A 72,089-nucleotide genomic window follows, 5' to 3' on the forward strand; every position below is an offset into this window, starting at 1 on the left:
GAATAAGAAACACTTCATGGGAGTCCACTGTACTGGTTTTACTGTATAATTGACAAGCTTATGTTTTTAGAATTTTTGACATTGCCTTTAAAATAAATTCCTCGGTGGCTGTTTTTTTTTTGTTTTTTTTACTACATTCTCTCTTAGTTTACAAATCAAAAAACAGCAGATCTTATCCTCTGATAAGATTGTTGAAGCTTATAACTAAAAATCAAAATATGTCCCAATTAGCAGATGCTTCACTGTTGCATGGAGATACTCCTGACTCTCACACTGTTGCATGGAGATACTCCTGACTCTCACACTGTTGCATGGAGATACTCCTGACTCTCACACTGTTGCATGGAGATACTCCTGACTCTCACACTGTTGCATCGAGATACTCCTGACTCTCACACTGTTGCATCGAGATACTCCTGACTCTCACACTGTTGCATGGAGATACTCCTGACTCTCACACTGTTGCATGGAGATACTCCTGACTCTCACACTGTTGCATGGAGATACTCCTGACTCTCACACTGTTGCATGGAGATACTCCTGACTCTCACACTGTTGCATGGAGATACTCCTGACTCTCACACTGTTGCATGGAGATACTCCTGACTCTCACACTGTTGCATGGAGATACTCCTGACTCTCACACTGTTGCATGGAGATACTCCTGACTCTCACACTGTTGCATGGAGATACTCCTGACTCTCATCTATCCAGTAAATGGAGAGGCTGCTGCAATCTATTCATAGACATCAATGCGTCATTAGAAAAACAGGAGAAAAAAAAACTACTGGTATCCATAGCACTGGCCTTTCATTGAGAAACCCTGCTGCAGCTTTGAAACTCTTAACAAAAATGAATGAGAGCATCTGGTATCTTTTCAAACATGTTCCAATAACCGGCCTGGTCTGTTCTGCTCAGAACAAGTAGTGTGTTTCAGCTCCTAGACCTCAGGCTCTATTTAAAGTCCTGTGAAATGATAAAGTCAGTTCATTGTTGTCCACTCTGAAATGAATGTGTTGAAGTTTCTAGTAGGGAGTCGGTATTTGTTTTTTCTTTGCTAGTCAGCAGCTCACCAGCAGAAGCAGAGACATTCTGGAGGGGAGAGCTTAAACAAAATCGCTTCTCATACTAAACAGAAACTATTCATTTACATATCTGATTGTGTATTCAATGTAATCTGACCATGTTAACAGAAAGTTTAATTAGACACCCAGCCCTATTAAATAAGTGCTTAGAGATCAATTGCTGTACTGTAATTAACAGCATGCTGGGACTCTCCTTTGAGTTCAATTGCTGTACTGTAATTAACAACATGCTGGGACTCTCCTTAGAGTTCAATTGCTGTACTGTAATTAACAGCATGCTGGGACTCTCGTTTGAGTTCATTTATTTGCTAAAGTTACTGTACATGTCGAATGTTCTTTGTAGTAAACACTTCCCTCATTTCTATAAAATATGTTTATTTATATTATTTTTGTGTTTATATGTGGTGATAAACAATCTATTAAATGTTAGTGTTGATCGATTAAAAATTGTTAATGAAATCTGGCTGAATTTCTCAATGAAATATAGATTCCTAAATACACAAAGCAGCCCGTACTCCTCACACAGGTTCAGATTGCTGAGAGCCTGGGTCCTGGTATTCTGTACTGAATGCTTGGGGTAGATTAATACAATCTCCTATCAAGGGGCCTTTACGATATCTAATCATTTCATTACTAATTGTTCACATTCTCTGGATAATCAATGTCAAACAAACAAACAAAACAAATACAATGTCAAACTCAATATGAATAAGGTACATCTTTGGTTAAATGTTGTGGGTTAAAACAGTTCAGATTTTCATTCAATTTACTGTTTAAAAGTCTTAATCATGTATTCTGGATTAGTCAATGGATTAGTGTGATAGAGTCCTGGTATACTTGCCTCAGGCGGCCGAGGAGAACACAGAAGAGACTGAGGTAGAGATTGACGTGGAATACGCCGACACAGGCGCACGGGGTTTAATCAATAAACATAAACAAAAAGTAAACAATAATGTCATGTGACGCTACCAGCGATGGTAGCGCACAGAGGACGATACATGACTGTACAAACACTCAAAATAAAACACAATACAACAAACTATAAATCAAAGGTGCCATGAAAACGGCAGGCCTTGCAGCAGCCCCGATCACAGCGATCGCTATGTTTTTATACTGACGCTCTGCTGAGACACGCCCACCTGCCTGCTGGAACAGCTCATTGCTTTCAGCTGCTGCTCCACACAGACAGGTAATCGTCCACGGCGGAGCGCAACATCAGTTAAACAGTTAATTAAATCGATTTACAACAAATAATGCAAAAATATACAATAAAACTACATATTTCCCCATGTGTAGGGCTTCCGCCCTGCCACAATTGTAATAAAATATTGCTTTGAAAACATACCGATACTAACCATAAATCTGTACAGCAAATTGTTCATTTGAGGCTATATATTTTAGAGACCTGTGGTTGTTATATAGTTTATTGATCTGTCTGCTAGTCCACCCACTGTATGAGCACCTGTCAGCCATGTACAGTATTACACTAAAGTGACAGACAAAGAATGGAAGCCCTATGTAACGAGCAGCATACTACCAATGTTAATTTCACTGCTGTCTCCCTAAAAACCTGTATACAAATTCACTCAAAACATAAACAAATCCAATATAGTAATATGTTGTACATCTATTTAGCTTCAGTATAAGACACTAAACCTATTTAATTAGTAACCCTAGGGTAGACTTTCTGTAAATGTCCTTAATACTGAAAGAGTTAAAACTATGATTTCTTCTCATTAAAGTCTACACCTCAGACTTGGTCATATGTACTGTAAAGGAGATTGAGATGCACTCAACAGTTTGTACTAAAGAATGTCTTGAGCAAGTTTCTTCACAATTGGACAAGCAGTTCTTTAGATATATGCAAAACTGTCCAATGCCATACAGAAGGACAGACAGACATTCCATGACTTGTGCTTCAGAAGGTTCTGAGCACGTTTCCTCAGAATAGGAGGAGTGGCTCTCTGATATCTGCACAACCTCAGAGTGTGACATACGTGTGTACATCCCTCTGCACTACAGCCTCTGGAGGGGGTAACAAGACTCCTAATGAAAGCCTCTGTAGATTTAGTGGTGCCTGTTGCTTCAGATAATCAACGATTTAGCTGTCAGTGTATGGCTAATTCAATACTTATATTAAATACTTTCAATGACGTGACTGTCAATGCCTATTTCTTTTTCCACATTTGTCCAAAAAAAAAGTTTTGACCATTCATTGATCTTTATTAAAGACTATGAGTACGACTATGAGCTGCTAGATGAACCCAACACGAATCCATCCTGAACATAAACTAAGAAAACCAGCACCAACAAAATAAATGATTATCAAGGAAGGAAATGGAACTAAATACTCCAAACTTGTATAAAGAAAGGAGTACAGAAAGCGAAGAGCTGCTCTCCCTGCCTACCTTCCAGGTGTTTGTTGAGCAGCACCAGAATCAGCAGCCAGGTGAAGAGAAGCACGATGATGCCCTCAATCATGCCCTTGCAGCAGAAGATAAACACAGACTGGCAGAGGCTCTGCCCAGGGTACTCCGTGTCCCAGTACGGCATCCTGCAGACAAGACACACTCCTACCTTCTGCTCTTTACTATCTCACCACATCTCCCCTTTCTTTGGCTGTCTCCTCTATCACTAACTCACTGGGTCTGACTCCTCTCACTCTGTGATTTGGTTTTTCTCTCCTCCCTCAGTATTTTTTCAATCCCCTTGTCTGCCTTCCCCCCTCCTTTTTCTGTGTCCCTCTTTCTTTATTTCCCTCCCTCGGTGGGACACCTTAAGAAGCTTTCCTCGTCAGCTTCATCCCGCCATGTCTGTTGTTTTAAACCAGATGTGGCGACAGCTTATAGTCACAACAAGCAGCGGTTGTCTTGCTCCCTGTCTGTGACTAAAGCTGACCGCTACTGGCAGCACATGTTGAGCTCAGCTTGAACCCTGCAGTTCTGTTCCGTCTACTCTCCCAGTCTCACGCCCACTAGATCCAGTATCATTAGCCAGTTAAAGTTCCAGGGACAAAAGCTAGACTCGACCTGGAGGCTTGTCCAGCCTTCAGAAATTCTTTTTAGTTTTGTTCCTGGTCCTGAAATGCACTCTAATCTGCTGTCTACAAGCAAAAAACAAATAGGATCGATGCCCCTGCTAGCCTGGTTCTGGAGGCAGGACAGCCCCTCCTTCCCTGGCAGTCTGAGCATGCTGGTGAGACAGAAAGCTCTGCAGGGTTTCCCCCCTTTGCTACGCAGTTTCCTGCAGTTGCAATGATGCATTCACATCAGCCTGTCCTGTCTGTATCTGTGATCAGCAGTGCATTTCCCTCTCCCTGCAGCCCTCCTTCTCACTGGAGCAGCTGTCATTTTGGTTGCAGGTTCCTGATCCGTCAAACATGTCCAGCCAAGGCTTTTCACAACCCAGCCAAAAGAATCCCCTGAACCCCTAATCCCACAATGAGGCCTTAGTAGCAGAGTGCTGCTGACCGGGATGCTCTGCTGCTGCTGCTGCTGCTGCTGCTGTAAGCAATGCCTGCAAAGTGACATTACGTGATGCCAGTAGAAGTCATTTAACAGCTCTTAACAGACACCGTTTTAGATTTGGCTGCTTGCTATTAAATGAACACACAGCGAACATCATGTTTCTTAATCATTTGATAAGGGCAGCAGTGTGGAGTAGTGGTTAGGGCTCTGGACTCTTGACCGGAGGGTCATGGGTTCAATCCCAGGTGGGGGGCACTGCTGCTGTACCCTTGAGCAAGGTACTTTACCTAGATTGCTCCAGTAAAAACCCAACTGTATAAATGGGTAACTGTATGTAAAAATAATGTGATATCTTGTAACAATTGTAAGTCTCCCTGGATAAGGGCGTCTGCTAAGAAATAAATAATAATAATAATAATAATAATAATAATAATAATAAGTGATTATTCAGATATATGTAATAATGTAGGTCTTACATACACATGGACGGACGGATGCACAGACGGACAGACATTTCCCTATACCCCCACAATCTGATAGCATCAATCACTGATGCTAAACAATCTGAATGCCGTTTCCTGACATTGGGATAAGCATTTTCCAGGACCATAACATTTGTCATTTGAGAGTCATCTAAAGTATTTGTTTTTGAACTGGAGAATCCCACCTGCCGGGTACCATGCTTCTAGCATTGGGTAGAAAATATATAAACATCAAGCCAGTGGAATAATAACATGAGTGTGTAGTTCAGAAACTAGTATGGTGACCACTTTGCTCATGGGACTGTAAATAGACATTCATGTATAAATGAGTCTCGTCTGGGATTTTCAATGTCTTGCGAATGTTTTAAAGGTGGTGAAATCAGACGTGACTCACGTCAAGAAGTCTGACTCTGACTTAACCATATTTAAAAAAAAATAAACTAATGTTTAAAGCTAAAATTACAAACAACTAACCAATATTTTCTAACTATTAAAATCATCAATAATTTTTAATAGCTAGAAAAAAAAAGGAATTTCTTCTGCCTGGGTGTTATTAGCTACTTGCCTTACAGACATCAAGCATTGTCACAGAATTTTCTAATGTTGAATTCAGATAAAATCGAGGTTATGCTAGTGGGATCACAGAACCAGCTAAAAGGAAATGTGGGATTACATGAGATCGACCCTTGCAGTTTCATTGAAACTTAAACTAGAAATTAAGAGTTTGGGGGTCATCTTTGATCCTGATCTCTCATTTGAGACTCATAGTAGGGAAGTTAGTAGAGTATCTTTTTACCATTTGAGAAATACAGCCAAACTTAGACCAGTTATGTCTGTATCTGATGCCGGGAGACTAATGCACGCCTTTGTTTCATCTAGAATTGATTATTGTAATGCACTTTTTTTCTGGTGTCCAAAACGTGTGGTATCCCACTTGCAGTTTGTTCAGAATACCACTGCTAGAATTCTGACACTGAGATCACAGGATGCGGGGCTGCTAGTTATTCCTAGGGTCATTAAAAGCAACACGGGAGGAGGCAGGGCTTTTTCTTGTAGAGCTCCTAAATTATGGAATGCTCTGCCTTCATTGTCAGGGAAGCTGGGACCGTTACAGTTTTCAAGCCAAGACTAAAAACACACTTTTATAAAATGGCTTTCTTATCTTAGTGGGTTTTAATGTAACTTTAAAATTGCTGCTTTTGTATTATGTGTATTCTGTTATTTAAATGGTCTAACTGTGGCAGTTTTATATGTGACATGCTATACAAATGTATTTTGGTTTGTTCTTTTCTTCTGCCATGTACTGTACAGTGCTTCGATGAATCAAACACAAGTGTGATTCAAGTGCTCAACACAGCCAGGTGGCGCCACCTTGTGGCTTACCCAAAATAAGAACAGTCAAGCCTAGTGCAGTGAAACCTCACTTTTAATCCATCAATCAAATGAAGCTTATTAAGCCATGATAACCGGATAATTGTGAATGGAAAGCGCAGTACCTTATCGCTAACAAGGTAATTACTTGTCCAGTGATCATCAGGAGGATTCAGATCTTACTTGATCCATTACCTCCCTGCCCATGGCTTTCCTGCAATCAGCCTCTCCACTTATCAGGGGATGAATTTATGGGCAGGTGTCCCCTGAGGCGATCCCAAAGATGCATTATATGTTAAATGTGTTATCTTGTCTAATCTGTAATACATATTTTATCTATCGCATGAGTTCCCCGACTGAACTAGATGCCCCAGTTTCAACTTAAATGGGTTTAAATATGGTCATGTACAACAACAATAAAACCCAATGTTTGTGAGTCAGATTGCATTATGGGTGAAATGGGAGCCACAACCTTACATATAAGCGATTCCGCACTATAACGGGTCACGTTACAATGGGGTAGCAGTGTTTATAAGAATGCAGTGTGCTCAGTCTGTGCTTCATTAATGATGCATCGTTGCATGATAAAGAGCCAGTAGCTTCAAGTGGCATTTTGGGCACAGTCATGAAATCCACTAACTGGAAAGAGAAATGAGAAATTCTGGCAACTTGATACATTTAAAAACAGTTCAATGCCCTGACTCCCAGGTCATAGAAAAAAAAAAGAAAAAAGAAAACGAATAAAGTTCAATATTTGAGCAAGGGTACTCAGCACTACTGCAAGGGCTGTAGGAATTGGTACAATTGTTTGTCCTTTTTAAAAGTAGTTGTATGTTAGTTATTGCACTTAAAACTTGCAACGCATTGATCCAGTGGAGGAACGAAAGTTCAGCGAGCAGGTTAAGGTTTGGATTAAGTTGATAATTGCAATACCTGCCACAAATACAGTCAGCGAACAACCTTTCAGTGCGTTGAGAACATCCACAAGACTGTGACAGTGTGGACCTAGTGGAAGTTACCAGCGAGTTTGTAAAGGCTCAGAGTACCCCCTTCGTGTCTTCCAATAAAGAACGACAGAGTGCATGCCAGGGACTGCACAAACATGGTGTTTTTTTTAACATTCATGTTGTAATATAAGTTTGTTACACAAGTTAAGGCTACTACCCACCAGAATGGGACAAGCGAAACTGTGCAGCAATGCAACAAAATGAATAGAACTTTTCATAAGTATCTTTCAAACCACAGGAGACACCACATGCGAAACAACAGGTGACACCGGACCGACGTGAAATAAATAGGATTGAATCCTATTTTTTGCAAATGCGACAACTAGGGAATTAACCAATCAGAGAACAGTTTCAATGCACGTGGAGGCTATGTGGTGCAGTGGTTTTAAGAAAAGGGCTTGTAACCAGGAGGTCCCCTGTTCAAATCCCACCTCAGCCACTGACTCATTGTGTAACTCTCAGCAATTCACTTAACCTCCTTGTGCTCTTCTTGTCTTTCGGGTGAGAGGTAGTTGTAAGTGACTCTGCAGCTGATGCATAGTTCACACACCCTAGTCTCTGTAAGTCACCTTGGATAAAGGCGTCTGCTAAATAAACAAATAATAATAATAATAACGTGGTCCAACAGGGTGAAGCCGTATGCAGAATGATAGAGGAAACAATAATATTTACTGTTGAAAAAATATCCAGAGCTTTATGACAAAGGTCATCGCAATTATAAATACATGGATTTGAAAGACAATATATGGGATGGATAAGCCTGGTATGTATGATTTATTTCCATATGTGTTGAATGCCGTCAGAGAAGACACTCATAATTTCAATTATTTGAATTTCTGTTACTTTCAAACAACAGTAATGTAAAATGTATTATTACATGCTGTGTATAACTTTCTGTGACTAATCATTTGAGTGTGATACACACACTATGGGGTAGTGTACTAAAGTGTTGTGCCTGTCGCAATAGTCATAATCCAGTTGCAAACGAGTTGGAAGTCTAGGGTGAAATGTACTAAACAAGCGCAATGCTATTTGTGACTTTTTAGGGAATGCTTTGCGGCAGCAGCTTTTCTTTGCGGTTCAAGCGTAGATGAATATGTAATTATGGGTGTTCCTGCATAACTTCGCAAAAAGGAAGGGAGATAGTGCAAATGAGGGTTCTAAGATATTATAATGAGATGTACAAAAGCTGCCAGCTGCAACACTTAGAATTGCATCAATTTAAGAACTTTTGAAAGCATGTTTCAATCTAGGGTCTTCGATCCTGGTCATGGAGGGCCGGTGTCCCTCCTGACTTTTGTTCTAACTATACCCTAAACTACTTAATTGGACCAATTAAGTAATTTAGTGTACAGTTTGAACAAAATCCAGGATTGGAGACCCCTGGTTTAAACAGTCGCAATTGATGCTGGCCTTTCCCAGTCCGCTTTTTCTTGTGTGCTGCCAGTTGTGCTCAATACATTTGAAAACAAATTTCTCTGACATTTCTGGTGCCACTAACCCCTCCAGCTCATTCTGAGCATCTGTATAAGACCATGATCTATTGTGTGTTAATTGTCTAGGCTATTAAGTAGTGCCAGTTACAAATAATAATAATAATAATAATAATAATAATAATAATAATAATAATAATAGCTAAAATCATTTAGTTTCAATTTAAAATAATCTTTCATTCGCATTGTATACCAATGTGTAGGATACAGCAGCATGGTTTATTTTGTGTTACCGGTAAGCCAAAGTGAAAAGTGCATTAGGTATTCATTTGATTTTACTACTGTACTGTATAGGCCTGCTGTACAGCTTTAGATTTTCACATAATGTAATGTGTAGCCTACCAAAACACATTTGTGTTATTTCAGCGCAATGATTTATATTTAAAATGCATTATTAAAATAGGTAAAATGAAGACAGAACAGATGACATTTACATTTAACAAAAACAATGTTATTTTGATTCTTTCACCCTTGCATGTATAGACGTTCTCCTTCAGGTACCCTCTGCTGCAGCAAACCACAACTCAACTCCTGCTATTTATCTGCATATCCGATTTCCCTCCTTAATACAGATCTCAAGATACTAACCACTATTTTAGCTAGTAGAGTGGAGGAGGTTATCAGGGAGATTATACACCCAGACCAGGCAGTAATTATTATTGGATTTAATTCTGTAGACTCCTTAATATTATGTCACATGCGCAGGGCCTGAGGACGGGAACTATGGCATTAGCATTAGATGCTGAAAAACTGTTTGATAGTTTGATAGGGTGTTGTGGCCATATCTATTTCAGGTCCTAGGCAGATTTAGATTTGGCCAGTGGATGGATACATTAATTTCAAGCCCTGCAAGTCATATTCAATGAACACCAAAACAAAGGACTTCACGATCAAAGACTTTTTATTACTGATTGGGGTAGTGAAGCATCACAATTACAGTGAAGAAAGTACAAGTGGAAAATGACAAAATAAAGCTTAGAGGCCCTTGAGTTATTACAAACAGGACTGTTTTCTAGAAAGGTATTGCATGCTATTATAGAATAAAGACTGGTAATGATGTAAGGAATCATTATTACTTGTTTGGTAAATTGCAATTTGAAGCATTGGCTTAAACTTACAAGCAGAAATTATTATTGGCATCACAAGGAATGCAATTTACACTATTGCTGTTATCAAGCCTTGTGAAGCCCTCTTTAATACTAACAAGATTCATACTATCTCTTCCAAACACCTTGGTGTAAATGAAATACTTGTGAATGGGCCTATTGATATTGGAATTGCCCCAGTTAGAGAATGGCTGTGCGAGTAATGGGCTGACAATGTCACAGTCCTGCTTGCCACTGAAACACTTCTCCAGGCAGGGGGTGTTTGTGGTGAAAAACAACACGCACCCACCAGCCCTCAGGATTTTGTCTGCGTTATTTGCAAAATTTTGAGCAGGGCTAGGCTAGTTTTGATCCCGTGAGAAAAAAATCTTCTTCTCGGAGCACACGTTTCCTATGTAAGGATAGACAGCCATATAGTTTAAATCTGGAACATTTGTAAAAAAGTTAGGGCTTCCTGTTACACGAACACCAGTGTTCTGATTGAAAGGCCTGTACCGCACTCTACTGTCACCGGTACACTGCTGTGGCGTTAAAGCCATCAGGAATCCAAACTGCTTCAACTCAAGATCACTAGGTCTTAGTCCTGCTGCAGTGGCAAACCTAGTAAAAAAAAAGAAATCCATGTTTCATTATTGAATATTTTGATAGTATAATAAATGCGATCACTGGCTCTGCAGTTTCTTAACAGAACGGAATGTTGGCTTGTGACAGGAGCAGAGGGGCTGGACAGCATGAAGACACTGAATACCAAAGGTTTGGGGCTGAAACGCCGGTTTGGCACAGTTCTATTGATTACAGACTGAACACGATTAAAAATGTCGTACTAGCGGCACAAAACAATTACATCCCAAAAGTAGACAAATCTAAATCTAAAACAAAATGGCCAAAATGGTTTAATAGATCAATCAAAAAAAATATTCAGCAAAAAAAGGCACTTTACAGAGCGTTTAAAAGGGACCAAAAACAAAGTACACAGAAAGAGTACTTGGAACTGCAAACACAAGTCAAAAAGGAAGTTAGAAAGGCCAAGAGAGAGATAGAAATCAATATTGCTAAGGGAGCTAAAACCAATTCCAAAATATTTTTCCAATATTATAACAGCAAGAGAACATTCAAAGAGGAGGTTAAATGTCTAAGAGACACAAATGGCAAAATCATAGATGAAGAAAAAAAAATAGCAAATATATTAAATGATTACTTTTCACAGGTTTTTACAAAGGAGGTCACGGACAACATGCCCGACATGTCGACCTGTTCCTATCCAATTTTAAATAAGTGTTAAAGGGACTAGGAGCTCTTAAAATAAACAAATCACCTGGGCCAGATGAGATCCTCCCAATAGTACTCAAAGAAATGAAAGAAGTTATTTACAAACCGCTAACCAAGATCATGCAACAGTCTCTTGACACAGGGGTTGTACCGACAGACTGGAAAATAGCAAACGTAATACCAATCCACAAAAAGGGAAACAAAACCGAACCAGGTAACTACAGACCAATAAGCCTGACTTCTATTATATGTAAACTTATCTAAACTAAAATAAGATCCAAAATGGAAAATTACCTATATGGTAACAATATCCTGGGAGACAGCCAGCATGGTTTTAGGAAAGGGAGATCGTGTCTGACTAACCTACTTGACTTTTTTGAGGATGCAACATTGAAAATGGATAACTGCAAAGCATACGACATGGTCTATTTAGATTTCCAGAAAGCTTTTGACAAAGTCCCGCATAAAAGATTAATTCTCAAACTGAACGCAGTAGGGATTCAAGAAAATGCATGTATATGGATTAGGGAGTGGTTAACAGGTAGAAAACAGAAAGTACTGATTATTATTATTATTTATTTATGAGCAGATGCCCTTATCCAGGGCAACTTACAAGATATCACAATATTTTTACATATGATTACCAATTTATACATTTGGGTTTTTACTGGAGCAATCTAAGTAAAGTACCTTGCTCAAGGGTACAGCAGCAGTGTCCCCCACCTGGGATTGAACCCACGACCCTCCGGTCCAGAGTCCAGAGTCCAGAGCTCTGACCACTACTCCACCCTGCTGCCACACTGATTAGAGGAGTGTGTCAAAGTGGTTAAGTGGGTACAGATGCAGGAGTGATGCTGTGTGTGATAAAACAGACAGAGTTATAATCCAGGTCTGGTGACCAAATAATAAGACCCCTGCAATACACAACAATGTGTGCTGCGTGGCGTAAATAACAACGGGTTGCAATCCCAAATAATAAAAACTGAAATATATCTGCCCCACAATAATACTAACATGGTCACCAGTCCTGGGTGCATGCAGTAATGCTCGTGGTGGGTGAACCAAACGAGCAAGATGGGCCGAATGGCTTCCGCTCGTTTGTAAACTTTCTTATGTTCTTTCTCATGTTCTTATGTTCATGGTCCGCTTTGTTTACCCTGCAATAACCACTGCCTGCCCTACTGTTACACAGTCCCAGAAGGCATTCTTCTACTTTTTTGGGGGGGTTTATTTTGGAGGGGGTGGGGGTGCAAAAAGGTACTTTATTAGAGATTGTGATAGGGAGCATGATAGGGAGTGTGATAGGTACAGTAATAGGGAGTGAGAGAGGTACTGTAATCGAGAGTGTGACAGGGAGTGTGATAGGTACAGTAATAGGGAGTGTGACAGGGAGTGAGATAGGTACTGTAATAGGGAGTGTGACAGGGAGTGAGATAGGTACTGTAATCGAGAGTGTGACAGGGAGTGTGATAGGTACTGTAATAGGGAGTGTGACAGGGAGTGTGATAGGTACTGTAATATAGAGTGTGACAGGGAGTGTGATAGGTACTGTAATATAGAGTGTGACAGGGAGTGTGATAGGTACTGTAATATAGAGTGTGACAGGGAGTGTGATAGGTACTGTAATATAGAGTGTGGCAGGGAGTGTGATAGGTACATGTGACAAAGAGCGAATGAATCTGAATCAACAATCTCCCTCTCGACCTTTGAGAGCACTGTACAGCAGGAATTGTGTGCCCCGTACTGAATGTTTCGGCAGTTCATTCCGGGGACAGTTGGAAGCCGGCCATTCAGGAAAGGGATGGCGTCACGGTACCAGGAGTCCCCGCCCTAGTACGGTAAACAAAGTTTCATTCATGAATTGGAGGAGACGTGATTGAACTAGCTATCGGAGGGGGCGGGGCTGAGGGTACTTTAGGGGGACGTGACGCCATAATCAGTTCCTTTGTTGTGGTTGATGGGAGGAAACGAGGACTGTTTTGAAGGAGAGTTAAGTGTTTTGTTTGTTTTGCAACCGTGTGTGTTTTGTCTTTGTCAGACTGATTAGACGGATCTGGGAGCTGCAGCCTGGAGGCCAGCGATTCACCCGGACTTCACCGCACCTGCACTTAACCGGCATCACTGTATCCAGCACCGCACCTGCACCCGAGCACGCACTGTCCGGAGACGTGTCTGTGTTTGTGTTGTGTTTGTGTTTTTGGAATTATTATTTCGGGACTGCAACCCCTTGTTTTGGCGCTGGCAATACCCATTGCTGGGTAGAGCCAGTTTTATCATTTAAATACTAGTCAAGGAGAATAAAATAACTTGTACCGTGAACTTTGTGTTTGTCTGGAGCACCTACATCACCCTTTCACTACGCACTGCAACCCACACGTTCACAGTACAGTAATAGGGAGTGTGACAGGGAGTGAGATAGGTACTGTAATAGGGAGTCTGACAGGGAGTGTGATAGAGTGTGTGACAGGAAGTGACAAGGAGTGAAATAGGGAGTGTGACAGGGAGTGAGATAGGTACAGTAATACGGAGTGTGATGGGGCATGTGACAGGGAATGTGATAAGGAATGTGACAGAGAGTGTAATAGGCAGTGAGATAGAGAGTGAGATAGGTACTGTAATAGGGAGTGTGACAGGGAGTGTAATAGGGAGTGAGACAGGGAGTGAGATAGGTACAGTAATACGGAGTGTGACGGGGCATGTGACAGGGAATGTGATAAGGAATGTGACAGAATGTGTAAAAGGGAGTGAGATAGAGAGTGAGATAGGTACTGTAATAGGGAGTGTGACAGGGAGTGTAATAAGGAGTGAGACAGGGAGTGAGATAGGTACTGTAATAAGGAGTGTGACAGGGAGTGTGATAGTGTGACAGGAAGTGTGACAGGGAGTGAGATAGTGTGACAGGGAGTGTGATAGGTGCTGTAATAGGGAGTATGAAAGGGAATGTGATTTTGTCATTGGACAACTATAAAATCTAAATACATGTTTATATGAAGTAACCTATCATATTAAATCTGGTACATACCTCCCGGTCCTGGTACATGAAGTCTTATAAATAATGTAGTACAGAGTAGATGTTAAATCATTGAATGCCATTAACTAAAACTTAAACTTTTTTTATTATTTTTAAATTGCAAGCTGTACTGGTTCGTTGTGATTTGCCGGGACTTCTACTGCTCGTGCAAGGCATACCCTCAGCAGACCTGCCAACCTTGACATTGTTTTTTTGAGTAGCACTCTGTCCGGGGGGCTTCCCCCTAGATTGTTTTAGGGTATAAAACAGCTAAATGCTACACTCTGGTGAGTTTTGAGTATGAATTTTTCAGTAAAAAAAATAATTAGATTAGCTATGATTGTTTCAGTTTAAATTTAATTTTGTTTACCTTAGTATACATGAAACCTTTTTAATGTACACCAACTTAAAATTATTTCAAGTACAGAAAATAGCCATTTTTGTAGTATGTTTGTATTTTATTTACTGTCAAAACATAACACATTGAAATGTATAAGCTTCTGAAACAGAGAAACAAAGCACTTTCAAAAAAGGAAAAAAAAACTTGTAAATAGTCAATGAGTCAGCAACAAAAGTAATAGCTATCCACAAAGTGAGTTGTTTGGAACAGAAAGGAATCCAGCAGGTCAAACTGCACTTTCAGATCTTGAATGTTTAGCTTAGGTGGCTGACTTGGCTTTCCTGAGCAAGGTGTCACTAAAAGTTTGTGTGTGACACACTTGCTGCTTCGCTGACATCATGACTTTGGGCATTATCAGTGAACTTAGCATGTGTGTGCTCAGGCTGGCTCTGTTTTGGATTTTGTTTTTGGTCACCAAGCTGAACACTATAAATAATTTCCTCACAAGTCACAGTACTTCACACTCCCTCTAGTGTGTCCGAAACTGGCAGTTGAAACACAAGCGAGTCAGCTCAACAAAGCCTGATAGGCTACAGTAGAATGGCAGTGATATACAAAGAATCACTTTTGTTTTTTTTTAAACTGAGGTTGGATAGTCAACTAAACTCAAAAGCTGATTGGTTATTCTATCACGTAACTAAACTCAAAACCTGCTTTGTTAATCTATCTTGCTTGCCTTGCCCTAAGGCCGGCCCTGACTTTAGATGCAACACTTTCTCTAACTACAGGCAACATCATAGACGATGTTCGAAATATGGATTACGTATTATTGCGTATCATCTCTGATAAAAGCGTACCTGCGTATTACCAACTCAAAATGCGTAGCGGATACGCAAAGTGCAAAGTTAGCAGGTCTGTCTCAGTCTCGCAGTCAGCAGAGCCTGAGGTTTGTGGCTGGGCCTCTCTCTGCAGGTAGATGGATACATGCTTGTATCGTAGGTGGTTTAACACTGTCCCTATGCTGTTCATGTAGCTCAGTCTTTCATTGCAAAGTGTGAATTTTACTGTTTTACTTTGGTAAAATGCCCCAAAAAAACTTTTTGGAATCTTTCAAAAGTTGGCTGCAATTTCACTCATGTCCTGTTTGATATTTATTATTATTATTATTATTATTATTTATTTCTTAGCAGACGCCCTTATCCAGGGCGATTTACAATCGTAAGCAAAAACATTTCAAGCGTTACAATACAAGTAATACAATAAGAGCAAGAAATACAATAACTTTTGTTCAAGTAAAGTACAAGTTTGACAAACCACAATTCAATAATACAGCAGGTAATAGTGATAGTTACATCAGGATATGATTAAATAGTGATAGTTACATCAGGATGTGATTAAATACAAAGTACTACAGGTTAAACACTTGGCAGATTACAGTATTCTGAAGTACAGGATTAAATGCAGTAAAATAGGGGCTGATAAGAGCAAAATAAAGCACATTTACATGAAGGGTGATAGTGTCCCAGGATACAAACAGAGGAGTTCTACAGGTGCTCTTTGAAGAGGTGAGTCTTAAGGAGGCGCCGGAATGTGGTCAGGGACTGGGCAGTCCTGACATCTGTAGGAAGGTCATTCCACCACTGCGGAGCAAGGGTGGAGAAGGAGCGGGCTCTGGAGGCAGGGGAGCGTAGCGGTGGTAGAGCTAGTATCGATTTGCTTATTTATATTAACTACAGTGGTTTAAGTATAAATAATTATACCATGACCACCAACAATACCGCATTGTATGATATCTCGTTTTTTTGTAAAATGCCTCTATTTTGTAGTCTCTTGTATTAATTAGATTAATAACTGAATATGTCCCAGACAGAGCATCCCAGACGTTGTAACAATAAGAACATAAGAACATAAGAAAGTTTACAAATGAGAGGAGGCCATTCAGCCCGTCTTGCTCGTTTGGTTGTTAGTAGCTTATTGATCCCAGAATCTCATCAAGCAGCGTCTTGAAGGATCCCAGGGTGTCAGCTTCAACAACATTACTGGGGAGCTGGTTCCAGACCCTCACAATTCTCTGTGTAAAAAAGTGCCTCCTATTTTCTGTTCTGAATGCCCCTTTATCTAATCTCCATTTGTGACCCCTAGTCCTTGTTTCTTTTTCAGGTCAAAGAAGTCCCCTGGGTTGACATTGTCTATACCTTTTAGGATTTTGAATGTTTGAATCAGATCGCTGCGTAGTCTTCTTTGTTCAATGAATCTTGTAACATTGTGTCAAACAACTGAATTGATGCCAAATTCTGGTACCTATTTATACAGTTCTTACACCACTCTCTGTCTCATATTTGTATCCCTTCCTCCAGCAGTAAGTAAGCTCCTTCACCTGCTGTCAAAAGAATAAATACAGTGCGCAACTTCAGAGCTGCTGCCACCCACAATCTGTATGCGAATTAGAATTTTTCTGACAGGTATTTTTACTTCTAATTAGTTAGTAAATAGGGCAGGACACTTTGGGGAATACCATGCCCAGTCATCTCAATTTTCCTCCAGCAATTCTGGCCAAATTACCGCTGCTTAGTAAATGAGGCCCAAAGACTTTTATTTCTTACTAAGTATTTACTTACGTGCCCACAATTTCTTCCAGTACATGTAGGTTTAACTCGGTGCCATCTAATGGTGCTGCACACAACAGAAGCAGGAGGAATAAACAGCAGGATCTCATGACTGAATGTTTAGCCTGAAAGAGATAACATCTTGAGTCAATCTGTAGCCTTTTTTCCATCCAAGCTTTGATCAAAAGCAAAATCGGCCAAAAAATGATAAGGAAACCCATTTTATTCAACTTGTTACTCACATGACTACCTCGCTCAGCAAAGGTTATTTTTTGTTTGCATTAACATTTTATTCTACATTCACATGGACGACTGTAGCGAGTGTATTTCTATGCCTAGCAACCATCCTTAGCCATTCATGTGATGTCAAACTGTCTAATGTGCACAGTCTGGTCCCTGAGTTTCTGAGGGTTATCTGCTGTGCCTCATCTGCTTATCTAAGTTGTCCCGGACGTAGATGAAAGGGGGGACAGTTGTAATGCTTACGTCAAATTTTGCAGCAATAACTATACTCACAACAGCTGGCGAGCTTGTACAATGCAAAGGCCTGCCTTTTCGGTGTGTCTACAGTCTCACAAAGGTAACTTGCTGGATTTGGAGCAATGCAGGGGCCAATCAATTGGCACAGCCGCTCGAATATTGGTCTTATCATGCGGAAAGTGCCGAGCCAGTGTGTGGATGTGAAGTGTTGTTGCACATCTACCTCCCACCACCATTGACAGTGCTGCCATGTGTCAGATGGGGGCCGGCAGGGTACAGCCACCACCTGTGACAGTGCTGCCATGTGTCAGGTGGGGGCCGGCACCTGTGGCAGTGCTGCCATGTGTCAGGTGGGCGCCGGCACCTGTGACAGTGCTGCCATGTGTCAGGTGGGCGCCGGCACCTGTGACAGTGCTGCCATGTGTCAGGTGGGGGCGGCAGGGTACAGCCAACACCTCTGAGCGAGTACAATTTTTTTATGTAATTTCATCTAGTGAATATATTTAATTAGAGTCAGCCAAAAACATTGCAACACATACAAATCAATGTTTCAAAGGGAAAGCCCTTTTACTCTGCAGAATACGCATTGGTTGGAAAAACACAGTGAAGAATCTTGTACTCTTTAGTTTGTGTTTGATTTCAGATTTTAGGGAATATACTGTATTGTGGCTACTACAAAGTCATATAAAAGATGGATTTCAAATGTAATTTTAGCGTAATTTAGCGTTTTGCTACTTTGCAAAATACATGATTTAAATCATGTTTAGGAAATGAAAACGCCTATTTTTATATTTATCAAGGAAACACACTATTTTCAAAGGTAGCAAAACACTGATTTTACAAAATACAGATGGACTTTTGAACATTTCTCTTCCTCCTTTCTCATTCTCAACTGAAAAAGGTATTTTATTAATTTATTATTCAAATATTGAAAAAAGTATGGGAGACTTGACCAGAAGTCCCGGTAAGCTGTAACATTCCAATAGAATGCCAATCAGAATGTGACCAGCTCATAACAGCCCATGAAGACAACTCCATGAGCTAGCTAAGCACGTACAGCTAATAAAATAACTGCAGTACCTGATATGTAAAGCCATCCTTTGTTAGATCATATGGGAAAGACACACACATTATGATAAATGGGGAGAAAAAAAAATCAGCAAAAGTGCTCCCTACCAATCATTCTTGCCCTCCATCCAGACTCGTGTAATCTGCTTCTCAGAGCGTGGTTGCTTATGGTCCTGCTTTCCTGAAGTGGAAGCTGAGCCAGATTAAATACATTAATATCAACATTTCATTCAATGTTGGGATCATAACTACTTGTATGGGTATTGTGAGAGGTGATTATGGACAATTTGGCCGCTGGTACCGCCTGTTAAAGGGAGGCGTAGAAGCCACCTCCCTCTGAAAAGAGGAACTGATCTGTCAATGCCAGGTCAGCAGGGTGGACTGTGATGAAGCCACCTCCCTCTGAAGAGAGGAACTGATCTGTCAATACCAGGTCAACAGGGTGGACCGAAATGAAGCCACCTCCCTCTGAAGAGAGGAACTGATCTGTCAATACCAGGTCAACAGGGTGGACCGTGATGAAGCCACCTCCCTCTGAAGAGAGGAACTGATCTGTCAATACCAGGTCAACAGGGTGGGCCATAATGAAGCCACGCCCTTCCCCCCGACAAGGGGACTGCCTGCATTAAGGTCCCATTGGCCCCCAAGTTGGCGGCGCCTCTGAAATGATTACCAGTCTCACAGCAAAGTGCTCAGGGTGTTCAACATTAACACACCAGAAGATCATTGACAGAATTCTTTTGAGTTTTCAGGAGCTATTATTATTAGTGATGTGCACCAATATCAATATTATCATACAAACAATATTCATAATAATTTCCATACTGTGATATTGTGGGATTTAAAAGAAGATTCTCGTACGGAAAGCTTGCAGAGGCATACTTGTTATTGCTAATACTGCTAAAATAAAGCACAGTGTAACCCAGTTTATTTTATATGAAGATACAACACACTCCAGACATACCACTCATTGTCAGTGTCATAGGCAAACACCACACACTAAAGTATTATTTAATCATTTTATTCCATTGATTTGCATTTAGGTGCCAAACACTATTTGCATGCTGCATTACGTTTGGCACAATTGACCGTCTGTAAAGTGTTGACGGGTCGTGCCGAATTCTGCACCATGCCTTATTTTGAGATCTGCACATGCGTCAGATTTTCATTTAGTTTTGTCTGTGTGTTTCCTTACACTATTATTCATTTTGTGTTTCCTTACACTATTATTCATTGTGTGTTTCCTTACACTATTATTCATTGTGTGTTTACTTACACTATTATTCATTGTGTGTTTACTTACACAATTATTCATTTTGTGTTTCCTTACACTATTATTCATTGTGTGTTTCCTTACACTATTATTCATTGTGTGTTTCCTTACACTATTATTCATTGTGTGTTTACTTACACTATTATTCATTGTGTGTTTCCTTACACTATTATTCATTTTGTGTTTCCTTACACTATTATTCATTGTGTGTTTCCTTACACTATTATTCATTGTGTGTTTCCTTACACTATTATTCATTGTGTGTTTCCTTACACTTATTCATTTTGTGTTTCCTTACACTATTATTCATTGTGTGTTTCCTTACACTATTATTCATTGTGTGTTTCCTTACACTATTATTCATTGTGTGTTTCCTTACACTTATTCATTTTGTGTTTCCTTACACTATTATTCATTGTGTGTTTCCTTACACTATTATTCATTGTGTGTTTCCTTACACTATTATTCATTTTGTGTTTCCTTACACTATTATTCATTGTGTGTTTCCTTACACTTATTCATTGTGTGTTTCCTTACACTATTATTCATTGTGTGTTTCCCTACACTTATTCATTGTATGTTTCCTTACACTATTATTCATTGTGTGTTTCCTTACACTTATTAATTGTGTTTCCTTACACTATTATTCATTGTGTGTTTCCTTACACTTATTCATTTTGTGTTTCCTTACACTATTATTCATTGTGTGTTTCATTACACTTATTCATTGTGTGTTTCCTTACACTATTATTCATTGTGTGTTTCCTTACACTATTATTCATTGTGTGTTTCCTTACACCATTATTCATTGTGTGTTTCCTTACACTATTATTCATTGTGTGTTTCCTTACACTATTATTCATTGTGCGTTTCCTTACACTATTATTCATTGTGTGTTTCCCTACACTTATTCATTGTATGTTTCCTTACACTATTATTCATTGTGTGTTTCCTTACACTTATTCATTGTGTTTCCTTACACTATTATTCATTGTGTGTTTCCTTACACTATTATTCATTGTGTGTTTCCTTACACTTATTCATTGTGTGTTTATTTACACTATTATTCATTTATTCATCGACGTGAACTTTCGGTATTGTAAGCGAGATGTATTTTTTAGTCAAAACACATCTCAAAATAAGAACATAAGAAAGTTTATAAACGAGAGGTGGCCGTTCGGCCCATCTTGCACAATCCGACATGGCCCCATACTTAATACTTTTAGATGTGTCGTGAGTCAGCATGTGCACACAGAGCAGCTTCAGGTACAATTACTTCCAGAGCAGCTAGCAAATTAACAACCCTGAAGTCTGTGCGCAGTGATTTAATCAGGGGTGCAGATTTGGTGCTAGGGTGTTAGATTCTAGCGCCAGGGTACCTCATACAGTGTCAGGATTTTTACAAACCATAAATATTAAATTAAGAGCTGGTGAGCGTTTTCATGGCTCTAGTTAAGTGAATCAGAAACTATTTACAAACTAAATCACATTCACACACTAACTGAAGATTTTATTAAAACTGAAAATCAATAAAAAAAAAGTATATTAAACATATACAAATTCCCAGTATTTACAAAGAAATATGTGTAGATGTATTTTTTTTTAATGATTTACATGTTAAACCAGATCACATATAAACATTCACTGTTAAATGTCATTTTTTAGTGTGTGGTGTACCCAGACTATTTCTTTCTTTTCTTTTTTTGTATTTCGTCTCCACTAAAAGGTTTTTCATCAATCCCAAGGTTTTTCAGCAGGGGTCTCACTGGAGTGAACACTTAGGGGTTGACATGTATGTGAAACCTACTGAATAATATTATGTTAACATATTGAATTACATACCGCTTTGTAGTTTTCCATTTACTGAAAAACTTAATTTATTTTTGTTTTTTGAACATGAAATACAGATTACTATTTTGGCTTGTGGTAGACTTTTGCAGTATCATTTTGTAGTTTAATTGATTACATGATGTTAAATAAAATATCTAAATTATGTTCATATAGTTTTTTTTTTTATGTCACATAAACTTTTGGCCATAGATGTAATCATCATCACGTCATTTCAGGAATTACGCCTAAAGAAAAATAGTTAGAGATACATTTTTGGAACACAGTTAACTTTGTATTGGACAATGGATGAGTAGCTTCACAACACACACGCTTACAGTGAAGCAAGGAGCCAGAAAAGTTTAATTACAAAACAATTTAAACAAATACCAAACGAATGTTCCCCAGAAAGAAACAATACATTTGTCAGTCGTTTTATTGTATCAATCACAAACAATGTGAACACTTACCACAGGTCAAAGGATTTTAAGTTGCTTTTCAAAGACATTGCACAAAAAGCATTACTGGTAGTCTTTGTAGACAGCACAAAAACCAATAACACTTTTGGAGTGATTGAAAGCATTTTTACAGGTAATCTCGGTGAATGTGCTCCCGTCCCCCCGTCCCCCGTCCCCCCCCATCTCCCCCCCGTCCCCCGTCCCCGTCCCCCGTCCCCCTATTTGTTGAATCATTGAATCCCATGGCACATGAAAGCTCATTATGGTTAGTACTTTTTGTGTCACTTTTGTTATCTACTACTGTATATCTTAGAATCTTTGCTACACATTACAATAAGTCAATAAGAATCTGCAGCTGATTCAGTAGTTTTGGGAGTTGGCAAGTTCCAGGGCCTCAAGAAGAGGTTCCAAATATACTGTAAATATAAAGGAACTCATATTAAAATCCTCCATTTAAATGATGCATTATCAACAAAGTGATAGAGTACAATAACGTGAACTTCATGGACCAATTCCATAAACTTTATGGACCAATTCCATGGACCAATATCTGGCTTTAATCAGGAGGCAAAACAAAAGCTTGCATGCAAAACTCCCTCTAGTTCTAGATCAGATATTCTCACTGAATGCTGCAGTCAGGCTTACTGAACAGTCTTTAGTCTTATGGAAATATAGAAAAACAGGAAACAGTAACAATAATAATAATAATGATGATGATGATGATGATGATGATGATGATGATGATAATAATATACCATATATATATATATATATATATATATATATATATATATATATATATATATATATATATTTTTTTTTTTTAAATCTCACTGTGGTGACTTTACCTGTGCATATATTAAATATCTTTGAAATTAGTTTGACAACAATTTTATTTTCTTACATACTCGCTCAGGAAAGCTGTACAATGTGTTGGTAGTTCCAAAAACACCTCTTCTACAAATGCGACTGCTTTTTAGAAATCAGAAAGTAAAAGAAAATTGCAGATACCTACCCTCGAAAATCAGTTCAACTTTTGTAAAGTCAAATTTCCGTGAATTGAACTGATCCCTAAATCTAAGATTATAGCTATAGCTTCGGGTCCCTTGGCTTTTTAAGATACAGTATTTGCAGTTGAACTGAGTAATTATGTGTGCCGTAGCCCAAACCTTGATGGTTTTCATATGGGGAAAGCACTTTCAAACAGAAATAGTAGTTGTACTTACCTATCAAATGTGCGGTTACTTCTGAAGGAGGCGATGATAACGCTGGTCAGACAATTGTCTTTTTACATGCAAGTGTAAGTTAAGATTGCTTAATGGTGTGGGTAGTTCTCCGCTGAGACACGGAGGTTGTAACAAGCTACTCAAATCCGCCTGTACTTCAATCACACTGCGTGCCAAGAGAGATGAGCTCAGGAGACAAAACTCTATTGTGGCAATGGAGCTGTGTCATATTTCGCTGATTTTGGCAGATTTTCAAATTTAAATTCTGCCACGCTCTCTTGAAGAAAACGGCAACATTGGCAAAGTACGTCATTATTATGAAAAATTGCATTTCCTCAGCACCGTCGCGTACTCTGGCGCATGCGCAGAAAAATAAACCCCTTCATGTTTTAGCAGTGTTTCAACAATGATATAACCACACACCATACCGATAGGGATGCCTACTAATGACTTGCTTCGTCCCAACAGCTATATTTTTGTGGGTATTCATATTTTTTATGTATTTCCAATGGGGTACAATTGTTTTTTCTCCAGCATTTATTTCGGTGTTTGTGCTTAGGATGGGGTGTTTTGAGAACAGATACATACCTGCCAAGCAGACTCCCGATTTAGGGCATGATTATCCCGTCTCTCGCTTGCTTTACAGGGGAAACAGAAAAAAAAAAACTAAAAAAAAAAACTAAAAAAAAAAGGTATGTATATATCTTAATTCTGCATCTGCCGCTGCGCACAAAAATAAAGTATATATATATATACACAGTATATATCCTGATTTGGTATTTTCAAGAATTGGCAGGTATGCAGATATAAGACAGTAAAATACTGTACTGTAATGTCATTTTAATTCAAAGGCCATTACACGTAACACCGCACAGCAGTTAAACTAGGCACCCTCACGAGTCGATCGCTTCTCAAGTATACTTGGCATGGGAAAAACAATTTGTACCAAGAGCATGGCGCTGAGCAGGTGGAGTCTTTATACCAAAATGAAAAGATTCTATAAGCATCAGTCAGTTTTGCCCTATTTCCCTATTAAACATAGAAGGCAAGCATTATTGCTCAGAGATTGTCAACTTACCTATTAAAGAACTACTTCAGTATAAAAAGCGGGCATTCCAGGTTTCCCAGGATGCTTAGAACACATCAGTGTGATCTGGCAACAAATTCAATCAGCTAAAAAGGAGAGGAAGGATCTCCATGTGACATTCCTGGATTTGGCTATTGCATATGGTTCAGTGCTACATGAACTTCTTTGGGCAGCATTTGATTTTTTCAATGTACCGATGACAATAACAAATTTAGTGAAAGCCTACTTTGGAGATTTGCAATTTAGTTTTTCAACTTCACAATTCAGCACTACATGGCAATGCCTAGAAGTTGGAATAATGGCAGGATGCACCATTTCTCCACTGGCTTTTACCATGGCAATGGAAGTAATTATTAGGGCATCAAAATGGGTAGTGGGAGGAGAGCGCTTGGCTTCTGGAATGCGAATACCACCAATTCGAGCATACATGGATGACATGACAACCAAGACTACAACAGTAGCCTGCACTAATCGGTTATTGGGCAAATTAACCAATAACATTGAATGGGCATGAATGCAATTCAAGCCCACTAAATCAAGGAGCATCTCTATAATTAAAGGTAAAGTAGTAGATAAAAGGTTATACATTAATGGTGAGGCAATACCAACAGTGTCTGAGAAGCCAGTGAAAAGTCTTGGGAGATGGTATGACGGGGATCTAAAGGACACAGTTTGTGTGGGAGAAGTTAGACAACAAGCAGTGGAAGGGTTGAAGAGCATAGACAGCTGCGCTCTACCAGGCAAACTAAAACTCTGGTGCTTTCAGTTTGGTCTACTGCCAAGGCTGCTGTGGCCACTGACTGTGCACAAGGTTTCTTTGACAACAGTAGAGAAGCTGGAAGCTTTAATCAGTTCATACATCAGGAAATGGTTGGAGTTCCACACTGCCTCAGCAGAGTGGGACTTTATGGTAAAGAAATACTGCAGCTACCAGTCTCTGCTCTAACTGAGGAGTTTAAGTGTGCCAAGGTCCGACTGGAAATTACATTAGCAGAGTCAAGCAACAAATGCATAAGGGAGGCAGCACCTGTGTTGAAAACTGGAAGAAAGTGGGCGACAAAGAAAGCCGTGGAAGATGCAAAGGCTGCCCTTCGAATTGGTGATATTACGGGGCAAGTTCAGCATGGAAGAGGAGGCCATGGTCTCAGTTCAGCTCTTCCTACATGGTTTAAGGCAACCCCAGCTCAACTGAGGAAGCTGGTAGTCAACAAAGTGCAAAAGCAGGAGGAGAGGATGAGGTGCGTAAAGGCCATTTCCCAGGCCAAGCAGGGAGAATGGATGAGATGGGAGAGTGTGGAACAAAATCAGCTGACAAGACCTATGGATCAACATATGATGTTCTCCCATCACTACAGAACCTAAACCTCTGGGTGGGTGAGGATCCCTCATGTCCTTTGTGTTCATCACCTGCAACATTAAGGCACATTTTGACAGGATGTAAGGTGGCTCTTAGCCAAGGACGGTTTACTTGGCGCTATGACCAGGTGCTGCGATGTTTGGCCTTAGCATTGGAAGACAAGCGTAACATGACCAATAAGTTGCCACCAGTTCCATCAGAACATTACACACAAAAGACAACATTCCTCCGCCCAGGAGAGCAACCACCAAGAAAAGGTGTTAAAACCAAGCATCGCCCAGGACAACTGGAAGCTGCTAGAAACTGGAAAATGCTGGCAGATGTTGGTCAATGGCTTATTATTCCACCTGAGGTTGCCACCAATAACCTTCGACCAGACATTGTCGTGTAGTCTGGATCAGCACGCCTTGTTCATCTGGTAGAGTGCCATGGGAGAATGCTGTGGATGAGGCATATGAGAGGAAGAAACTTCGGTATGCTCAACTAGGAAGTGGAACAGCGAGGATGGAGAGTCCGGGTTTACCCAGTGGAGGTGGGTTGTCGAGGATTTGTGGCACACTCCACAACCCGGTTTCTCAGAGACATCGGATTCAGTGGTCAAGAGTTACGTCGCACAGTGAAGAACTTATCTGAAGCAGCAGATAGGCACCCTTTTGCTAATTTTTTAATCATATCGGGCCGCTTTTAAGAATCAACCACTTATAAGAGGGATGTGATTCTTAGAAATGGAGTGCACTGTAATTATAAATCCAAAGCATGTATTAAATGAAGATTTGTACTCCTTTCTTCATACACACTCTCATTTGCAGTAGCGTACCTAGCATGTCACGAGCCCCACAGCAAAAAATCAATTGAAGCCCCGTTTACCGCTCTTTACTGAGATGTAACTGTAGAATACTGAGTTAGTACGCACACTTACAGTGGTGCGCAAGAACATAAGAAAGTTTACACATTTTCATGTGTGTATTTCAGGCAGACTGTTTTTTCTTGAAGGATCCCAGGGTGTCAGCTTCAACAACATTACTGGGAAGTTGGTTCCAGACCCTCACAATTCTTTGTGTAAAAAAGTTCCTCCTATTTTCTGTTCTGAATGCCCCTTTATCTAATCTCCATTTATGACCCCTGGTCCTTTTTTATTTTTTCAAGTCAAAGAAGTCCCCCGGGTTGACATTGTCTATACCTTTTAGGATTTTGAATGTTTGAATCAGATCGCCGCGTAGTCTTCTTTGTTCAAGACTGAATAGATTCAATTCTTTTAGCCTGTCTGCATACGACATGCCTTTTAAACCCGGGATAATTCTGGTTGCTCTTCTTTGCACTCTTTCTAGAGCAGCAATATCCTTTTTGTAACGAGGTGACCAGAACTGAACACAATATTCTAGGTGAGGTCTTACTAATGCATTGTAGAGTTTTAACATTACTTCCCTTGATTTAAATTCAACACTTCTCACAATATATCCAAGCATCTTGTTAGCCTTTTTTATAGCTTCCCCACATTGTCTAGATGAAGACATTTCTGAGTCAACATAAACTCCTAGGTCTTTTTCATAGTTCCCTTCTTCAATTTCACTATCTCCCATATGATATTTATAATGCACATTTTTATTGCCCGCATGCAATACTTTACACTTTTCTCTATTAAATTTCATTTGCCATGTGTCTGCCCAATTTTGAATGCGGTCTAGATCATTTTGAATGACCTTTGCTGCTTCAACAGTGTCTGCCACTCCTCCTATTTTTGTGTCGTCTGCAAATTTAACAAGTTTGCTTACTATATCAGAGTCTAAATCATTAATGTAGATTAGGAATAGCAGAGGACCTAATACTGATCCCTGTGGTACACCACTGGTTACCTCACTCCATTTCGAGGTTTCTCCTCTAATCAGTACTTTCTGTTTTCTACCTGTTAACCACTCCCTAATCCATGTGCATGCATTTCCTTGAATTGGGCGTTGCACAAAAAAGAAAAAAGAAAAAAATAGTTTTTCGTTTATTACTTTCCTCATAACAGAAAATAGGATCACAACAAAATGTTGATCATTATACGTAACATTTACCTTGCTAGTTTGGCCAGTGTCTGGAAAGTGTGAAGCATTTTCGAGTGATGTGCATTACCTGCATCTGTATCCCCCAATTCTGACTCACTTGCCAAATCTGAAGCATCACTTTGTTGATGTTGTGTTAATCCCACACATCACTTGCCATTTTAGACACAGATGTGGATCTTTGCCTTCAAATTAATGTGCAGCAATGTTTGTAAGAATATTCAGATAATTTCTCTGCACAAAAGAAAATAATATTACTCCATACCGCTGTTTTCATATCGCAGTAAGCTAAATGGGCGGAGATTTGTGACACATGCCAAAATTAAATCTCATCAGAATGAAAGCTGACTTGTTACTGATTAAGTTGCCAAAAAAAAAAGCTTTTAGGGGACACAAATACCCTGTAGATAGCGGAGACATTACAATGATTGCATATCAACAATTTCAGCTTTTGCAATGAAGTACAGCTGATGCAGGGCGGGCCAAAAGGAAGGCTCTCGCGGGCTGCCAATTGAGGAACACTGCTCTAGGGCTTAGGTATTTAATTGTACTGCTTGGTAATTGTATGAGCTGTTTCAACACTGGATCGTACTCGTATATAAGCTCAATTGCAGACAGGAAATGACCTGAATTTCCATCGCCAAGGGTCTCTATGTCCTCTCAAAGGCAGGCCGCACATAGGTAAAGTTGAAGTCACATTAACAACAACATGCTTCAGAAAGTTCATTTCTTTCTGGATTTCTGCTTCATTGTGTGCTTCCACTGTGTGATTAAGTCTCCAGTGATGGTATACAATGCATGCATCTTTATGTGTGTGAGATGTTTCATGCGACTGTATTTTTGTTGATAAACCTCTCCATTTACGGATTCCTTTAGCCCAAGCAGACTCGAACCCTAATTTGCTACTGTCAAATAGCCAGCAGGGCTCACAGTATACCGAACCGAGTTCAGGTGAATAACACAGCCATGTTATACACAATAGCCAGCAGGGCTCACAGGATACCGAATCGAGTTCAGGTGAATAACACAGCCATGTTATACGCAATCGGACACCTGCTGTAGGAATAATAATGTTCTGAAAAACATCTTCCACCTTGTTCTATATCCCCTGGGAAAGGTCCTTTCGATTGACATGACCCATGATCTGTTAGAAACCGCTTCACTTGGTGATCACTAATATTAATAGGAATGTTAGCCCTATCTGTTGGATATTCCACTCCTTTAGGGAAATGGTCAATCGCAACCTCAGGACCATCATTTTCAAGTACTCTTTCAACTGTTACTTACCCGTCACTCTTTCCATACATTTCATTTTATTCGCAGCTTGTATTTGTCATTGACTCGGGCTCAGACTGTTCGGTGTCCCTCACTTCATTTTGTGTTTCAGTGCTGTCACACCCACGTGCACCAATCAGTTAAGAGTTTACTTTAGAATATTGGCTGGATAAGTTCAGAATTTGATTGTGGCCAAATGTCAGTATGAGAGGTGACACAAGTAGACAGAAGTTCAGGTTGAAAGAAAGGCACTTTTATTATTGAAGCAGTTATTTTCAGTTAATCACCCTTGTTATGAAAATAATAAACCAAAAGAAAACCTGCCCGTTAAACTCACTTCTTCGCCCCTCTCTAATACCTTGCCCGAGCTGACCTCGTGGCAAGTAACAATTGGTATTGCTTCCAGCAATGGTACAATCTGTCACAGACAGTTCTGGCACGTCCCTTTTGTGCTATAAGTCATTAGATCCTTTTGCATGGAAGACCTCGGTTGCAAGGGTGTGCGGTTCTATGATGGACCCAGATTCAGTTCAAATGTTTTTTCCCCACTGGTGATGGGAATGGGAATGTAGAGATGGAAGCTCTGCTAACAAGATTTAAGTTTTTGCAGGTATCAGGCTTTTAAAGACACACCTGTGGTGGCTTTGACAAACTCACTGAGAGCAGAAACTGACCCAAGACTGTGACAGCTACTGGAAGCAGGCTGATCTTTGGGATGCAAATTGAACATTTGTGAAACTGCATGTGTGTTAAAATGTTGTAATAACTGTGCTGTGTTTTAAAGAATATAAAGCCAGCAGAAATGCTAAACAAATTGTTAAAACACACTGTTCATACAAAAAGTTATTATAACCTATAGTTATGCTAGAACATTCTACATTCCTGTTTGTTCTATTATAACCTTGAGAGAAAGGCAGACGCGAGCATCAAGTTTCTTATTTAGAGAAGTAAGCTTGATCTGAAAGTAGTGTTTAAGCTGACACATGTATTCTAGAATAATTCAAACAGAATAGAAGTCTAAATGTTTTATTTTAACAGAACTGTAAGAGTTTGAAAATAAGAGAATATAGTACAGAAAGTAACTTAAAATAAAAACTTCAGTCAAAGCAGAATGGTACCAGTCTGCGTCAGGCATATAGTAGGCTTGCCAAAGAGAAGGTAATTAATCTTGGTAACCTTTGCTTGCAGTACCACGTGGGGAGTAATTGAAGGAAATAACTTTTTGGCAACTCATGCGAGTTTTAAGAAGCGAGGCAAAAAACTCTATAGGGCAGCAGTGTGGAGTAGTGTTTAGGGCTCTGGACTCTTGACCGGGCTGTCGTGGGTTCAATCCCAGGTGGGAGACACTGCTGCTGTACCCTTGAGCAAGGTACTTTACTTAGATTGCTCCAGTAAAACCCCAACCGTATAAATGAGTAATTGTATGTAAAAATAATGTGTACAAAATAATGTAATTGTATGTAAAAATAATGTGATATCTTGTAACAATTGTAAGTCGCCCTGGATAAGGGCGTCTGCTAAGAAATAAATAATAATAATAAAAACCAAGGTAAAATCTTCGTCAAGTGTCACCAACTTGCCAACTAGAAGTTGTGTGGTCCATGAGATAGAATTCAATATTGCTAAGGGGGTTAAAACCAATTCCAATTTTTTTTTCCAATATTATAACAGCAAGAGAACATTCAAAGAGGAGGTTAAATGTCTAAGAGACACACATGACAAAATCATAGATGAGAAAAAAAAATAGCAAATATATTAAATGATTACTTTTCACAGGTTTTTACAAAGGAGGACACGGACAACATGCCCCACATGTCGACCTGTTCCTATCCAGTTTTAAATAACTTTAGCATAACAGAGGTAGAAGTGTTAAAGGGACTAGGAGCTCTTAAAATAAACAAATCCCCTGGGCCGGATGAGATCCTCCCAAAAGTACTCAAAGAAATGAAAGAAGTTATTTACAAACCGCTAACTAAGATCATGCAACAGTCTCTTGACACAGGGGTTGTACTGACAAACTGGAAAATTGCAAACGTAATACCGATCCACAAAAAAGGAGACAAAACCGAACCAGGTAACTACAGACCAATAAGCCTGACTTCTATTATATGTAAACTTATGGAAACTATAATAAGATCTAAAATGGAAATTACCTATATGGTAACAATATCCGTGGAGAAAGTCAGCATGGTTTTAGGAAATGGAGATCATGTCTAACTAACCTACTTGACTTTTTTGAGGATGCAACATTGACAATGGATAATTGCAAAGCATACGACATGATTTATTTAGATTTCCAGAAAGCTTTTGACAAAGTCCCACATAAAAGATTAATTCTTAAACTGAACGCAATAGGGATTCAAGGAAATGCATGCACATGGATTAGGGAGTGGTTAACATGTAGAAAACAGAAAGTACTGATTAGAGGAGAAACCTCAAAATGGAACGAGGTAACCAGTGGTGTACCACAGGGATCAGTATTTGGTCCTCTGCTATTCCTAATCTACATTAATGATTTAGACTCTGATATAGTAAGCAAACTCGTTAAATTTGCAGACGACACAAAAATAGGAGGAGTGGCAGACACTGTTGAAGCAGCAAAGGTCATTCACCACTAGAGGTGCCACCATCGCTGCTCCTGCTGGAGGGTCCAGGTTCCCTACCAGCGTTCATGGGCTTTGAAGGTCCGGGGCCCCCGCTATTGAAGGAAGCTTGGGGGATCCGGCATCAACCCCGCCCACCACCGCCCGCTGAAATAGCCCACCCAAGGGACATAAGGGGAGTTTGGCCGATTGCGACCTCCGTACTTTGTACGTGGAGGGAGGTGTGTGGCAGAGCAGGGCTCTGCCCTTAGAAATACTGGCAGGGAAGGAGTTAAATTCTCCTCCCTGCCCAGGTTGATTGCTTCGGGTGGGAGCAATCCACCAATTAATTATTCAATTATTATTCAGCCACCTGGCATAAAAGGAGGCCTCAGCCTCCCAGTAGGAGGGAGAGTTCTGGAAGGAGAAGAAGCGTTTTTCTGTGTGTGCTGTTTTGTTAGTTTTTGAAACCAGTGAAGGCAATGCCCAGCCTGGAAGCCGTATTTTTGCTGTAAGTTTTGTTTTGTGTTGATTGTTTGTGTTTGAAACCTTTTTGTTTGGCCCTTGTGCCTATTTATTTGATTATTTTTGTTTATTAAAAAGCTTTATTTTGAACTTTCAAACTGTCTCTGAGCCTCAACCTCTGTCATCCCTGCCACATTGACATTAAATAGTGGAGTGATATCACTATGTAACACAATTTTTGTTCCTGGGTAGTAATGGACTTTGAGGGACATCCTACAGCCCATTGTGCCGTAGTTCTTCACCAGAGTCTCAACCAGCTCCACATAGTTTTCGGCCTTGTGATTGCCCAGGAAGCCCCGAACCACTGCGACAAAGCTGTTCCAAGCCGCTTTCTCCTTGCCAGTGAGCTTCTTGGGGAATTCATTGCACTCCAGGATCTTCTTTATCTGTGGTCCGACGAAGACACCGGCTTTGACCTTTGCCTCAGACAGCTTAGGGAAGAAGTCTTGAAGGTACTTGAAGGCTGCTGACTCCTTATCTAGAGCTCTGACAAATTGTTTCATAAGGCCCAATTTGATGTGCAGTGGTGGCATCAGCACCTTCCGGGGGTCCACCAGTGGCTCCCACTTGACGTTGTTCCTCCCCACAGAGAACTCGGTCCGCTGTGGCCAGTCCCGCCTCACACATCTTAGCAGATGCTTCCACGGAGTACTTTTTCGGTCTTGTCTTGATAAATTGGCCGCAGACATAGCAAAATGCGTCTGCCGGATGCTTGAAGCCTCTTGATGCCATCTCAGAAAAATGCAGATATGTATCCACTTAGGCAGCTGGAACTAAACTGAACTGGTGGGCTTAAGGCCCCTGTATTTATACTACTATTTATATTACTGGAAAGTTCTAGAAAGTTCTAGAAGTTACTCCAAGTTTACTCAGCACTGAATCTATCTGGAATGTTCTGGAAAATAGGTACATTTCAAAATATCACTGTCCTGGTCACAAAAGCAAAGTTTGTGGGGAATAGCCATTTTCTATACTTTTGAGGCATAAGCAATTAGGAAATAACACTTACTACCCAGGAACCAAAAAAAATAAAATAAATTGTTACACGGTGTATTCAGCAGCTCCAGTTCAATCAGGCCCTGTGTTCAGCAGCTCTGACAGGACAGCACTGCGCTGAGCGTCTGAAGCGACCCTCGGGACAGTACCTTTCTTCATGGGCTGGCCGGGGGAGAGGTGCAGCCCGTTGTTTGGGAGGTGCATTTTGGGAGGAGACAGGATGTGCGGGGCCCCGGAGGGGGTTGGGGAGTAGCCGAAGAGAGTGGAGGTGTAGCTCGGCCGCCGGCCTTCCCGTCTGTTGCTGTCGATGGCAGCCTGGAGTTCCACCGGAGAGCTGAGGCCTTTCTTCTCACACTCGTAGGGGTAGAGGTACTTCATATACCTGCAGAGGAGGGAGAGTCACACCCAGCACTGAGCTCAGCATATACTGCAGAGGAGGGAAAGTCTCACACACACACACACACACACACACACACACACACACACACACACACAAACACACACAACACTGAGCTCAGCACTTCATATACCTGCAGAGGAGGGAGAGTCACACACACACACACACACAACACTGAGCTCAGCACTTCATATACTGCAGAAGCAGGAGAGTCAGACACACACACACAAACACTGAAGAGGAGGGAGAGTCAGACACAACACTACCCTGGGAAAGAGAGTGATCTTAACTGCATCTATCCTGATTCTCATAATTGCTTTCGAATGACCTAAAGTCATTCTATGGACCCCTCCACTATACCCAGTCATCAGGGGATAATACAGCTCTGTGTATCGCTCAGGTATGGACCCCTCCACTATACCCAGTCACCGGGGGGATAATACAGCTCTGTGTATCCCTCAGGTATGGTCACCTCCACTATACCCAGTCACCAGGGGATAATACAGCTCTGTGTATCCCTCAGGTATGGACACCTCCACTATACCCAGTCACCAGGGGATAATACAGCTCTGTGTATCGCTCAGGTATGGACCCCTCCACTATACCCAGTCACCAGGGGATAATACAGCTCTGAGTATCGCTCTGGGATCTTTGTGGTTGTAGTCATCATAATAATTCCACAGATATGACCCTTTTTGCACTTCCACCAGTTACATAGGTCTCCAATGTGCAGTTTTGAAGGGAACAAATGTTATTGCAAACATGTATTTTCACTTTAAAACATGGTCCTTGATACTACACTTCTCAGGCAATAGGGGACGCTAGTAGAAAAGGAGAAGCCATACTAATGGGGGATTTCAACTTCCCCCATATAAAATGGGAAAACCCGGTGGGGAGCACGACGGACAAAATTGAAATGGTGGAAATGACAAATGACTGCCTCCTAACGCAATTTGTCAAGGCACCGACTAGAGGGGAGGCATGCCTTGATTTAGTCTTTTCAAATAACAAAGACAGAATAACTAAAACAGAGGTCAGAGAGCCATTGGCAAACTCAGACCACAACATGGTCTCATTTGAAATGATTTTTAAACCCAAAAAGTAATGACTAAAGCTAAGGTTTACAATTTTAGAAAAGCAAACTATGAAGGTATGAAACAGAGACTAACAGAAGTAGATTTGAGTAAAATAGAGAAAACATCCACAGAAAAAGGATAGCTGTTTTTTAAAAATGTAGTACTAGAGGCGCAAAACAATTACATCCCAAAAAGCCAAAATCTAAATCTAAAACAAAATGGACAAAATGATTTAATAGATCAATTAAAAAAATATTCAGCAAAAAAAGGCACTTTACAGAGCATTTAAAAAGGGACCAAAACCAAAGTACACAGAAAGAGTACTTGGAACTGCAAACACAAGTCAAAAAGGAAGTTAGAAAGGCCAAGAGAGAGATAGAAATCAATATTGCTAAGGGTGCTAAAACCAATTCCAAAATGTTTTTCCAATATTATAACAGCAAGAGAACATTCAAAGAGGAGGTTAAATGTCTAAGAGACACAAATGGCAAAATCATAGATGAAGAAAAAAAATAGCAAATATATTAAATGATTACTTTTCACAGGTTTTTACAAAGGAGGACACGGACAACATGCCCGACATGTCGACCTGTTCCTATCCAGTTTTAAATAACTTTAGCATAACAGAGGCAGAAGTGTTAAAGGGACTTGGAGCTCTTAAAATAAACAAATCCCCTGGGCCAGATGAGATCCTCCCAATAGTACTCAAAAGAAATGAAAGAAGTTATTTACCAAGATCATGCAACAGTCTCTTGACACAGGGGTTGTACCGACAGACTGGAAAATAGCAAACGTAATACCAATCCACTAAAAGGGTGACAAAACCGAACCAGGTAACTACAGAACAATAAGTCTGACTTCTATTATATGTAAACTTATGGAAACTATAAAAAGATACAAAAAGGAAAATTACCTATATGTTAACAATATCCTGGGAGACAGTCAGCATGGTTTTAGGAAAGGGAGATAGTGTCTAACTAACCTGCTTGATTTTTTTGAGGATGAAATATCGACAATGGATAATTGCAAAGCATACGACATGGTTTATTTAGATTTCCAGAAAGCTTTTGACAAAGTTCCGCATAAAAGATTAATTCTTAAACTGAACGCAGTAGGGATTCAAGGAAATGCATGCACATGGATTAGGGAGTGGTTAACATGTAGAAAACAGAAAGTACTGATTAGAGGAGAAACCTCAAAATGGAACGAGGTAACCAGTGGTGTACCACAGGGATCAGTATTAGGTCCTCTGCTATTCCTAATCTACATTAATGATTTAGATTCTGGTATAGTAAGCAAACTTGTTAAATTTGCAGACAAGTTTATGTTGACTCAGAAATGTCTTCATCTAGACAATGTGGGGAAGCTATAAAAAAGGCCAACAAGATGCTCAGATATATTGTGAGAAGTGTTGAATTTAAATCAAGGGAAGTAATGTTAAAACTTTACAATGCATTAGTAAGACCGCACCTAGAATATTGTGTTCAGTTCTTGTCACCTCGCTACAAAAATGGTATTGCTGCTCTAGAAAGAGTGCAAAGAAGAGCAACCAGAATTATCCCAGGTTTAAAAGGCATGTCGTATGCAGACAGGCTAAAAGAATTGAATCTATTCAGTCTTGAACAAAGAAGACTACGCGGCGATCTGACTCAAACATTAAAAATCCTAAAAGGTATAGACAATGTCGACCCAGGTGACTTTTTTGACCTGAAAAAAGAAACAAGGACCAGGGGTCACAAATGGAGATTAGATAAAGGGGCATTCAGAACAGAAAATAGGAGGAACTTTTTTACACAGAGAATTGTGAGGGTCTGGAACCAACTCCCCAGTAATGTTGTTGAAGCTGACACCCTGGGATCCTTCAAGAAGCTGCTTGATGAGATTCTGGGACCAAACGAGCAAGATGGGCTGAATGGCCTCCTCTCGTTTGTAAACTTTCCTATGTTCTTATGTTCTTATGCTCTGAAGATCTCTGATTGGTGTCGTGCCACTTACAGGAGTCCGAAACATCTTTATGCCCTCCTAAACGTCTCCCCTGAGTTAAGAGTGTGCTTAGAGTATATATATAAATAAAAAGAGTTTGTGCGAATCCGACAAATCAGTCCCGGTTTTTATCCAGCATCTGCTGACAAAGGGTTATTATTATTATTTATTTCTTAGCAGACGCCCTTATCCAGGGCGACTTACAATTGTTACAAGATATCACATTATACATTATTTCACATTATACAGTTATCACATTATTTTTACATACAATTGCCCATTTATACAGTTGGGTTTTTACTGGAGCAATCTAGGTAAAGTACCTTGCTCAAGGGTACAACAGCAGTGTCCCCCACTGGGGATTGAACCCACAACCCTCCGGTCAAGAGTCCAGTGCCCTAACCACTACTCCACACTGTTGATCTGGTTGATCTGGCGTCGGATCACTTATAGGACAATATAGGTAAGTGTCCCATGTTCTTGTTTGATACAATCCACAAGGCTGTTGTATGAACATGTTTGTAGTTCTTTTCCAGGTAAACAGGTATGTATTCCAAGGTTGGTTTCTCCCTCTGAACCAGAACGATTGCACCCCTGTGTGGTCCACACAGAAACAACAGGAAGCGAGGTCTCTGTCGTGCACTGGTACAGTTCTTGGTAGTACAACACCGTCCTTTGTGTAAGTGTAATTCTTGAGCACCCTCTGCTGGGGAACACTGAATGTGCAGCCTACTGCTTGGTAGGTTCCTGGCTGATTTGAAATAAAACAAACTTTCACAGTCCGTATGGTTTGCTGTTTTCGAACACACACAGTCCATTTAAACAATCGTTTCCTTAAATGCACAAAACCAACACGTCTGAGTCTCTAGTTCACAAACCCCAGACGGCTACAGCCATTTCACAGTCACACCGACCGTAAGATAAAATGGTGTTTCTTTTAATTCGGTTGGTGCAACCAGCCTTCATTACCGTAACACACAGTCCAATGGAATTAGGCTGTTGCTTAAACAAACTACAGAACAGCAAGCGAAATCACAGTGAAATGAAATTAAACAGATAAAAGAAAGGCAAGACAAATAATCAATGAGTGCTTTTATTTAGTAAGTTTCTATATGACATCACTGTCAGATTGTTATTGGTTGGCACTCAATAATTGTGCAGACAAGGGCAACCAATGAAAAGCTTTGTTTTGTGCGGTGTAGTTCACACACTTTTAATACCTAGCAACTTAAAACATGTTAAAGGGAATTCCTCTGGTTTTGGAGTATCTTTGAAGTCCTACTAATTAATCTGTGTGCACTTTTCAGAAGCAGAACAGCTAAGGAGACAAGCATGATTAAACAAAACGGTATGTGTGGGGTCTGAGCTTTAACAAGGAGTTAAACATTTTACTGTAAAGACTCTCAAATAATATACAGCAGGTGTCAGCAGTGCCCTAGCCAGGATGAATCAGGCAGCAGTAACAGTTTGGTGTGTGTGACTGTGGGCTCCTGGGTGTTCATACTGTATGTTAGTATTTTTGAAGAAAGCAGTGAAAGTTGAACCCTTTCCTACGCATGTTTTAAACTAGTTAATCTGAAGGAAGCTGTGTTAGAGGTGGCTTACCCTGGTAAGAGGCCAACTGCAGCTCATCTCTAGAGTTAATCCCAACGTCTCCACTAACTTGATACATATTGCTGTGTAAAGAACTGGGGGTATTTTAGCTGAGAATTAACTGCTACCAACTTAATAAATGAAGTGTGCATAAAGAGTCTTGTGTTTGAATTGATAAGCGCTGCAGAAGCAGTATCAGTTTTGTCATACAGTGCCTTGCGAAAGTATTCGGCCCCCTTGAACTTTGCGACCTTTTGCCACATTTCAGGCTTCAAACATAAAGATATGAAACTGTAATTTTTTGTGAAGAATCAACAACAAGTGGGACACAATCATGAAGTGGAACAAAATTTATTGGATATTTCAAACTTTTTTAACAAATAAAAAACTGAAAAATTGGGCGTGCAAAATTATTCAGCCCCTTTACTTTCAGTGCAGCAAACTCTCTCCAGAAGTTCAGTGAGGATCTCTGAATGATCCAATGTTGACCTAAATGACTAATGATGATAAATAGAATCCACCTGTGTGTAATCAAGTCTCCGTATAAATGCACCTGCACTGTGATAGTCTCAGAGGTCCGTTTAAAGCGCAGAGAGCATCATGAAGAACAAGGAACACACCAGGCAGGTCCGAGATACTGTTGTGGAGAAGTTTAAAGCCGGATTTGGATACAAAAAGATTTCCCAAGCTTTAAACATCCCAAGGAGCACTGTGCAAGCGATAATATTGAAATGGAAGGGGTATCAGACCACTGCAAATCTACCAAGACCTGGCCGTCCCTCTAAACTTTCAGTTCATACAAGGAGAAGACTGATCAGAGATGCAGCCAAGAGGCCCATGATCACTCTGGATGAACTGCAGAGATCTACAGCTGAGGTGGGAGACTCTGTCCATAGGACAACAATAAGTCGTATACTGCACAAATCTGGGCTTTATGGAAGAGTGGCAAGAAGAAAGCCATTTCTTAAAGATATCCATAAAAAGTGTCGTTTACAGTTTGCCACAAGCCACCTGGGAGACACACCAAACATGTGGAAGAAGGTGCTCTGGTCAGATGAAACCAAAATCGGACTTTTTGGCAACAATGCAAAACGTTATGTTTGGCGTAAAAGCAACACAGCTCATCACCCTGAACACACCATCCCCACTGTCAAACATGGTGGTGGCAGCATCATGGTTTGGGCCTGCTTTTCTTCAGCAGGGACAGGGAAGATGGTTAAAATTGATGGGAAGATGGATGGAGCCAAATACAGGACCATTCTGGAAGAAAACCTGATGGAGTCTGCAAAAGACCTGAGACTGGGACGGAGATTTGTCTTCCAACAAGACAATGATCCAAAACATAAAGCAAAATCTACAATGGAATGGTTCACAAATAAACATATCCAGGTGTTAGAATGGCCAAGTCAAAGTCCAGACCTGAATCCAATCGAGAATCTGTGGAAAGAACTGAAAACTGCTGTTCACAAATGCTCTCCATCCAACCTCACTGAGCTCGAGCTGTTTTGCAAGGAGGAATGGGCAAAAATTTCAGTCTCTCGATGTGCAAAACTGATAGAGACATACCCCAAGCGACTTAAAGCTGTAATCGCAGCAAAAGGTGGCGCTACAAAGTATTAACTTAAGGGGGCTGAATAATTTTGCACGCCCAATTTTTCAGTTTTTTATTTGTTAAAAAAGTTTGAAATATCCAATAAATTTCGTTCCACTTCATGATTGTGTCCCACTTGTTGTTGATTCTTCACAAAAAATTACAGTTTCATATCTTTATGTTTGAAGCCTGAAATGTGGCAAAAGGTCGCAAAGTTCAAGGGGGCCGAATACTTTCGCAAGGCACTGTAGTTAATTGAAGCAGTGTTGCAGTAAACAGATTAATCGTATTGTGCAGCCTTAGAATGTCTTTTAGTGTAGGCTGTACTGTGACACTAACATGATGTAGCAAAGTGCAGCCTTAACACCGGAAATATTCTGTGGTTTTAGAATGTCTTTTAGTGTAGGCTGTACTGTGACACTAACATGATGTAGAAATGTGCAACCTTACACCGGAAATATTCTGTGGTTTTAGAGCAACTACCAGAGCATTTACAAACGCAAATACAAATAAAACCAAAAAAAGTATATCTTGAATAGTGGAAAAGCTTGCTTCTCTGTGCAGGTAATGCTGACAAATTGAGGGTCCAGATTCTCAAATGGTCACGAGTGAGTAGAAATCACAAAGGTTGGACATGGAATAAAGGAATGGAATTTGATGTGCTTAGTTTCATTTCTAATGCTAACATTTGCCAAGGCTGTAATTATATTTTACATAACTGGAACAATCTTTTAGAAAGGAGACATTCACTTAGTTGTGAAAAATGACAACGTATTGATTTGGCAAGAGATATGTCTGAGGAGTACATGAACAACTGGCAAACAGTTAAGCCCGACATGAAAATGACGTTTGGGAAAAAGGTTATGCTCGATATGAACACCATATAGCAGACAGTTACATAATACATTCACATTTATAATTTGGCCCATAGCCTTATCCATTGGAGCTCAATAGCCGCCCATATGCTGACCGAACTATGGTGAATGCAGTACAGTGATTAAGAATGACTCTGCCAGCGGGCAGAACAAGTGGCACTCGGGCCACCTTCCCCCAAAAGAACGAGGCCATCTAAGCCTCCCCCACCTTGCAGATCTAACCCACCCAGCGCTCAGGTAAGGAAAAAAACCCTACTCACCAAGGAGATAGGGGGAAACCTTAGGGAATCCATGGCCGAGGGTTACCCTTCCTCCGGGTTCTAAAATGACATTTCAATACTTCAAAATTAGCCACATTGAATTTTTTTTCACATTGAGACATTCTTTCGAATGTAGAGTTTGTATGCACCTGAAGTCCATCTCCCCATAGCCTTGATTGGTGTGGAGCGATGTTCCTGGAAGTGGCAGAAGTTGCAGCGCCGATCCTGAACGAATGTCTGAAGTAGTTGTCAGCAGGAAGAAGACACAGATGAAGATGGTCACAGAACCAGTTCCTGGACACAACTTTCCCTTCCGTGAGAAATGTGAGAAACGGGATCCTGGTTGCTGGCCGTCGGACGCATTGACAGATAGCTGAAAAGAGAGGCCAAATAATACGATGAGTTTTTGATAAATGAACATATATACGCCTTTCTTTTCCCAGTCTGATTTCAAATGTTTTAAATGTAAAGAGTACATGACCTGAGATTGACGATGGAGATCTCCTATCAGAGGTCTGAGGATGGATCGAATGACTGGTTCCGGCAGGTAATTTCGCCACATCGTAGAAACCTGCAGAAGTCCGAGATGAACATTGCTTCCAGAAGGACATCTTTGTGTGGTGAAAAGCAGCCTGAATGTAGGGTGTTGCTCATGGATTCCAGGACTTCCTTTGTGATAGGCAACTTGGAAGATGAAGGTTTGGGAGCAGACCGTTGAATCCCACGGAGCAGATGAGGTCCTTGAACCCTGGGCATGGATATGGTAGGGGGTCTCCTGGAAACAGTGCATGAAATTTCTGAAAATTAAAACGGGAGAAAGAGAGAGTCAGCAATTATGTTTTTGAACCACTTGGAAATTGAGATACCACCAAAGCCCCGAGAAGGGGCAGCATCGGTATAGAGACCGAGAGAGTCCGCAGAGGTAATTGAGTCATTGTAGAATAAGGAAATGCCATTCCAGTTGGAGAGGAGGCAGGACCATAGGGTGATATCAGCCTGGCATCCAGCATTTATATTAATGTGGTGATGCAGTTCAAATACAGAAGATGCTAATTTCAAGAGATAAGAAACAAATGATCGGCCTTGCAGAATGATCCATGTAGCAAAATTAAGATGACCCAGTAGAGAGAGAAGTTTGCGTTTGGTACAAGATTTTCTGTTCTGATAAGAATTTAAAACATTTTGTTTTATGGTGTTAATGGTTATGTTTTCTGATCGTTGCTTTTGAGACTCCTGCTAAGCAGAATATTGGGAATAAACTACACAGTGGTGCAGGGAGAGGGTCAAAACATGCTTTTTCATTCTTCAACATAACATAGCCCTGAGGATAGTGGTTTACCAACATTAATAAAAATCGTTTTGGTCAGATATCACTTGTTTATTTCTTTTAACCATTGCTGCTTTAGATTATCCAAAATAATCCCCTAGCAATTAATATGTCTTTTTATTTATTAGCATATTATAAAACTCTGCTAAAGACAGGGGACTCTAAATACACCTGCAAGTATTATTATTTGATTGATTCTTTGCAACCATCATCAAAAGTCAAACAGGAATTACTCTGGCTGAGAGATTTTAAAACTCCTCACAAAGCAAACATTAGGACTGCATGTGGTGTCTGGATCTGTATCGAAATGTAAAGGGTTATGGAACCCCTGCAATGATTCACTGAAACACATTATCTACCTTTGCTGTATCCCGTAGTGTCCAATTCTCTTCAACATATTCCCGATAGTTTAGATTTGTTTTTGTCACACATCATAGGTAAATCAACTAGGGAATACATTTTTTTTCAGCTTTTGCTTGTGAAAGTTCTCTAGGAGAAAGATCATTTTTCTCTTAGACATCACAGTGTTTCCAGTTCATGCTCCCTCCTGCAACAATCCTGACACTGATTGAAATGAATGGTGTGTTGTGGGAACAGAAAACCAGCCTTGCTGCAGGAGGGAGGATGATCTGGATACACTGTGATCTATAGAAGAGAAATTCTCATTCTCCTTGCAAACGCTTCCAAGTAAATGTTGAGAAAATAGTTGTCCATTTGATTTACGACCCATGGTTTATGATTAAAAATTCAAGAGTCGGCAATATGTTCAAAAATATACCGCTGTATTACAGATACCCTGCAGTATGTTCTCTAACACTTGGACAAGATATAGAGTGATCTTATCAGGACTCCCATTGTCTGTAACATACTACTGTACCAGTCACATAGTCTGTCCTGTGAGTGACAGCCGATTTACACAGGACTGTGCTTTTGAACATATCCAAAGTGTTTCTAATTGTGTGTCCAACTCGAGGTCTTCATCTGGTTTACCTACAGCGAGCCGTACACTTGCCTTTTCACCTGACCTTTTATTCTATATTACTCCCCAATGCGTCAGTTTCACAATTGATGGGTGGCATTTTCCGAAGTTCTTTTAAATAGACAGTGCCTACTTTCAAAGGGGGTTGCGTGGACAGAAGTTTTTGAGAGCTGAACCAAGACGCCCATTTTAAAAGCAGAAAAACAGGCAACACACGCAATCTGCAAATGCAGTGCAACTGTCTGCTTTCAACAGGCTGCACGGAAATGCTTGCATCACATTTTACAAGAAACATTGATGCAACACTGAAGCAACTTTGCTGGCAGGAGAGTCAAATTCACGGGGTTAACACGCTACATCCTGAAGCCTCAATATTGGAACCTGATGTGATGAGATGAGGGTTATAAGCATGAGACAACCGATAATTCCAAAGCTATGCAAAGAACAGAATTAATGGGAGGCTATTGATAATACTGCTGGTGCTATGAGGTAAAGGGGAAAGATTTCAAAATGCTGGTTGGCACTCCTTTAATAGTAATGTATACAATGAGCCAGACTGGTTCTTTTGCAAGTGTAATGCACTCGTCACACACAGCAATGCTTACCATTTCCCTATCAGTAAGGCTCAGCCTAAATTGCGATGTGACATGATTTGTGGATGTTTTGCAATTCCAGGCTGCAATTTTCAAATGCACTTTAGTTCTCATTCCTTGGGAATAACGTGCTTACTCCACATAGTTTCAAAATTCAGCATCAAAGATCACATTCAGCCATTTGAGTAAACTTTATTATGTCACATTAGAATCTGTAAATCTTTCATATATATTGTTCTTGTTTTATTAAATGACTTTGAACCTACTAGCACTAATCAGCAAGTGAAACTCTGCAAAAGCAGAAGTATGCTGTGTGTGTGTGGGTGCACAGCAAGGGGGTGCACTACTAGAGGTGGGGGTGGATTTTAAAATCAATGCTGTTGTTTTCAAAAACCAGAAGACAGGCGGTTTTGTGATATTGTTATTGATAGTGCCGGCTCTGTATCAGAAATATATTGGAAGTCATTTACATCATGAATAAGTAATGCACTGAACTACACTGTGTAATGGGTCACACTTTAAAATAATGGCCGCACATTCCTAATGAATTAATGTATGAATACCACAGGAATTCCAGCTGAATATGTCATGCACTTCCTCTGAGTTCTGATGTCATCACATGTATAACAGTTAGGGGTTGGGGTTAGGGTTGGGGTTAGGGATAGATCTGACCTCCTTTTCTTACCCTCCTCCTCCTCCCCCTCCTCTGATCTCTCTATCTCTGTTCCTCTGGAATCTACCACACTCTAACCATCTTCCTCTGCTAAGAACCTCGGAGTCACCCTGGACCCCTGCCTCTCTTATTCCCAGCACATCTCCACTCTGGCATGCACTTGCCGATTCTTCCTGAGCAACATCCGAAGAATCCGACCCTTCCTCACCAACTACGGAACCCAGCTCCTGGTCCAGGCCTTGGTACTCTCCCGCCTAGACTACTGCAAATCCCTCCTGGCTGGCCTCCCTGCGTCCGCCACCCGTCCACTCCAGCTCATCCAGAACTCTGCTGCCTGCCTGGTGTTCTCTCTGCCTCGCTTCTCCCACGCTACTCCACTACTCCGCTCACTCCACCGGCTCCCGATGCCTTGACCAGACTGCACCTAGCTACCTCCAGACCCTCATCTCTCCCTACACCCCCACTCGCTCCGCATGCACTAGTAGACTGGCTCTACCTCCTCTACGCTCCCCTGCCTCCAGAGCCCGCTCCTTCTCCACCCTCACCCTGCAGTGGTGGATGACCTTCCTACAGATGTCAGGACTGCCCAGTCCCTGACCACATTCCGGCGCCTCCTCAAGACTCACCTCTTCAGACAGCACCTGTAGAACTCCTCTGTTTTTCCCCTGGGACACTTATCACCCTTCCTTAAATGTGCTTTACTTGCTCTTATTTGCCCCCTATTTTACTGCATTTAATCCTGTACTTCAGAGTACTGTAATCTGTCAAGTGTTTGATCTGTAGTATTTTGTATTTAATCATATCCTGATGTAGCTACCACTGACACTGTTATCTGCTGCATTATTGAATCATATTTTGTCACACTTGTACTTGCTTGAACCAAAGTCATTGTATTTATCTTGCTCTTAATTGTATTATTACTTGTACTGTGATACTTGAAATGTATTTGCTTACGATTGTAAGTCGCCCTGGATAAGGGCGTCTGCTAATAAATAAATAAATAAATAAATAAATAAATAAATAAATAAATAATAATAGGGATAGGGTTAGGGTTAGGGCTTATACATGTGATAACATCAGAAGTCAGAGGAAGTGCATGACATATTCAGGTGGAATTCCTGTGGAATTCATACATTAATTCATTAGAATACTGTAAAACCATGTGTTTATTAATGAATCCTCTTTAAATATAAGCATCCATTTTAATGAGAATGTCCTTGTGGAAGAGCAGGGCTCTGCCCTTGTAAATATTGGCAGGGATGGGGTTAAATTCCCCTCCCTGCCCAGGTTCATTGTGTCAGGTGACTGGGGGTTGATTGGAGTAATTAACAATCAATCAGCACCCAGCCATCTGACATAAAAGGAGGCCTCAGCGCCTCATTAGAGAGAGGTAGCAGAGGAAGCAAGCATATTTTTTGTTGCTTGCTGGGGTTTTTCTTTGTCTGCTGGTTTTTTTTTAATTTGTGCAGTCCAGTGAAGGCAAACCTCAGCCTGGAAGATTTATTTTGTGTAAGTTTTACTTTGTGTTTATTGTTTGTGTTTTGAAAAACCTTTTGTTTGGCCCTCGTGCCTCTTTATTTTGTGTCTTTTATTTAATAAAAGTATTTTGTTTGAAATGCAGTCTGTCTCTGGGCCTCATCCCTTGCACCACCCTGTCACAGTCCTCTTACAAGTACAGTCCCAAATGTTATCCCTTTTCTAAGGATTCAAATGACTATGGGGGGATATTTGTTGCTCATAGCCCACTCAAACCCCGTGCTTACTAATTATTCCTGAACAGTTTATTGCATGCTTTAAAATATAAATATGTTGACAAATCTTTTTTTTTTTAAATATATGAATTGCAGGGCTCACGTGGGCTTGAGAGAACCCAACATAAGAATTAGATTGGAGACCAAATGCAAAAAAGAGACAGAGACATCATAGTATAAAACAACCAGCTCCAATATAAGACCAGATACTTAGCAGACCCAGATAAGAAAAGGGACTCAGTAGTGCAGAGCACAGACAAAAACAAGGCGATCTTACACTTTATTACCAAGATAACATTACATACAGTGTGTGAAAAAGTATTTGCCCCCTGTCTGATTTGCTGCATTTTTGCATATTTTTGACACTGCATTTTATCAGATCTTCAACCAAAACCTAATATTAGATAAAAGGGACCCTGAGTGAACAAATAACACAAACATTTGATACATATTTCATTTATTTATTAAAGAAAGTTATGCAACACCCAATGCCCCGTGTGAAAAAGTAATTGCCCCCTTAGACTCAATAACTGGTTACACCACATTTAGCAGTAATAACTGCAACCAAACGCTTCCTGTAGTTATTGATTAGTCTTTCACACATTTCTTGTTCTTCAACCATTCTGATGTAGACTTGCTTTTGTGTTTCGGATCATTGTCTTCCTGCATGATCCAGCTGCGCTTCAGTTTCAGCTCAAGGACGGATGGCCTGACATTCTCTTGTAGAATTCTCTGATACAGAGCAGAATTCATGGTTCCTTCAATGATGGCAAGGCGTCCAGGTCCTGATGCAGCAAAGCATCCCCAAACCATGACACTACCACCACCATGCTTACTGTGGAATGCAGTGTTTGATTTTCACCAGACATAACGGGGCCCATGTCTGCCAAAAAGTTCCACTTTTGACTCATCTGTCTATTGAACATTGTTCCAGAACTATTGAGGATCATCCAGGTGCTTTGTGGCAAACTTTCATGTTCTTCTTAGTGAGCAATGGTTTCTGCCTTGCTACTCTGCCATGAATCCCATTTTTGCCCATTGTCTTTCTGATGGTGAAGTCATGAACACTGATCTTAGCTGAGGCGGGAGAGGCCTGCAGATCACTGGATGTTGTTCTAGGGTTCTTTGTGACTTCCTGGACGATTTTACGCCTTGCTCTTAGAGAGATTTTGGCAGGACGGCCACTCCTGGGAAGATTCACTACTGTCCCAAACTTTCTCCATTTGGACTATGTCTCTGACTGTGGTTCGGTGGCACACCAGAGCCTTAGAAATGGCTTTGTAAACCTTTCCAGACTGATAGGCATCAACAACTTTTTTCCCGGAGGTCTTCAGGAATTTCTTTTGTTCGCGGCATGATGCCTTTAGAACCTGTGTGCTGACAACTTCACTCTGATGGTAAGGGCCAACGTTAGTCAGATTTATATTGGGCAGGGCTGGCCCAAATCAGGCCTGGTTGTTAACCAAAGTACTCAAACAGCTGACCCTAATTATCCCTTTAATTGAGTTGAGTTAACTAGGGGGGGCAATAACTTTTTCACACCTGAAGATTACCTTGCACACCAAACAAATGAAAGAAGCACCAAACTTTGGTGTCATTTTTTCTCTCAGACTCCCTCTATATGGAGGCTGTGTGGTCCAGTGGTTAAAGAAAAGGGCTTGTAACCAGGAGGTCCCCGGTTCAAATCCCACCTCAGCTACTGACTCATTGTGTGACCCTGAGCAAGTCACTTAACCTCCTTGTGCTCCGTCTTTCAGGTGAGACGTAGTTGTAAGTGACTCTGCAGCTGATGCATAGTTCACACACCCTAGTCTCTGTAAGTCGCCATGGATAAAGGTGTCTGCTAAATAAACAAATAATAATATATACTACTACAACCCACAAAAAAATCTGACCAAATACAATGTGAAAAATGTGCAAAAATGCAGAAAATCAGACAGGGGGCAAATACTTTTTCACGGCACTGTAATATCAGTGATAATCGAGACCTGTGAAACCAGCTGGTCAGCATTTAAATGTTGTAGTATATAGGAAATGTGGGGTTCCAGGGCTGCAGGAGATGTGAGCTGCTGAAGTATGTAGGGCCAGTGTTGCATAAATAAATGATTGAGACTGATTTATGAAAATTTGGATGGATATTAACTAAAACAATGCTTAACCCATTAAGACAATGCCTGCCAGATCCAGGAACATGGTAATTGTCTTAACATCTTCATACAGCATCTGGTTGTAGATGAGCTCATCAGAATAAATACCTAGAGAGGGTACATTATATAACTAAATGGAGGTGTGGTTGTCTCAGCACCCTTCAGCGTCCATTCTCGGCAGGATTCTGTACCGCTGATCGGAGCACTCTCTATAAGGGTCTTGTGGAGTTCTTCATTCCTGCTGATCAGAGCACTGTCTATAAGGGTCTTGTGAAGTTATTTATTCCTGCTGATCAGAGCACTGACTATAAGGGTCTTGACTATTCAGTGACGACCCACACATGTAACACATCCCCTGTTACAATAATAAATAGAATAATTAATAAATAAATACATTAAATATATATATATATATATATATATATATATATATATATATATAGTAACAAAACTGGTAGCGTGACGCTGCTCGTCACTGGTTTTTCGCTCCCACCAGTGGTGGGCATAACTGGTTCTGAGTCAAGGCAGGATTAGCACAGAGCAGTTGGCTGCCAGGATGCACAGGCAGAACCAGTTGACAATCAGCAGACACCGGAGGCGCTGGTGAGGTAGCAACTGGGGGTGTGGGCGAGGCGTGTGGAGAGGCAAGGGCTGCCGTCCTTGGACACAGGAGCGCTGCTGTCCCAAGAGCCAATGGAGGAGTTCTGTCCATAACAAGGAGCTGATGCCAGACAGAGGAGCAGATACTGTTCTAAAAAGGAGGAACTACCATCCGGAGGGCTAAAGGAGGAGCAACTGTCCCAACCGCCATTGAGGAGGAGACTGCCTCCAGCACAGCCCCTAGTCAGCACTGTGTTGAAAAATAAATCTGCGCACCTGTGCTGCGTGTCAACATCAATGCTCTGTGTCTGACAACCCACACACATAACACATCCTCTGTTACAATAATAAATAGAACAATTAATAAATAAATACATTATATATATATATATATATATATATATATATATATATATATTGTAACAAAACTGGTAGCGTGACGCTGCTCATCACTGGTTTTTCGCTCCCACCGACTGGCGCGGACTCATTGAGTTTTCAGGCAAATATTTACAATATTTACACAATAAAACAGTTCTGCTATAGACTATTGCCCTGTACGGGCCACTGACTGACTCACTTCTTCGACCCTCTCTAAGCTACTTCAAGACTACCACAATTCTACAGGCTTTGGCCTGTGCAAGATCCAACTAGATAGTACCAAGTCCGCAGGAGCAAGCTTCACTGGCCAATGTAGACGTGGAGACAGGTAAGTAGTAAGGAGATTCCTTCTGCCGGAGTGAGTCAGTCTGCAGGTAAGTACAGGACAGGCTCCCTCTGCTGTAGTGGTCCTGTAACACCGGTAATTACAGGACAGGCTCCTTCTGCTGGAGTAGTTCTGCAACACAGGTAAATACAGGACAGGCTCCCTCTGCTGGAGTGGTCCTGTAACACAGGTAAGCACAGAACTGGCTCCCTCTGCTGGAGTAGTTCTGCAACACAGGTAAGTACAGGATGGGCCTCCCCTGAAGAAGGGATCCAGGAACACGGTTAAGGTGACCCCGGACACCAAGAAAAGTGAACAAGGATTGTGTTAAATTGTATCCGGGCTGTGGGGAAGGACCCCTGCAGCTAACTCCCCAGTCGTCCATGGATGCGAGTCGTGTCCTTAAGCAGAAGCAAAGCACCCGCACTTCCCATGCAAACTATATGCAATTTGACTCATTTCTGTCCCACAATAAACAGTGTCTTGAAAATAAAGTCTGATGATTCCGTTACTTCTGATTACAGTTCGCTGTCCCTGCAGCATGTGAATCAATACACCTTCAGGTCCCGTGTCATAAAACACAACACTAAAAAAAGAACTGCTGTGGTGATAGCGCAGTACACCGCGGGACCCTTTTTAAATTAAATACTGTGTACCGAATACAAACTCCAACTAGAAACACTTAAGAAAATAAATAAACTTAACAAAACAAAAGACTACCTCACCAAGAGGAAAAACGCATTCGGTTTTGAACTGAATACTGAACTATTATTAAAATGCACACGTTCACTTTACCTTACAATATTTGCTGATACCCAACGGGATTTGCAGGCTTCTTTGAGCAGGACAATCAGACGGTGTTCCCCATGACCACTCATTGCCCTGATTGTTCTGCCCTGCTTCCTTATAAACCCAGTAACCCCTCCCTACCAATTGGTGCTTTGGTTTCTGGGTTGTGTAGTTTCCCCAATGGCACCGCCATTTCTTAAAGGTGACGCCGCCCTTTCCTCACAATATATATATATATATAGGCTAACTTCACTATAACAAACCCTTCTTATAACGAACCCCCGTTTTTAACGATCCCAACAGCAAGAACCGATTTTTTCAATGCAAATTAGCCCTATTAGAACGATCACCTACAGGATCCACCCGGATACAACGATCTCAGTACTGACTGACACTGAACTCTCTCCAGTGTCAAGTGTGTTATTCTCTCAGTGAAAACAAAGACCATGCTTGACTAATTCAAAGATAAAGCTAATTCAAAGATGACCTATTGCAGTACGAGTCATGCATGACGAATGCAATCGTTGCCTGTCCGTCATCTTCACACAAACTGCAACCAGGCAACAGGCGTGAGGAGCAATCTACGCTGGAAAGTTTTTTCAAGAGAAAGGACATGTAATTACTGTATTCAGCATGTAAGTGTACATTCTTTCCTTTTTCATTTCTTTACTGTTTTCTTTTAAACATACCTGTAATGTTGGTGTAATGTATATGTGGAAATGGGTTTGTTTTGTGTGCTTTTTGGAGTTGTTATGTTTGCTCAAATGATTGTTTACAGACGGGCACTCGATTGAGACTTGCTGCCTGTCTGTCTTCTGTGCGTGTCCTCAATGTGTTACCATCGTTGGTAGCGTCACATGACCTGTCTGTTTACTTTCTGTTTTGTGTTTAATAAATCCTGCGTGCCTGTGCCCGCATTTCAACTCCAACTCCCAAGAAAAATGCCAAACCCTATTATAGTGAACACCCTGATATAACGAACATTTCTCCAGGTTCCATGGGGGTTCGTTATAGTGAAGTTAGTGCCTCTCTCTCTCTCTCTCTCTCTCTCTCTCTCTCTCAATATTTATTTATTGATTTAATTTTAACCTTAAGTTAAAAGTTTTTAATTCATATTTACAGTTAAAATCCCAGCTTATGACCTTGAGGTATGTTTAAATCAATAGCTACAATAACTAAAGAAAAAGTACTGCCACTTTATTGTTTTTAGAAGTTTGATAAATACAATAGTTATAGAAACAGCCAAAATGAATACCGTGGTTTAGCTTGTGGCTGGTATTTACTGATGGGTGCAGTTAACATTTCTGGAAACTGTTTGTTTTAAACCCTATATTTTACTTGGAAATGGGGCACCAGCGCTATCTACTAGCCCAGCATCCTTATCAGAGTCACACAAGGCTCACTGGTGCTTGTGGGGTTATCCTTATCAGAGTCACACAAGGCTCACTGGTGCTTGTGGGGTTTACCGCCCAACACTCATTTTACAATAGCTCTTTTAGTGCTGCTGACCGTTCCTATTAATCACTTTAAGTTTCAAATCAGTCTGCACAGTGAACATGAAGCATCCTGGGTTTTTCGAAACCACTTATCTGTTTAACAGCCAATTGTGCCAGTTTTTGTATTTTGTTGTCTTTAGTCCTTTACATTTCTACTGCAGTGCTGGCTGAAAAGAATTCAAGTTTAGTTTTCAATACTAAATATTATAACAGATCTCAAGGTTTATAGTTCATGTATTTTTAATGCAGCTAAATTAACGTTAATCAAAGATATCCAGGTGTTTTCAAGGACAGGTACCTGAGTCCAGGTCTCTTGTGACTGTGGGCTAAAAAAAGCTTTCATTTACTGAAATGCTCTCAAGTAGGCTCTTTCTCATTTTGCTTGTGTTCAAATAGATTTTTTCTCCTTTCAAAATGTAAGAGCAAATCACTGACCTGGAAGAAACACTTTGAAAATACGGACATAACCCTTCCTTAAGAGTCAGCTTTTATCATACAAGCATGTCAGCAACATCCACCCCCAGCCTGGCTGTGAATTCAGAATGAGAGCTATGACAAAAAAGATCTAGCAACAGTATGTACATCATAGTATAAAATAAGAGTCAGCAATGAACTGTTTCATGACAGTTTGAAAAGCGATTCTCCAGCTACATGCAACAATGTACGTGTGACGTGTCCGCACAGACACCTCCATACATCCCCACAATCTGATGCTCTCAGAAACGTATGCAAATAATGTTAATACTAAACTTCAAGTATACGTATAAATGTGAACCGTGACACAAGTACATGCATACAGACGTATGTACTGAACTACAACTGTGTCCACTATCTCACTTTGCAGGGAATTTCATCACCAGCAGGGAATAATAACAGAGGCAATAACATCTGAAACACATGGAATTGTTGCATTGTATAAAACTCTTCAGCCAACTGGAGGACTGATAACCATTCATTTCTGACACAGCAAAAGCACAAGTCCAACCCAACCATGTCAAGAGCCCTCAACACTGCGGTTACACTGCAGCCCTAGAACTGGTATCACGATTCAATTAGATGCAACTTATGTGCCGTGGATCAGTTTAAACACTGCCCATCTAACTAGAGCTCTGCCTTCAATCTGAGCTCACAACACCTGTTCTTTTTCATTTTCCATGGTTGTTGCCTAATTAACAACCTTTTCCTAAAAGGTATAGACAATGTCAACCTGGGGGGACTTCTTTGACTTGAAAAAAGAAAAAAGGACCAGGGGTCATAAATGGAGATTAGATAAAGGGGCATTCAGAACAGAAAATAGGAGGCACTTTTTTACCCAGAGAATTGTGAGGGTCTGGAACCAACTCCCCAGTAATGTTGTTGAAGCCAACACCCTGTGATCCTTCAAGAAGCTGCTTGATGAGATTCTGGGATCAATAAGCTACTAACAACCAAACGAGCAAGATGGGCTGAATGGCCTCCTCTCGTTTGTAAACTTTCTTATGTTCTTATGTTCTAACCTCTGCTGTGCCATGGTAGAATGGCTGCTTTACAGTGTTCTATTAAAATATTGTTAAATTACATTGTAACACAAAAAATACCCTGATGCAGTGACAAAATAGATGTCTTAAGGGATATAGGCAATTGTAACGGCTACAGAGTTTTTGACTGCGTTGTATTTTCAGTTTCTGAAACAGTGCTGCTAAACCCCAATCACTTACAAATAACTATATAAAAAATGACATTGTAAGAAAGATGATCTCATCAGTATTTGTGTAGTAGACCAAAATAAATCATCCTCAGAGGAGCCATTGCAGTTCCCTTTGATACCTGTATGAAGAAATTCCCACCATTTAGTTTCTATATCCAACATAGTACAACTTCCCAACAAGATCAAATGATTTTGTGGGTTAAACACTATTATAAACTGCATTTATAACAAGATATTGAAGTTGAGACTTCATGATATGGTACTTAAGGAGAAAGTAAAAGTACCTGTGATCAAAGGTACCGGAAAGGCAACAACAAGACCAGATCATTAAAAGCTACCAGTGACAGTACTTTATTGAGTGTCCTCTTGTCCAGTAATGTAAAGATTGTGTTGGCTTGGTCTGGTGCACATGTTACTCTGGGTGAAGGTGTACAGTGAGAGGAGGAGGACAGTAATGTAAAGATTGGGTTGGCTTGGTGCGGTGCACATGTTACTCTGGGTGAAGGTGTACAGTGAGAGGAGGAGGACAGTAATGTAAAGATTGGGTTGGCTTGGTGCGGTGCACATGTTACTCTGGGTGAAGGTGTACAGTGAGAGGAGGAGGACAGTAATGTAAAGATTGGGTTGGCTTGGTCTGGTGGACATGTTACTCTGGGTGAAGGTGTACAGTGAGAGGAGGAGGACAGTAATGTAAAGATTGGGTTGGCTTGGTGCGGTGCACATGTTACTCTGGGTGAAGGTGTACAGTGAGATGAAGAGGACAGTAATGTAAAGATTGGGTTGGCTTGGTCTGGTGGACATGTTACTCTGGGTGAAGGTGTACAGTGAGAGGAGGAGGACAGTAATGTAAAGATTGGGTTGGCTTGGTGCGGTGCACATGTTACTCTGGGTGAAGGTGTACAGTGAGATGAAGAGGACAATAATGTAAAGATTGGGTTGGCTTGGTCTGGTGGACATGTTACTCTGGGTGAAGGTGTACAGTGAGAGGAGGAGGACAGTAATGTAAAAATTGGGTTGGCTTGGTGCGGTGCACATGTTACTCTGGGTGAAGGTGTACAGTGAGAGGAGGAGGACAATAATGTAAAGATTGGGTTGGCTTGGTGCGATGCTGTGACAGAAAGACAATGATTCTTGGTGGTAAATTTCCCTCTTGACCTGTGAGGGTGCTAAGTAACGGGAACAGAGTACCCTGGACTTGTACTCTGTTTGACCTGACACTTCATTCCTAGGGTTAAAAGGAAGTCGGTCATCTAGAAAGAAGGCGGATCTTCGGTGCACTAATCGACCCAGAAGGGAAATGATGTGGCAGCCGCGGATTGGAGGAGCGGCTGCAATCCAAGGGGTCAGGTGTGACGGTACAAATAGGGGACGAAGCGATGTAATCTGTTCCTTCGTTTTGGTTGAGGCATTGAACCTGGAAGGACCCGTATTATTGTATCGCGAGGGATTTGTTTGTTTGTCTAATTGTTACTTGATGTTTGTTAGATGGCTAACACGTTCCGGAGCTGTCGCCAGAGGCCAGCACGTACCCGGAACAGCAATGCACCAGAGCATGATATATTGTACATTCACTACGAGCACTACTGCACTCACTGAGGACTGGTGATCATGTATGTGTATTGTGTGTGTACTTTATTTGGGACTGCCCCGTGCATTAATTACACAGAGCAGTACACATTGTAGTGTACTGCCTGTATTTCATTTATAATTTCTGCTGGTCAGTTTCGACCCTTGGATTACAATTAAAAACCCATCGCTTCATCTGAACTGTGTTGTTTGTTGTTGTTTGGAGCACTGCATCACCTTTACACCTGCACACTGCAACCCACTTTGCCACAGGTGCTCACTGGATGCATGTGTTACTCTGGGTAAAGGGGTACTGTTGTGATAAGCAATAAAGAAGCAGCAAAATAGAAGTTGTGGGCTTCTTGCTTTTGGGTCCAGATAAGTGTAGTTTATTGAAGATAAAAGTTCTGAGTTGCAAAGTTACAACTTAAAGGTTACATGGTGACAACAGTTTGCAGGTATCCTCTTTCCAAGCACGGATCAGAGCAATACAAAGCACATTTCAGTATTCTCAGTTTAAATGCAGTCTTTCAGTGACATCATGATTTGTCTTTAAACCAATCACAAGAAGACAAGTTTCTTTTGGTTACAGTTATACAATCTCTTAATCAGTCCAAGTATCTAACACTGTCGATCTCCCTGAAGGGGCTAGCTTTTACGACACCATCATAAACCAAACTTGTTCCTAAGCCTGAAGGTAAATTAACCTTGTAGTCAAAGCAAAGACAGGAGATAACCTGTCCTGGAACAACCTTATGGTCATCCTTTTGTTTAGAGTAAGAACAGGAACAACTGAAAGATCTTAATCAGCTCTTCAGGTTCTGACCAGAATTCAAGACAGAAAGATTTGGTCTATCTCTACCTAAATTGAGGCCTATAACCTTTTGTTCATTTTCTTAAATCTTTGATGGGGGGAAGAGAGAGAGGGAGAGTGCCCTGGAGTTCTTTGAAGTTTCCACCATGAGAGACACCTATTGTGTCAGAGGTGTCACCTCTCTGTTACACCCCTTACAGGAGACAATAGTCATACAACTAAATGTTTTCCTACAAGTACATTGAGAGGAAGAGGAAACCAAAGCAGCACTTTTTATACACTATAAATAAAACTTTCCACCACAAAAGTTTCTGTGACACAGACTAGGTGTGATGTGGGGGGCTTCAGAATGTGATCTCTGAGGCTGGAATTATTTCCACTGTGTATGGGTGGGATGACAAATTAAAGTTCAATAAGGAATAAATACAGGTGTAGATGGTCACACTTTATTTTAAGGGACTTTTTGGTGGTAAAGGTAGTCATATTAGTAAACACTTCCATTGCAAATGTTTCCACTGGAACTCACATCTCAATATCACTGTACCAACTAGATTAATAACATGTTAACACGTGTTCATTCTGTATTAATATGTTATTAATAAAAATGACTAGTACAAACTACAAAATGAACTACAGGGTATAAATCAATATTAGTCTAGGTTTAGAGGGAGGTGGGTGTGTATTTGAACAAAGGCACATTGGCACAACAAAGCAACCACTGATAATATTGTAAAGTGTTTCCTTACCTAAAGTGTAACATGTGAATGTGACTCACAGAAGCTTTGTCATTCATGTGGTTAGTGTGCATGGCAGATTTTCAGCATTGGCTTGCTTTTTCACACTGTTACTGGTACTGGATGAAAGCAGTCCCCTGATGGCGGTGTTAACCTGCTGGGAAGGGAATCATCTGTCCGCTTGCTGTAGCGTCTGTCTGTGCAACATGAAGCCTTGTTTCATACCAATAAACAGAGTGCTGCTAAAGATAACCTAGGACATTATTTTGTTGAATACATTTTTCTTCTGTTTAGGACCCTTCATAATCCAACTTGCAATCTTTGCTTTTGAGTTCAAAAAACATGAAGGCGACAGATGTGTCAGACAAAGGCACTGGAATTCAATCCAAGTGATGAGGCTTGTTGTTTTCACTTGCAGGCCTTTAATGGCCGATACTAACCTCGGATGCTGCATCTTGATTGGCTGGGGCGGTGTCCAATGATGCACTTGTTCCAGATCTATTAATGAAGGGTTTACTGCCAGTGACTGACTTGCTGTCTCTCAGCTTTTCCAAGACTCAGGTGCCATCTGGTTTTCTGTTGAACAATGTGAACAACAACTCCCACGCATGCAAGGCAGACTAGCTGCGTTTTTCAGTTTCAGACAGCAAGAACATCCTGGTGGAATGGCCTTACAGAGAGGCTGGGAACCTACAGTATAAGCTCATTACATTTCCACAATCTGAGGTGAGGAGAGAGAGAGAGAGAGAGAGAGAGAGAGAGAGAGAGAGAGAGAGAGAGAGAGAGAGAGAGAGAGAGAGAGAATTTAAATCCCTTTATTGAACAACACAAAAGAAAAAACAAAACATTAAAGTAACATAAATAAAACTAGTAAATTCCAGCACTAGTCATAATAGAACAAGAATAAAACACAGATAAATAACTGAAACATTCTAAAAATAACAACAACAAAAAATAGCAAAAAAAAAAAAAAAATTAGCATGCCATCTTCACCCACTGCACACACTCCTCCTCAATACACCACCTCATCATAAAATTATCCATGTCATTCATCATGCTGTAAAAAGAAAAATCAACTTTTACCCTGGTTACAACCAGAACTCTAAAAACACACAGGGCATCATCTATACCAATGCTAGATAGTCTGTTCTTACGGGATTTTAAAATCGCCAGCTTCGCTTGACCCAGGAGAAAATTAAACAGGGCACACCGATGACGATATTTAAAAGAATACTTAATACTTAAAATTAATAACTCTTTAGTAAAACGCACCCGAGGTTCATCAGCAGGCCTTCTAGAAAAATAAAAAAAGGCCAGAGCCGTGGGCAGTCTGTGAAAAGGTGAAACACAGTTTCCACGGCGGGACAGAAGGGGCACTGCTCCCCCATACCTGGGTCAACTCGGTTCAGCCAGCGGTTCGTGGCGACAATACCATGCAACACTCTCCACTGCAGGTCCCCGGAGCGCTTGGACAGCTGCCTCTTCTCTGCAGAGTGAAACTGTAAATTGGTCTCTTCATCCAGGGATAACAGCATCCCGGGTCGCTCCCCCCCCCTCCTCCTCCGGCAGCGCAGGGGAGAGCAGCATTGAGGGGAAATCAGGCTCACACTCAGGGGCCTGCCTCTCTGAGAGGCTGCTGGGTTCAGGGAGGCTCGGATCTCTCCCAACACCCTCTCTATGAAGCGCACCGAGCGCAGGCCCAACACTGCAGTCAACTCGGCCCCGCTCTTCCATCGCCACTCAGTCTAGTCTACCAGGTGACCCAGGGTGGTGACTCCGGCCTGTAAAAACACTAAAAAAAGCTGTTTAGAATTAAAAGCATCAATGTTAAAAATGCTATTAAAAAACAAAGGCTCCTCAAAAATAAAACATGTACAGAGGCTTTCATCTGTCCTTTAAATCTTAATTACCCCCCAGGCATTTAACATGTTCCTGTAAAAGCTTTCCAGCTCAGTTCTAATAACTTTACTGGGGGTCATTAAAAACAGCTGTCTGTCTAAACCAAGCCCCCCAACTCTCTTGAGGAGGGACAAAGCCATGCCTCTCCAGCTCAGCTCAGGGGTGTACAGCAGGCTCTGGGCTGCCTGCAATCTGAACGCAGCGACCCGGGAGGGGATGTCAATCAGCCCCTGCCCTCCTTTGTCTCGGGGCAGGTACAGTACTGCTGGTTTCAGCCAGTGGTTTCCATCCCAAAAAAAATTAACTAGTTTTTTCTGGACCTGCTCCAGCAGCCCTGGGGGAGGGTCCAGACACACATTAATCTGTGCCACAGCATGGATGCTACCAAGCTTTGGAAAAAACCTTATAATCGCAGCACAGCAACGACACAGGACGCCAGTTCTTCAGCTCACAGAGGTCTCCTTTTTTGGGTAGTAAAGTCAGTACTGCCCTGCGGCAGCTCAGAGGCAGCTCTCCCTCCGCCACACATTCATTCAGCACCTGGTATAAATCATTTCCAATGCAACTCCAGAAATGTTTATAGAATTCAGCGGGCAGCCCATCCAGCCCAGGTGCTGTTCCATTGGAGAGCTGTGTGACGGCGGTTGTGAGCTCCTCCAATGTGATGGCGGTGTCCAGGCCGCGGCTTTCCTCCTCACCCAGGTGAGGGAGACCTTCCAACAGCCGCTCCGTCTCCTGCTGGTCGCAGCCCTCAGCCTGGTACAGTTCTGAATAAAATGTCACCGCGGCCTGACGAAGCTCCGCAGGGCTGGAGACCTCTCTCCCCCCGGGCAGCCTCAGTGTAAGCATTTGTTTTCTTTCAGCTTCTTTCTTCTCCAAGCTGAAGAAGAAGGTCGTGGGGCGGCCATGTCTCTTCCACAAATCTTGTTCTTTTCAGGGACCCGTTGACCTTCTCCTCCAGCAGGCTGCCCAGGCGCTGTTTCCTCTCTTTCAAGCTGCGATAAGCCCCTTCCGTGCTCTGACCGCCCAGCTCTCTCTCAATCTCTAAAATCTCATTCTCTAGCTGGCTGGCCACTGCATTCAACTCACTAGTGATGTTTTGGGTGAATTGCTGACAGAATATTTTAATTTGGATTTTCCCCACATCCCACCACTGTCTCAAATTAGAAAAACATCTCTTTTCTTTTCTCCAGTTATTCCAAAATAGTTTGAATGTTTCCTTAAACTGTGTGTCTTGTAATAATTTAATATTAAAGTGCCAGTAGGATTTGGAGTGCTGTGCAGTGGGTAAACACAAAACAGCTGTGATGAGGTGATGATCAGATAGAGACGTGGGATGAATACTGCTGCCAATAATTCTATTAAGGTGGTGCTTTTGGGTGTAAAATCTATCTAACCGTGATCCAGACAGTTGACCATTATTTAATTTAATCCAAGTATATTGTTTAGATTGATTATGTAAATTTCTCCAGATGTCAACTGAATCAAATTTTGTCAGCACGCCAGCCAGCTCTCTCGCAGATTGGGGATTGGGTTCATCATGATTTCTGTCATAATTAAAATCCAGCGTACAGTTAAAATCCCCTCCCACCAAAATAAAATGCTCTGGATCACACTTCTCTAAAACCTGGCTGAGTTTAAAAAAAAATAAAATCCTGTCATTATACAAATTAGGAGCATAGATATTAAAAAGATCAATAAAAACACCATTTAATTTCAATTCAATTAAAAGCCTTCCTTGTACAACCTCCTCTACAGACACCACATCTACTCCCAGCCCCGGAGAGAATAAAACTGCCAGCCCTGCATTAACATTAGAGCCGTGACTTAAAATCGCCTTCCCCTTCCACTCTGACAGTCAGTGTGCTTCATTGCTGCTGTCAGAGTGGGTCTCCTGCAATAGAATAAAATTGGCTTTTTTAAACTCAATAAAATGAAATAATTGGGCGCCTTAAAATCATCACGGCAACCGTTTATATTTAAAGAACTCACTAAAAACTTATCCATAAAGGAAGAAAAATAAAATGGCAATAAATAAATACAAAAAACAAGGGTAAAAGCTTTAAATTTGAATTGATCCATTAAAAACCTTTTGATTGCGCAACCATTTTTCTAGCAGTGCTTACAAACTTTTTCAAACGAAACCTCTTTTTCCTGTCAAATTCCTCTAAACTCGCTTTTCTTAACAGTACATTAGCAGAGACTAAAAACAATTTCAAGTCAGGAAAGAAAAGTGGAATTTCAACTCCCCTTTTACCCTTTGTGCTATCCATAAAATTAATAAACTGTTCAAGCGAATACAGCTTTTTTTTTTTGGGCTGACTGACCTGGATGTCGGAGAACATTGAGGTGTCAGAGAGCTCTCCCTCCTCATCCTCGTCTTCTCCCGCGAACGCCTCCCATTCCTCGGCCGAATCCTCCTCTCTGGCTCCAGACTCATCTTCCTCCGGCCGTGAGGACTCTGCTGAGGGCAGGGCTATGGCGTCACTGGATGCTAGTCCAGCGCTGCCGCTAGCCTCCTTCTCTGTGCGGGGGAGCTCCGCAGCCACGGCCTGATCACCGCCGGCGCCGCCGCTCTCCCCTGGCCCCGACTCTCTGACGGTGGCAGCACTGGGCTGAGACCCCGCATCACCACCAACCAGTGAGCCGTGGCTCGGCTCCCTAGGAGCAGCGAATTGAGGCTCGCCGCTACCTTTGTTAGCCTATCAAACACCATACTATCAGATCCTGGTACATATCAATAACATCATACTGTTGGTATTTTTAGCAATTGAACTTGCAGGCCATAGTGGATAGAGTAAAGTAATTCCTGCCTGGTTGCACATTTCGCTAGTTCAGTATCGTGTACATTACTGTGTAACACCACTGAAAACTCACAGAAAAACTCAATCATTCATACTTTCTGTCTACGGTACCCGCGTTTGCTCTTATATAGTGTATTATACAGTACATTACTTTTAATGGACAGAAAATCTTTAATTTAGTGTCTGCTTAATGTCTATAATAATAATAATAATAATAATAATAATAATAATAATAATAATAATAATTAATACATGTTAACAGTATGTATGCTTTGCCTTTGTAGAATGCACGTACTGGATTACTTTGAAATAGCCTCTAACAGTTAAACGTTTGCAGACACAACTGATAATTTAAGCACATTAAGCCATGTTTTTAGCATTTTTAACATCGAGCATTTTAGAATGTCATAATACCATACGGTATGTAAAACATACTCATACTCAGGAGTTAGGACTTTTTAAGATGCAAAACCCTAATAGAAATTGAATATTGAATGTATTCCAGTTTTAAAACTTTTTAAACAAATGCAAAATAAATGTCCGGAACCTCCTTAACTTTACTGGTGCTGAGGCTTACTTACAATGGTCACGTCAAAAAAAAAAAAAAAAAAAAAAAAAATGCTCATATGCTCACCGTTATCCATAATGAATAGAGCATTACAGGATAACAACCAGGAAACTCATAAAATACAAACTACATACCATATCTAATTTAAAATCCATGTTAAACAATAATTGTGCTGAATTGTGCCGCAGACCCCCCACTGCCCCAGCAGCAGTGCACAGCTTGTATTCCAATTCACCTTGGCTGAGGACAATGTCTCAAAGTCTACAAGTGTGCTGTGCAGTGTCTTGATGTCCTGCTCCCCCTTGACTATCACCACAAGGTCGTCAGCGTACGCTGACACTGTGACGGGGGCCGGGGCAGTGCGGTATAGACAGTCCACTGATCCCTCGACGCAGTTCTTGGAGCAGGGGTTCGATGTCCAGGGAGTACAACATGCCTGACAGTGCGCAGCCCTGTCTAACCCCCCTCTGTATTCTGAAAGGAGCACTCAGCCCACCGTTTATCTTCAGTACACTGTGAATGTCACGATAGAACACCTGAGTCATGGCCATGAAAACAGGGCCTAACCTGAAGGCCTGCATGGTCCTCCACAAGTACTGGTGCTCAACCCGGTCAAAAGCCTTTTCCTGATCCAGTGAAATCAGACCAGTGTTCAAGCCAAATATCTTGGAGACTTCCAAAATGTCCCGAATCAAAAATATGTTGTCAAAGATTGACCAGCTGGGCACACAGTAGGTCTGGTCCAAGTGTATCACTGAGCCCAGGACTGGCCAGGGTCTTCGACAGCAACTTGTAATCCACACACAACAGCGAGACAGGTCTCCAGTTCTTTATCTCACACAGGTCCCCCTTTTTTGGCAGCAGCGTTACAACCGCCCTCTTGCAGCTAAGTGGCCGCTCTCCTTTGGCCAGGCTTTCGTTGTAAACCGCCAGGAGGTTCTCTCCGAGTTCACTCCAGAACGTTTTGTAGAACTCTGTAGGCAGGCCGTCCATGCCAGGGGCTTTCCCGTTGCTCAATCCACTGAGGGCAGTGGAGAGCTCCTGCAAAGAGTGCTCTCTCCAGCCCCTTCCTCGCCTCTTCAGGGACCTGTGGCAGACCTTGGTGAAAATTGTGTGTGTGGGCTGTGTCTTCTCCTCCTACCTGACTGGAGAACAGCTCTGTGTAAAACTGCACAGCTCTCCTGCGGATCTCTCCTGGCTCCTGCAGCTCCCTCCCATCCTCCGCACGCAGGCAGTGGATCAGCTTGCTCTGGCCCTGTTTTTTCTCCAGGCTGAAGAAATAGTTGGTTGGGGCGTCCGCCTGTGATACACTCTGGAACCTTGATCTTGTTAGCGCTCCCTGTGCTTTTGTGTCCAGCAGGTCAATGAGTAACGCTTTTTTCCTTTGAGATCCTCAACAAGCCTACTATTTGATATAGACTCTAGAGCCTGCTGAAGCTCCAGAATGTCCTTCTCCAAAGATCTCATTGACTCATTGATGCCCCTTGTAACGCTCACAGTGTACTGCTGACAGAGCTGGTGAATCTGCACCTTACCCACATCCCACCACTGTGTCAGGGAACTAAAACTGGACTTTTGCCTTCTCCACTGCTGCTAGAAAAAATTAAAACAGGTTTTAAAATGTGCATCATTGGTTTTAAAGGGTGTTAAAATGCCAGTACGCGCTGCGCATTCTAACTGCCGGAATTAAAACAGTTACTATTAAAACACAGTGATCGGACAAACCAGTGGGGGTGATAAAACAAGACTTTACAGTGCTAAAATGGTGTTTAAAACAGTAAAAACTGTCTAATCTGGCCAGAGAGAGCTTATCTCTCCTCGCTTTTACCCATGTGTACTGTCTTTTGTTAATATTAAAAGTTTTCCACAGATCTTTTAACTCACACTTCCCTATGGCACATCTCTCTGGCTGATAGTGTGTGGGGTTCTACGTGATTCCTGTCCTCTTTGTCATTTTCTGTACAATTAAAATCGCCACCCAGAAAAAGAAGGGTATTTAAGAAGGGTATCCTCTAAAACCTTTAAAAATAAAACTTTCTTTTCCGTTGGTTGGCGATAAATGTTAATAAAAACGAGCGAGGTCTTCTCCATTACTACACGCACTACAAGGAGACGCCCTTTAATAACCTCTTCAACATTCACAGAAATAGGTTTTACATTTTCAGCAAATAAAATAGCAACCCCGGAGCTCAGAGAGGACCCGTGACTTAAAACAATATCACCCTTCCATTCTTTCATCCATTCAGTACAATTCCTATCATCACTGTGCGTTTCCTGTAAAAACATGACATTTATATTTTTCTGTTTAATCAGCTCAAACACAGCGGCTCTCTTCAGAGCATCTCGACACCCGTTAATATTTAAGCTCCCGATTTTAATTTCACCCATTAGATAAAATAAGAAAGAAAACAAGCAGAAAGGAGCAGCGGAGAGACAGATAAAAGCGAGAGATAAACTACCCTTCATTATATTTTAATTTTGTTAAAACACTTTTTAACCTCCACTTTTCCTGATCGCTCAGACCTTGATGTATTCTTTCTCAAAAAAACCCTTACAGTTGCTTTGAACAGACCTATGTTCGGAAAATATTCCTCAACCACTACATTTTTCTTTCCTTTTGTTTTTTGTAAAAACTCCCTAACCTTCTCCAGCTCATACCCCGCGGCCGGCCCCGATCTACTCTGACTAGCCAAGGACTCCGCTGCCAGAGACAAGTCAGTGAGGCCGCCCTCACGCTCGCTCTCCGACTCCGAGGACTCCTCGGTGACGCTGCTCGCAGCTAAAACACTCCATCTAGTTGTGGGTCTCCTTTCTTCTACACCTTTTCCTTCAGCCTTTCTCTCCTTCACCCCTGTTCCAGTACCTCCAATACCTCCTTCCTCTGCCTCTGTATTACGTTTTTTAGCCACCAGTCCTCCACTCCATTTCCTTGTCCTCTTTTTTCCTGGGATTCTAAAATCTCCATCCTTTTCTTTTTCAGTCTCCATCTGTGCTTTCTCCTCCCTGATTTCTCCAATTTCCTTCAAACCCGTCTCTGTTTCCTCGGCTGCAGCCCGCACTGCAACCCCTTCAGTGCTGCTTCCAGCCTCCTCCCCTCCCTCTGCCTCGACACTGTCACCTACCCGCTGTCCTTGGACGTCTTTTCCCCGGATCAGTTCTGTTTCCCCATTGGCGATGCTAGCAGCCCTTCCCGATCTGTTACTGCCACTGCCTCTCGCTACCTCAGTGTCCGCCTGGGCTATTCCCCTCCTAGGCTGAGGCTGCAGCCGAGTCCGTGCTCTCGGTCTCGGCTGCGGCCCTGACCCTGTCTCACCACCCTCCCTGGCTACACCCCGCTCCTCCTCCTCCTCCCGCTCCGGACAGTTTTTAACAATGTGCCCCTCACTCCCACACCTGAAGCACTTCATCGACTCCGAAGTTACAAAAAACACATAATCATGTTTCTGAATTTTAAACTTTAAAGAGATGTTTATGTCTTTGTTAATATTATTTAAAATCATGTATACTTGCCTTCGGAATGAGACGATGTGCTTCAGTTGTGGGGCTTTGCACCCCAGAGGAATTCTCTTAAACCTGGACATTACCTCCCCGTATCTCGCCAGTTCCCTCTCCAGAATCTCATTTCAGATAAACGGCGGCACATTCGAAATGGTGATCTTCCGAGACGGGGCCACTAGCGGCAGCACTGGCGTAAACGTGTCGTTTAACACAACCCCATTCTCAACTACTTTCTGTACTAGCTCCGTTGTTTTGAGAAAAATGACAATAGCTCCATTCATGCATGAAGCAGATTTGACATTCTCACATCCAACTATCTGCCCCGACTGCCAACACACACCTCTCCAGGGGGCAGAACTGCTCCGGGGAAATTTTTACTCCATGTCTCCTAGTTAATTTTTCAAAAGTGTAGTTCGGGGGGTAGCTCCCCCCCCCACACCTCCCTTAACTACACTTTTAAAATGAAAAATAAACTTTGTAAAACAGTTTGAAAATGGAAAAAACAACAGTAAAAAATAGAAAAGAGAAGAAAACTAAACCTCGACCGCTCTCATACATCTTCCGAAACTACGCTCACTCACTCCACACACTCACGCGAGAGAGAGAGGCTGGGAACCTACAGTATAAACTGAACCCGCACATACTCCTAAAATGCACAGGACTGAAATGGAAAGATCGGAGACGTAACATTTCATTTATCATACACCGTTTGCAAGTACACAACTTGATAAGCAAAGTGCAACTCTCTCAGTCTACCACATTTGCACTAAACCAATATCAACCAATAACTTGTATTTGTGGTTTACCTTTCTTCAGCAGCATGGCTCACAAGACAGGCTGGAAGGGGTGCAACTGCACACCACATGCAATGACTATTTTCTTGCATTTTTTGAATACTTAAACAGTTCTTTATTGACCAAACACAGTTTTGAACTAGTAGAAATATTTGTAAGTTACTATTTGTTTAGAAACATGGTGCAGTACAGTAGTTGCCACCCACTTACTGTTTACAAGCAAAAACTATAACAGTACATAGTTTTATTACAGATGGTAAATAACCCAAAATGAATCTAAAGAACGGAACAAAGAACTTGTGAACAATGAAGAACGGGCTGTAATGTGTGCCTCTATATGAAGACGCATTACAGCAGTGTGGCGTAGTGGTTAGGGCTCTGGACTCTTGACTGGAGGGTTGTGGGTTCAATCCCTGGTAGGGGACACTGCTGCTGTACCCTTGAGCAAGGTACTTTACCTAAATTGCTCCAGTAAAAACCCAACTGTATAAATGGGTAATTGTATGTAAAAATAATGTGATATCTTGTAACAATTGTAAGTCGCCCTGGATAAGGGTGTCTGCTAAGAAATAAATAAATTATTATTACTATAAAACACATACAAACAACCACATGGCTGAAAATGTTCACGTTTTCTTTCAGTGGGGCACATTTACTCTGAATTGCAACTCAGGCATGTAAATGCTGTGCTCTGAGCAGGCAAACAGACACACGAAGCACCTGCTTCTCCACTCTCCCGTATCAGATCCTTTGAAACAAACCCCAGACTCACAGTCACCACTCACCCCCCTATCCTGTCCTTTCAAATAGAAACCATTACTCCCTACATACAAAAAAAATCAAATAACATTAGCCTTCCTATCTTGCCTGGGATGTGCTTGAAATTAGAATGTAATTTGTAAAAATATAAAAAATTAAAATGAAAATAATAATAATTTAAAAACATCTGAATTTGATTGTCCATGCTGTATCTCTGTCTAGCTAGGGCTACATTACATAAACTACACACACACTCTGGCCAAAAAAATAAAAACATAACAACATTTCACAACATAAACTACACACACACTCTGGCCAACAAAAAAAACCCAATAAAAACACCACATTCAGCCATTCTTTTCATCACATGTTTAGCTTGTTCAGAAAAAGGTTACCAGAGCAACAACACTCAACAGGAACTATATTTAAATATGTAGTGTTAGATATGTTAGCTGTAATAACACAGTACGCTTTGTGTTGAAGTAATTGGTTGATATTAATTTCATGTACATAATGTTAAATATACTGTATAGAGGGTATTTTAATATGCTGTACGTATATTTGATACATGTGTACTGGGCAGGGTTGTGTGATGCACAGCCATCAAGAATTCTAACCCTGTAATCTATTTCAAGAAGCGGAAAGCAGCTGACAGGGTTTTTAGTTTCTTTATTTTGTCACGACACTGTATTGCAGTCCGATGCAGTCCTTTCTCCAGCAGGATTTTCGCGATCTTTTCCAACTCTTGTAAATTTCTTATTGCTCCAAGCAATTGTTCCTGTATGGCACTTTCCAACCATACATTAATAAGTGCTCCAATGTCATCGTCTTCCCAAGGTAAACACACACATGTTCTTTTATGGTAAAATAAAGCATCACCTCTCACATCGATTGCGTCCACCATTGTTGTAGTTAAAATTTCAAAATGCAGGGAGGGAACATAAGGGTACTTCCGCCCAAACTGGTTTGGGACTCAGCGGGTGCGACATACGAGACTGTACCTCCTGAAACCAGTTTGGATCCACACGGAGGTGTACCTGAGCCTGAGTGGACATGCCTCGGACTCAGACAGACTTGCCAAGGTGCACTCAAGTGTGGCTAGTGGAAACAGGGTATAAGATGTTGTGAAAGGGTCGTGTTGTGAACAAGGCTGCTTACTGGCAGGAAGCTGAGCCGGAAAGCTGCCGTTTAAGCGCAGAGGTGCAATTCTATTAACAAAACAAAGATAAAACAAAAGGGTTAAACAAATACACAAATCAAAATACAGATCAAAAAATCCCAAACTGGGCTATTTTAATGCATATATTAACAACTGGTTCTGTTGTTAATTTTAAGTAACCGAAGTTAATTGTCCTCACACAGAAAACTGATTTCCAATCCACAAGTGGGTTCTGAATCAAAGTACAACTCTCAGTTCAGAAGTGAAACAGGGAAGGAGTTGTGTACTAATTCCACTGGACAATAAGGAGTAACCCAGCTACATGTAGTTGCACATGACTATCAGCTGATGTGGCCAAAATAGAAATATGGGAAGTAGCAAAGACACTTCTCATCACAGCAACAGTATTTCTTAAAAATATTTAGAGCAAGGATGAAGAAACTTGACCTTTCAGTCCAGGCCTTTTTTTCAACCAATTAACACTAATTACTACATTTAACCAATAAAACACTAACAGTTACTTAATCCATTGTTTTTTGTCATTGAAATTGGATTCTATTCACCCATACCCAATTCAAAACACTTAGTGCTAAGATATCTCAGACCACAAGCCAGCACTGCAAAGTGTTGTATACATTCCTTTGTGTATTTTATTGTCACTGAGCCAGTGAATCCAGCTGCTTCCACAGAGGCAGCACAGATAACACTCCTCAACTGAGCCAGTGTTCTACTAAACCACACAACCCTGAACTAAACTGTCTAAACAAATAAATAGCCTTTTATATGTTAGTTCATTGATCAATCTGACAAAACCCATCTGGTTTAAATTGCACAATTTGATGCAACGACTCTTGTTATTTTCTGCTCCAGCAACTAAATAACTAACCACAGGGCAGCAGTGTGGAGTAGTGGTTAGGGCTTTGGACTCTTGACCGGAGGGTTGTGGGTTCAATCCCAGCTGGAGGACACTGCTGCTGTACCTTTGAGCAAGGTACTTTACCTAGATTGCTCCAGTAAAAAAACCCAACTGTATAAATGGGTAATTGTATGTAAAAATAATGTGATATCTTGTAACAATTGTAAGGCGCCCTGGATAAGGGCGTCTGCTAAGAAATAAATAATAATAATAATAACCAATGGTTTCAGGTGTCAGCTGTATGCTTACTGGGCACCTGGCTAAACTGGGGGAGCACCCGATGCAATGATCATGTGGAATCCCCAGTGAAGATTCAACACTCCATGTGGAATCCTCAGTGGACAGTGGCTCCCCTGACTTTTCCTGGACACCATGCAGTCATGCCTTTACCAGGAAAGCCAGTCTAGCACCCCCTTGGGGCCGTCTCTTTAATCATGTTGCTATTTGAACCTGGAGGCCAGGGTGCAGTCACTGTCTGTATATAATGTTACACAGCAGGGGCGCTGCTGTGACCTGCAAGCAGTGCTTTACGCAGTGATGCTTGTCATTTGATTTCTTATAGCATTTTCACACACAACGCTCCTTCACTCTTAAAGTTGTGATTCACTAGCTAATGTGAACATGTTTTTTTTTAAACCCAATCCAATTATTTGATGCCTTACACACTAACAACTGTATTGACAAGAAATGAAGTTCCATTTGCAAATAGCAGAAGCAAATGGACCAGGTGTGTCTGTAATCACAAAGTAAATACTGAAAATGAAAAATGAAATATAATTCAGATCCTGTCAATAAATGGGGCTCATAATGCAAGACTATGAGGACCCTCTGCATGTATGTGGTTTGTCATTTATATCTTGCAGCTCAGGTTTGATATTAACACCTTTTCTTGCATATTTCCTATGTACCGAAAAAAAAAAACAATTGAAAAAAGCAGCGTTTCAAATGAACCGGAACTAACACCCCTAAACTTTCTATTGCCCGTATCATTAAGTGTAGTTTAGCTTTGGGTTCGACCGTGAGGTGCTTGTAGCAGCTTTGTTCCACCGCTAAAGTAAACATCTTAAATAAACTGGATTGAGAGAAAAAATATGGTTGTGACCAAGGTAAGCAACAAGGGCTGAGAATGTGCATAAAGGTATGTAAGGGTAATATAGAAAATGAGTGAAATCTTGTGACAGAAATATAATGAGTTTGGTTGTAAATCTCCCTCCTGACCTGTGAGGGAGCTAAGCAGCGAAAGGGGAAGGCTTTGGATGGGCTGGCCTGACAGTTCTTTCCCCGGGCCAGGAAGTCGGTCAGTCTGGAAGAAGGCAAGACTCCGTTGCAGGAACATATTGACCCGGAAGGGAAATAATGTAGCAGTTGCAGACAGTAGAGACAGCTACACTCGTTTACCAAGGGGTCATGCGTGATAGCATAAAGGGGACGGAGGAGAGATTCCCATTGTTACCGAATTAAAAAGAAAAGAGTTTGTGAGTGTTTTGTTTGTTTGTAGCACTGTTAGTAATTGTCTTTTTGTTTTATAAATTCACTAGACGGCTAACACGTCTCCGGAGCTGTCGCCTTGGCCTAGCACTACCCGGAACAACAACACCACAGTCACTGTTTATTGTTATCACTCACTTCATGCACTACTGCATGCACCCTGACTGGTGACTGTGTTTAGGGTTATTGTGGGGCGGATAACGTGTTATTATTTATTTGATTTTGCAAACCATTATTATAATTTCCTGCCAAGCTTTACACATTGGTGTGTATTGCTGGAGGATTATTGTTTGGTCGCCAGACCGGGATTTATGCAAAATAAAGACCCCTTTTCCAAACCGGATTACAGTTTCCTTTTGTGTGATTATTCCTGCACTGCATCACCTCTGCACCTGTTTCTACTCAGCAGTCACTTTGCCACACATCTCTAATTCATTTTCCCATCAAAACAAATTACCCAGATACACTTTGGGTACCACGTTTGGATTCATGCTTTTCTACATTGCACACAGCCCTGAAGCCAGTGTTCATGGCACAGCAAGGTTTGGATTCAAGACATCACATCCCATATCCTCCTGTGTGACCTCACCATGTCTTCAGCACCTCCTGGTCAGTTCCTGTTTGACACAGTGTGGCAAAGTGGTTGATTGTGAACAGGTGCAGAGGTGATGCAGTGCAGGAATAACACAGACTGAGATTGTAATCCGGTATGGAAAAGGGGTATTTTATTTTTATAATCCAGGTCTGGTGACCAAAACAATGATCCCTGGCAATACACAGCAATGTGTAATTGTGGCAATGTGCCCCGTCCCTGTGTGCATTTATGTGTTGTATGTTGCGTGTGTTAATGTTGGTGTATAGATTGGTACACGGGATATAAACGGGTCTGTGTTTCACGTGTATTTAAAAAGTGTAGATTTGTATTTAGGCACGGGATTGCACATCACGCACGTGAATTTAAAATATAATATGTGAACACGGGGTTTCACGTAATGAATTCACGTGCTGGGATTCAAGTGAATAATTAATTAGTAATTGAATCCCAGCACAACAGTATAAATAGATGCACGTTTTATTCACTCGTGGTTGGGTGTTTGAGAGTGGAGAACGGGTGAGAGAGAGAAGGAGTAAAAGC

The 72,089-nt window shown here is 41.2% G+C and overlaps 1 long non-coding RNA gene across 1 annotated transcript; it reads right to left on the reverse strand.

Moving 5' to 3' along the window:
* Positions 1-9,832: 9,832 nt before the first annotated feature.
* On the reverse strand, positions 9,833-60,192 carry LOC117971379 (uncharacterized). Its single transcript, XR_009308022.1, has 8 exons — positions 58,460-60,192; positions 57,082-57,790; positions 41,360-42,007; positions 41,211-41,270; positions 23,569-24,206; positions 17,249-17,361; positions 11,971-12,134; positions 9,833-10,611 (listed from the first exon to the last, which is right to left on the reverse strand). It is a non-coding gene; the product is annotated as an uncharacterized LOC117971379 (long non-coding RNA).
* Positions 60,193-72,089: the final 11,897 nt, after the last annotated feature.

The sequence above is a fragment of the Acipenser ruthenus genome, chromosome 21 (assembly GCF_902713425.1).
Source record: "Acipenser ruthenus chromosome 21, fAciRut3.2 maternal haplotype, whole genome shotgun sequence".
Lineage (NCBI taxonomy): Eukaryota > Metazoa > Chordata > Actinopteri > Acipenseriformes > Acipenseridae > Acipenser > Acipenser ruthenus.